Genomic DNA, 72,089 nt, shown 5'->3' with positions numbered 1-72,089 from the left:
TAAACTATGCAAACAAAACTGATCTAAACTAGGATTTCATGAATTAAATAAAACTAAGTTGACTAACTAAACCTGGACGTTAGCTATAGTAGGACATGCTTTGAGAAAGTAATCTACTTTAATCTAGTAAAACCGATGAGTGAAATAAAGACTAAATCGGCTAGTTAAATTTTATAAGCTAATTAAATCTAATTGCATGACTCTATTCTGACATTAAATACAGAACTAAGCCTAATCTAAGTACTGGAAAATGGGAGTTAATAGAATTTAAAACTATTGATAAAAACAAATTATTGCTTAACTAGATTTGGTTAGCAATTAATCTACTTAAGTAACCGAGAATTAATCTAAAACGACTATTATCTAAACTAATTACTAAAAATAAATTTTCCGAATTAAAACTAACGTTGACTACTAATAAGGACAACAAATCAAACTATTCTTTTTGATAAAAAAAACAAACTGCAACGTGAATTAAAGCTAAGAAAAATGTCCTATTAAAAAATCGGCTAACTTAAGCACACTAAAAGAAAAACAATAATTGCATAAACCTAACTATTTCTAATGTAATCTATGAAAAGGAAAATTTCTGGAAATAACATAAAACAAAACTCACTATTTACTACAAAAGAAAATGCCTAACTCCAATCTATGTTATTCTAACAAAGAACAATAATGCAATACAAGAAGATATATCGGCTACGAAGAAAAAAAATATTATTTGATTGATCTAAAGAGCATCAAAATAAACAAAACATGAAACACATTATTCTAACCTAAACCTACTCAAGAACTTAATCAAGAAACATGAAAATATATGAAACTCTATGCTAAAACTAACGATCTACCAAAAAAACACAATTATTCAATGCTTAAATCAAGAAACAGCTAAACTATCAGAACGACATATATTTTTTTCTTTTTATTTTCTAATTTTTATTTTCATTTTTAGATAATAGAATGATATGCAGATCTATATGCATAATGCAGTGACATAAAAATAAAATAAAAATGATGGAATGCAATGCAATGCACTACATGAAAAAAAAGAAAAGAAAAGAGGGTAGAGAAGAGCAAACCGTACGGTTTGCTTTGACGATGTGGGTGTGGTGCTTCCCGACTAAAAAGCAAACTCCTCCCCGACAATGTAGGCAAGAAAGACCGATAAAGAACATGTTTAGAAGATTGATGAAATGAAGATTAAGAAGAGGAAGAGGAAGAAGAATGAGGAATAGATCAAGAGAAGAAATCGGCCAAGATCGAAAAAAAAGAAAGGGAGAAGGGAAGATGGAGGCAAGAGGCAAGGGAGGGGAGCGTATTTTTCAAGAGGGGAAAGACACCCCCCTATGCTGAAAACATCTTATTTAAGCTAAGCTAATTAGGTTAAAACTCTATCTTTCATAAAAAGTCCAAAAACTTTTGATAATTTCTAAAATGGCCTTTTTATGAAAAGCGTGTTTCAACAAAATTCAAAACTAGCTAAATTATAATTATTAAATTCAACCTAAACTAACTAGGCTACAACTAATAAAATCTAAAGCTAAAAACTATAAACGCAGGGAAAGCTTTGAAAAATATGATTTTTTGATAATTTTCAATTCAATGTGGTTTCTTGAAACTAACAATAAAACTGAGTTTTTAAATCGATTTTCCACTGAATCATGCATAGAATAAGCTGAATAAATATGTAAAATGTATGCATGATCAGTACTTCTCAAGTAAATGGTGTACTTTGATTTGTGAGCCCCATCCAGTAGTTCTTCCCTCAACTAAGGGTCATTGGTCACCCAAAGTCACTCCATCCAAATTCTTTCATCCTTTTTTAGTCAAAAATAGGTGTTTTCTTATTGAGTAAGTGCCTTTTACTTCTCATATTGAGGATTCTTTTTTTGTTCAACAATTATCCTTGTGATGATTTCATGTTGGATGACCAAACTGGATAACCTAATAGCACAATGATCATCAATGAAAGGCTTTCAATCAATGGGGTCATCCAATAATTTTCATCATTTTCTCACTAGACTAGCCAAGGCTTCACCAGCTTTACGGCTAAGAGTGTTTGCTACCACATTTGTCTTTTTCAGATGATAGAAAATAGTAAATTTATAGTCCTTAATAAACTCTAACCACCATCTTTGTCTTACATTCAACTCTTGTGAAAATAGGTACTTAAGATTTTTGTGATCAGTAACACTTCAAATTGTTCTCCATATAAGTAGTGCTGCCATATTTTCAAAGCAAATATCACTACTGTGAACTTTAGGTCATGGGTAGGATAATTCTGGTAATGGATATTGAATTGTCGAGAAGCATAGGTAATAACATTACCATACAACATCAAGACACAACCCAGACTTGTACCAAAGGCATCAATATATACTACAAAACTACCTCGACCGAATTGTAGGGACAATTGTGAGCTTCTCCTTCAGCTTATAGCTTTCCTCACACTTATCATTTCACTTAAATTTTACTCCCTTAAGAGCTTAGTGATAGGCAAGCACTTCATGAAAAATCATGTATAAACCATCGATAATATCTCGCCAAACTGAGAAAAGTCCTAATATTTTCAATATTCTTTAATTATTCTCAATTTAACACAACTTCTACTTTAGCAGGGTCTACGTATACTCTATCCTTTAATATCACATGACCTAAAAACATGACTTTCTTAAGCCACAATTCATATTTTAAGAAATTAATAAATTGTTGATGTTCTCTAAGAGTCCCCAATACAGTTCTCAAGTGGTCTCAATACTGCTCTTCACTTTCTAAACACACCAAGATGTCATCAATAAAAACAATCACGAATGAATCCAGGTATAGTCGAAATACTTGGTTCATCGAATCCATAAATGTTGTTGACACATTAGTGAGTCCAAAGGCATCACCACATACTCCAAATTCTCCATGATTAAACTCAGAGATGTCGACCCCCAACACAAATTGTGTTGAGGTGCCCAATGTACCAAACACACTAATCCATGCTATGATCGTAAACACACATATATCTATCATTTTCGATCCTAATTATCCTCAACTAAACAGAAGATGAGTCATCACACTAGTCATAGTTTTACAATTTCAAGTGCAACATATGTGATATGGGATGCATGATACAAGAGTACAAAAGCCATCACACACACCCATTGGCCATAACATGGTAACACCTCTTTGGGTATACCGGGTCAATACCCATAAAATAAACACACTCAGGTCAACACTCCCTGATGCGCTATCTCATCCATGGATCATACATCATAACCCATCACCATACTCAGTAACTCCTAATATGAATACCATTTCATCCAATACACTCTTTCACTAATCTAGTCTCTTTTAGACGCTCACAATTTATATCAGTGCATCTTAGTACAAAACCACAAATCAAAACAGGATCGAATAACAAATTCATTACTCTTAGCACATAAATCCGGATCACAACAAGATCCAAGAATCGGAATAGCATTGGATCATAATCCATGCCACTAGCATAAGATCCAAGAATCATAACAATATTGGGTCATAATCCCAGTTAAGTCATTTAGTGTGTCCATAATGTGGTTGCACCTAGCCGCTCATGCCATCTATCTGAACAAAACTATAAGTCTTATGTCTTGTAGTCATGCCTACTGAGTGATGTCACTATTAATGTTTTCTAAGTTCTTCATTGCATATATAATCAATCAATATTACAACATACATACTAAATAATTATGCTAGAACATACTTACTTGAGTGATGCTGGATTGCTGGATGAGCCATAAACTAACAATTTTACCCTATGCTCAAATACCAGATCTGTAATGCCCCAAAAATTTGACATGAAAATATAGCCACTTTTTAACAAACCCTTTAGAATACAATGAAAATATTCATTTTGGTTATGGTTAGAATTTTTGACGGGTTATAGATATTTCAACTTAACATGAAACTAGATTCATTTTCTGTATCAGATTTGGGTCCAGGTCCAAATCATGAATCATTCCAACTTAGGAATCTGAATCCAAAATATAAAAGAGACATTTCAATTTATGAACCAAATTAAACCATTTATCAATTAAATGCATTGCTTATAATCATTAGACTATAAGGCTCTTAACATTATCAATAAAAAAATGAGTTTTAATATTCAAAACAAATTCAGAATCTAAAATAATTGGTTCTTGGCACCGCCCATGGCATCTAGTCATCACTCTAATACTCGTTACCTGAATATTTGTGATATATGGGTCAGACTCATCAAGAATCAGTAGGAACACAATAATATTGCATACATGTACAAAACTAAGTATATAAATAATTATATATTTTTTCAGAACATGTATAATGTAACATAACAATCATGATGTATTCTTTCAGATCATATACAATGCAGCATAACAAACATAATGCATTCAGCTAGACAATTATAAGAAATAAATTCATGCATCATATAACAGTCCAAGAACATATCCATGATTATGTATCTAAATTATTAAGGCATATTTTTAATACAAGTTTATCAAAAAATAAATCTACTTAAGTGTAAGGCCCTGTTTCTCGTATTAAGTCTCCCCGCGGGTACTTACAAGACCAAGTGTCGAAACGGAAGAGCCCACTCGGGTTTTATTATGTCATGTATTTTATTTTTCTGAGTGCATCCATCGAATCAGTCCTACTATAGGCGGACCGAGAGAAATCTCACTAGTGGTAGCATAAAACATAATACATCTTAAACTTTTGCAAAAGAGGGGCTGAAATGATCTGATGAACATCCAAAGTAGAAAACCAAGACAAGGCCTCTTCTTTAAGACTTCTCATGAACCATCAAATTAGGGCCCAATCATTTTTTAGACAATCAGAATAAGTATTCAATAATAGGGTGACATGAGCTTGGGGGTTCCATGTCATGTTGAATTTAACAAACTTTTGAGAGGTAAAACCCAGAGGTTCACTATCTTGACTCAAGGCAAAATCTTGGATCTTATATGGTGTCCTTTTTCCTTTATCTCCCTTTATCTTGCGGGTCAAATTTCGCAGTTACTCTTTGAAGTTTCAGACTGTTCTTCATACTCATTGAAAAACACAATTCTGCCTATTGAGATTACTATTTTTGGCATATTGTCAGGCTAGATCTTTTTGACAGGTTCATCATGGCTTCTCCGCTTATGAACCTGCTTATAGCCTCTTAACTTAGCCTCATTCTCTAGGAATTTTTATTGTAGTTCTTGCATCATCAACCTCAAGGCATCATTGAAGTTTTATACTTCTTCCAAAATAAATCCTTTTGAAGGTTCATGAGCCACATGTTTGCCTTTGTGCGACATGATGTACTAAACAACTACTAAAGTTCTTCCTCGTCCTTTTCTTTTTCTCCTTCGTCTTCTTCTAGATCAAGCTGATTTGAATCTCCCTCAATAGATTCATTGGTAGATCTCTTTAAAAATAGGAGCGCTCTCATGTCTTGAAATTGAGTACCGACTAACAAAGCTCTTAATTCTCTAGTGTCTCTGAGTAACTTTCATAGATTCCTTGATGGATTTTGGGTTGTGATGTCCTGAAATCCAAATTTTGAAAAACAAGTTTCCTAGATCTCTTTGAAATCCCCATAGATTTGTGAGATCAGCTTCAGGTAGGTTCTAATAGGATGGGCTTTTCTATGTACCCAAACTAAGGTTCTTAGTATTGCAAGGGGGTTACCGGTCTCCTTTGTCCACCACTTATATATCCAAGATGATGACTTCTGGTTTTAGTGGAAGAATTCAAAGATCCAAAATGATAGAAAGGGCTGGAGGGTTTTGAAAATGCACATAAAAAATCAGTCTCTATAATCAAAGTCCTAAGAAAAAGGATAAAAAATGAGAGAACATAGATGAAGCATGCATTTGTTTTCAACCAAAATGATTTTCTAACTTGTTGAGAGTTTGATTGTTTCCTAGGAAAATCTAAATGGCATGTGATTTTCCAACAAAGTTTCTAGGTTATTTCTTAAAATAAATTTACAAAAATTAAACACACAATCTACCTAGTGTTTTTACCTAAAAAACTGAAAATAAACATATGAGAAAAATCTATGGTTTTATATCCAAAACAATTTTCATGCAGGAAAATAAAAATGTATCAGATCTTTGGATCCGGATACAGAACTCATTCAAAAGGTATATTTGGGTCCAAACACCACAAACAACATAAAAAAGCAAGATGTAAACATGGGTTAGAGGAGCCAGGGCTCCGAAACCCAAAGAAAATCAAATCTGATATGAAAAGAGGGGTGTTTTCATGAAATTTTTTCAAGTAAAGAAATAGTAGCAGACGTTGCTACTAATTTTTTACTCTAAAAATGACAGAATTCAAAAAAACTTGTAACAGAGAAAAGAAAGAAAATAAAATAATTTTTCTAAAGACATATAGCATGCTGCAAACTCACAGATGAATGCCAAGATATGGCCCTCGAAACATTCCTAAAATAAGTGTTGAACAAGCACTATTGCCCCATGTTCTGACTAATATTACCTATTTTTTGGCCACTTGCATAAAAAATACAGAAAAATACCAAAAAGACAAAAAAAAAGAGGACTTTGTTATCTTTTCTAACGCTACTGGAATCTCAATAATCTGATGAGCAGTTTGGGAGATTAAGTCTCTAGAAATACAGACTAGTTGACTATCGCACTGCATAGTCTGCATAGTGAAAATACTGTAGTCTGATTGTGAATCGAAGAAACGAAAACCCCAGAGGGATTTTCAGCTCTAGCTCAAAACTAGACAAACTTAGATTTAAACTCAACTTTTCAACGATCTAGAAAATGTGAGTTTTTCATAATGGGTCATTAAGATACAAATAAAAGAGCAAGTCTTTTTAGTTAAAAATAGTCACCAAAATAATTGTTTTCTGCAGTTTGCACTTGTTTTTAAAGATAGTAGAGACAAAATCTGAAGACGAGGTGAATATGTAAAATGTATCTATATTCATCTACTTTTCTACAAGCTTAAGAAAGTCAAAAATGGACCTACGAATAGAGTGATATGATTTTGTCAATCAGACAGTGTCTAATAGGACAAAATACAAAAAAATGGGATTATGGATATCAGATGGATCTAATATTCAAAAAACACAAAAATAGCGAAAGTACTAACCTCGTAACACTGATTTTCCAAAAACTCAAATCTCAAAGTTACGCGAACAGTCCCATCGTGATTGCCATTCTATGGATCCCTCCCTAGGTTTTGAAAATGAAAACAAGGGGTTTTCCACTAAAAGATGTTTTCTTCTTTAAAATGGACCCGAAACCGAATACAAATTTTGAGAGAGTGTGGGGACCATTCTTTAAGGTAAAGAATATTTTCTCCTTCGATAAGCAAAATATTAGCCGAACCATGAATAATCGGTCGTTGTTTTTGGAGTGGCAGCATTGCAGAGTTTCATACCTTGTATGTGAGACCTAAAAGAAAATGAGTTTGGTGGCGGGAGCTACCAAAACTCAAAAAATAGGCACTAAAGTAAACTTATGAACGTTAGGGCTATCAAAACTTAGAAATATACACAAAATAAATAACATATGAACAAAAATAAAAAACAAATATCACATCAGAATTAGGTAGCCCTTTCTATGGTTGATAAGCGCGGGAGAGCATGGGCGACACTTCAACTACGTGCGGACTCCAAAAAGGGGTGAGACAAGGGGATCTGGGTCCTAAACTAGGCTCGATGGAGGCTTAGATTAGGCTAGTCGGCCAAGCCAAGTAGGCTAGGTTAGTCGGCTAGCCTAGGTTAGGGTCTTTTAGGATTCCAACAAAGTGACAATGCTAAGAGGGAGAAAGACTAAATCTCCAATAGGGGAAGGGAGCAACCCTATTTATAGTTTTTAGTTGGATTCACATATTTTTTTCTATGTATCTAAGATACATCTAGTTGTACAGTTCCTAAAAGGTGGTTTTTGAATAAAAAGCTGGAATTTGACCAAGGTTTATTATCTTGGACAGGGTTTTTCTAAGAAAATAGGATTTTGGGGCTAGGAAGGTTTCAAAATATGATTTTGGAAGGCTGAGAAGGCAAATCTCATCCTAAAGGCATGCAAAAAGGGCGATTGATGAGAGACTGGTGTCACCAAAACATTGATGACAAGTTGCTCTAATGACAACTTGCTCTAACGACAAGTGGCTCTGGCGAACGATACCTTAAAGAGCTCTAACGACAACTAGATTGTCGTCAACAAAATTGGGTAAAACAAGCCCGACAAGCTAATTTGTTTCAGCGATAACTTTCTATCCGGATATTGATTTGAGGTGATTTTTAGTGCGTTTAAAAGCTACCATTATCAATATTGATTCACCACTTAAGTGTAAAACCAAATTTGATCATTTTGGTTGTCAAAAATGCATTCAAAGCAGAATGTATATGAAAAATATATTTTTCACTCGACAAGTCACCTTGTTTTGGTTATAACTTTTTACTTCGATGTTAGATTGACTTGATTTTTGGATTGTTGAAAATCTGATATCCTCTAGTTCAATTTTTTTTGAACAAAAACCTTGAATATATCGTTTTAGGGGCAAAAAATAAAGTTGAAGCTATCAGAACCTTAAATGAGCCAAAAACACTGAATTTTAGTATGCAATTTTGACATGAAATGACTCCGTCAAAATTTTGTGTCTATAAACTCCAATAAGCTTTCCATAAAACCTTTAGAGTCAAACAAAAAAACTCATAATGAGTTTCCCTCAACCATTGAGCTCCACCAGTCAAATTCCTCATAGTCGTTTACTCATGATCATAAGGCTTCAAACTCATAAAGAATTGATTCTGAATTGACTCACCCCAAGGAGGAGAATAGTTCCCTATAATCTCTATTAACTCATCAAGTGTGACAGTTCCCCCATGGGAATCCAGAAGGTGTTGGTGTGAGGATTTCATCACTCCACCTGGAGATTAATCAACTTGTCATTTACGTGGAAATCACTCAAATGAACCGCCTGATGTAGGTGATATTCAAACAGATATCCCTGATGAATAAGGATAAACTTAGCAACCCACAAGCGAAACCAGTCTGGAGAAGAACTAGAGGCCACAAACCGCCTTATGTTATAAAAAAAAAATCTAAACAGAGAAAGCATGAAAGAAAAAGAGCAAAAAGAGAAAGTAGAAAGGAGAGTGTCATACCAAATTGCCCTGCTTGAACCTTCCTACACCAAGTCCAGAATGTTGAAGTGTCTATAAATATTGTCTCTCTCAATCTTCACCATGATTGAAAGGCTACAAATGCACATGAACATGAGAAAGTAAGTCATAACTAGAGATTTCTGATGATATGAAAGTAGTTGGGAGCCTCAAAATTAAAAATCTCAAGAAAATTGCTAATGGTACGTACATAGATTGTCATTAGCAGATTATCAGATATGTCATCAGTCTTAGTAGAATTCAAAAATTGAGATGTCTCGTTAGCAGTTTCATAAGGACACATTAATTGTCATTACTAGTTTTCTAACAACACATGATTTGTAGTTAACAATTGCTTTTCAATAGAGGCCCAATTTTCCCAAAATGTCTTCTTTAGTGATAATTTCATGCATCCACATGCATCTCATGCATTGCACTTTACATTTTTCTAACTTGCTTTCTTGTAGGAATCCAATTGTCCTATTAAGAAAAGCCCACCCAATCCTATCTTAAGACCTTTACTGGCGCACTAAAAATGCAATGGGCCAGTAAAGGTGTTTTTACGGGAATTGACATTTAGCATCCATCGTGATGCACAGCGTGAATGACATCCATTTGAGCACCTAACGAGTGAGCAGCTATGCATCACTCATATATATATATATATATATATATATATATATATATATATATATATATATATATATATATATATGAGCTTTCACAATTACTATGTTCAGATTTCATTTAGTAATGATACAAGATTTAAATATAACTATTTAAGGAAAATTGAAGGCACATTATTCACAATTGCCCAATTCAACTTGAATACAGTTCATATAGAAGCTATTTCAGTTTTGTTGGCTATATTGTAAAGCAATGAACAAGGCACCGCCTTGCAGAATGTTGAAACTAAAACAACTCCAGACTAAGCTGCTCCTGGAAAAGTCACTTAAGCCAGCTAACATGCACATATACCGAAGAGTGCCTTTAGCTGTCTCACAGCTTGATAGGTTGAAAGGCATAAAGTTCCTAGACCCAAACCGTATGTTTTCAGCCCGTTTATGTACTTGACCCAATTGGTTATTTTACAAAGTGGACCGGGGCGGGGGCGAGGGACAAGGTCTCTACTCCTGCCCCGTCTCAAAATTCGAACCTCCATCCCCACACGGAGATGGATTTTAACCTCCATCCCCGTTTCAAGTCCTCCATCCCCGGTCCAAACGGGGGCGAGGCGGGGTGGGGCCCCGTTTCTCCTCGGTCTATAGTTATTCCTTGAAAGATTGGGTACCGGGCCGGGGCAAGGCGGGGATTGGTATGGGGACGGGGTGGGGGAAAGCGTAAGTCCATCCCCGCCTCCATTCCAGCACGGGGATAGATTTTAACCTTCATCCCCGCCTCCATCCTTGTTTCATGCCCTTCACCCCTGGTCCAAACGGGGTGGGGCCCCATCCCTAGTGCACACAAACGAATCCGAACCCAAACTCCATCTATATAGAACTATCATGTGTTGAAACTATAATTCATAACTGAATGGATAAGACATGGAATAACTCATACCCAGAACTAATGACACTTAAAATTTGATCCCACACAAGTGCAAACTTGCCACCAGGAATCACAGGATGAACCGAGAATTCACAATCACAAACCGTGAGCAAAACAAACGTCCGATAAAATGAAAAAATGAGAAGTTTTGTTGGTTTCGGAATATCATTTTCCCTACCTTACAAGCCAAGTCACAAATAAAGCCGAGATTTATTAAAACATCCTGATATTATCCTGAATTATTCCAGATAATATCGAGAGATTTTTAATCTCACGAGATTACGAAAATCTCGCGATATTATAGTGAGTGTTTTACGTTTATACAACTCAAACATTAAAAAACACAAGACATTTTTTTTATTTGCCTTCTCTACTTTCTTGGAAAAAGTGACGCTTTTGATGGTCATCCATTTCTCTCTCACTATTTTAAAATAAGGAGACATTTAATTACGTAATTGCCTTCAAGCTTCAATACAATGACCAACCGTTCCTAGCGCAAGAGCAAGAGGAGAACTGAGGCAATCTAAATGAAAAAAAGCGGCAGGACAACAAGATGGACATTTACATGAACACGACGGGACGGGTTTTCCCGTCATTCACATAGAAGTCAAAGGACAAACTAGGGCTCCTAACACAAGACCAGAGAGGGTCAGCAGCCACGGCAAAAATACACAAACGAAGATCATTCCTTCTTCTCCCAACTGCCTCGCCAACCGACGCACACGTGCGAGGGACGTCGACAATGGAGCTTCACACGTGCCTCCGGCGTTTTGGGTTCAAAGGGTCCTGGTGAGACCGGTTGAAGGGATGCTGGAGAAGATTAGGTGAAGCTGAAGAGGTGATATCCCGAACAAAAACCAAGTCGTCAAGTGACCGACCTGCCGGGAAGCTCGCCGGCCAGTAGAGACCCGAGGCGGTCGGTGGAGACGGCATCTCCGGCACCTGGAATGCGCACTCTTCGTCCATGGAGAGTTCTTCTTCAGCGGCGTGGTAGATCGGTGACCAGTCGCATTCTCCATACTTATTCGGATCGCCCTGCAAATTTCAACCGCATCAGAGAAAGAAAGGACTCGGACGAAACGACTCTCTCACACAAAAGGACGTAAACAGTAACAGATTTGGGTCGATATCCAATAGATCCTGATCGATTTTGTCAAATTTTAGTTAAAATTTGCAATCGGACTCTAGATTTGAATTGGATCAAACTTGATATGAACGTAAGTTCAGAGATGCAGATATAGTGGGAAGCTCCAGGCGGAGATCGACCAGGATATCCAACACATCATTGAGACGGATTTGAAACGCAGCATTGTTGGATCCATCCGAATCCAGGCCAGAATCAAGCAAACAAAAAAAAAATGTCCAGATTTGAATTGAACCAGGTCAAAACTAGTGGCGTCTCATTCACGTTTTCCATGTGCAAAACAATATATTTTCAAACTATTCTCAGTGGATCCAGAGCCACCAAGTTGCGAGCCATAATCAGGGACGGAAGCATACTGTGAAATCCAACTCAAACCCAGATCTGAAAACCAAAATCACTATTGAAAATTCAGATCCGATGTCAGGAAAAACTCGATATCTGACCCGCTTGTATCCTTGTAAAACATATCCCAATTAACATAAACATCAGGATACTCTTCTCCTTATCCAAAAGGAACTTTATAGTTTTGTAGTGGCCCCACACCTACTGATGAGGAGTCAAGGACAGGGATGCATTGCATGCACCTCCTGAAGTGATCGGATCAGTGGACCCGAACAATAGTTGACCCGCATGACTGGCAGCCAGTACGGGACCCACATGAACACAAATCCTGATCTGGTGCAAAAAGACTACGCCACGCGCGACCACGTGAACGTCACATGAACAAACAAATCAGCAGAAAGTAGATACAACTCCCCTGTAGAGAGAGAAGAGATCCGGTCATATTCAATATCACTATTTTTTTGTGATGGTGGCCCCAAACTCGACGGACAGAAACCGACCTGTGTCAGGCTTCTTCGATAAGCAAGAAACAGGAGACGAGAAGCAAGAGCCAAGAGAGAAAGCAGAGGGAATCACAGTAATTACGGATAATCAAGGTTTACTTTTCTAACAATTGGGTTGTCCAACTCCTATCACTGGGTTGCTTGAGACAAAAGAATTCGTAGGATCATCAAGGCTCTGTTTGGGAGCCGTTGTTGTTGGGAGGGGGTGACCTCCGTGGATCATCCTTACAAGGACGTTGTTAAAATCCACTGTTTTTTAATGTGGCTGGGATTGAATGTATGATGAAACCCATCCTATTTCAAATGATGGGATCCGTGGCATATTGGGAAACAGCTTGCTCATTTGAAGAGCAGCAGACGTTCGAATAAAATTGTCTGTTTGGTTCTTAAGAGTGAAAGCAGATTCCATGGAATCTGAAATCAGGTATCATCGACATCCTACAGAACATCAGCACAGAGTAATGGGCATTCTCAACCAATACCTGAGAATGCCTCTAACTCATATCTTGAACAAACATGGATTCGTAAGACAGAATTCTTGATTCCATGGAACTGGCTTCTAATTCCTCACACCAAACGCGTAAAAGCCACAAAACGGTGGCTGTGAAAGCAAACTACGTACCTTAGAGGAACCATTGTCGACGAACGCGAAATTCTGATCGAAATCCGACAAGCTCAGGAAGTCCTCTAGACCCCAATTCGGCAAGCCTCCGGTGATCGGAGCGCCTGGAAACTGGACCTTGTTGGCCAGAACAGAGTTATCGCGAGCAAAACCATGACCAGGAAATGCCTCTGCAGCGGGGGCAGCTGCCACGGTCATGGTCATTGTCGGCGGCGGCGCCACCGGAATAGTTTTCTTGGGTCGGGAAGCAGGGTTCTTAGGAGCCACAACAGGGGATCTGTCTTCGGATGGAGTGGGGAGGACCGGGCTAGGCTCGAGCCCGACCCACGCCCCAGTGATCAAGAACCTCTGGTGGGCACAGACAAGGGTATTGGCCGTGTGGATGGCCACATCACATTTCCTGCACAGCAGAGCCCGATCCTTTACGCAGAAGAAGTAACCGATGGCGTCCTTAACACAAAAGAAAAAAGAAAAAAAGAAAAGTGTGAGGAATGATCAATTGAGACTCCTATTACTGCTGCTATTTCACAAATAACAAGGAGGAGATATTACTCTCATAAGATAATCATTTTCCTTCTAATAATCTTGGTAATTTTTTGGATAAGAAAATCGATTTTGTTAAACCTGGTAAAAGTACTTGTAAAAAATTAAACCAATGTCTTTATTTTCCTTTTTCTACAAGTCTAAGAAAAGGAACAATGAACCCAAATAGAACTCAAACCATCCGTAAGACAAAGTTCAGGAAGAAGAGGAAGAAATAGTTTAAGAAAAAATCCATCATTTCTATTTTTCTCCTTCTAATGATCGGGTAAATATCTCATATTTTTGTCTGTTGTTAGCCTCAAAAATAAAAGAACACTTGATATTGGCTGGTTGCGCTAACAAGGAGACAAAAAAAGAAAAGAAAGAAAAGAAAAGCAATAGAGCAAATGAACTACTAAATATTAACGTCGCCGTTGGGGAAACAAGAAATGGTTTCCCTTATTCCTATTATCTGATAGATGGGAACAAAAGAAAGAGATGGAGATTACACCCACTGGGTTCTTCAAACCAATATCAGAAGAACAAGAGTACTGAACGAATGATTCAAAAAGCGGATATGGGGAGATGTTAATTACCTGGCAAATATCACACTTGGGCATCTGCTGAGAAGCAGAGTACAAGAGGGGAACCCTCTGATGCTTCCCTGCCAACTTGTTGGCAGCATGGATCTTTTCATCACATCCGCTGCAGAGGGCAGCCTCATCCGCGCAGCACAAGACCACCGCCTCCGCTATCTCACAAGAATTACACCTTATCTTCATCTCTCTCTCTCTCTCTCTCTCTCTCTCTCTGCCACAGGGAACCCCACCAGGCAGCAGCCCTCTTCCTTGTGCCCCCTTTAGATCTCCAAATCCAGACTATCTTCTTATTTTTGCTTCTTTCTATTACAACTGGGAACTCTTGTGGTTTATACAGGGAGGTAGAGAAAAAAAAGTAGAGACGGAGAGGAGAAATATCTCACATAGTATTAAAAGCGTGGGCACCAGATGGTCGGTGTACCGTGTGCTGACGGGGAAGAGTCGGATTTAACCCCCTGCTTGGTAGGTGATTGACTTGTCCGCCATGTCGTACTTTGAACAACTAAATCAGTCTTATGCCTTAACCATTGTTTACCACAATGCGATAAGCGATATGCCACGCGAGTGCTTAAAAATGGGAAGCGTGAAACATTTGGGAAGCACAAGAAAAAACGACATAAAGTAATATTAATTAAAAAAGATAAAAACTTGTTTCTTTGCTCAGGTATATTTTGAGCTGTCTCTTACAAATAATTCATTTACTTAAAATGGGGTTCTGTTCATCTCATAGGGGTGACCTATGAATGTTGTTCGAATTTGGGACCTTTGTGTGTGCAGTGTGTAAGAGATCATAAAATAGAGATTGAGGATGAAGATTTAAGGCCTGCTTAAGGGGGGTCTTTCTCCATCCTAGCTGCAATGCGCAAGAGCTAAGGATTTTTTGTCCTTTCATAAGTAGCCATTTTTCAGCCTTAAATGAAGTTTTTAATTTCATTCATTAGGTTATAATAGAGTTTTTAACTCACACATTATGTGAGTTACGAGCCCATCATCGTGTGACACTTTGAATTTCAATATGATACCATATAGTCATATTAACTATTGTATCTTTTATCCCGATTCAACATCTCTCACTTGGTCATACGAGAGAAACAACCATATTATATCATAACTGATGCATCATGCATCACATATATCACTTTATGATAAAAAACCTATGCCAAAATAATCATGCACAATTTCTTGAGTTATATCAATGATATTTTTATTATTTCTCACATAATCATGCAAAATTTTACATCATTCAATTTTAAGTACGAAGCTTATACACGTGCTATGAGTTATTTCTCACATAGTTATAAAATTTTCATCATTTATATTCAAGTATGAGTATGAGGTTTTTACACGTACTGTGAGTTATTTCTCAGATAGTCATGTGGATATTTTTTTCATTTTCAAGTATAATATTTTTCACATATAAGAGTTATTTTTTACTTAGTCATGTGTTTTTTCATCATTATATGAATCATGATACTTTTCACATATGGTATGAGTTTAGCCATGATATTTTTCTTGCATGCACTAATTTCACAATTATAACTATATAGGTTTATCATCATATCATAATTTAAATTATAACTCTTAATATGCAATGCCATATTCAAAATCATATTGTCATTTCACTTTAATCATTCATGGGGTTCTTATAACTTTTCCATGACTATACCATAGGACATCATCATGTCTATATGCATCTTAGTGGACTACTATGAATTTTATCAAGTCATGGATCATTGAAAAATATGTTTTGTCAAACATAATAAATACTTATTTTTTAAAATTGTACTCGTACTCCCACTATCTATATGCATCATCATCACATACAACATACTTAAATTCTCATCAGATTAGCTACCATGTGATCAACTTGAATCAGAGTATCCAAATCTAAATAGTTATAAAAATATAAATATCATCATGTTGCATAACATGCATAAGCTTCTAATACATGAAAATTATATATTTGTGCATTCATACAAACAAACCATAAGGAGCATGACTTATGATGATTATTTATCACCATATCAAATAAATATCCATACATATGTAAAATTATAATTTAGCTCTCACTTTTCTGATGTGTATTAAGTCATCACAAACTAGACGCAATGTGCACAAATAATAAAACTTAAGTCTTCATATCCAAATCTAATATGGATATCCACCATATTCATATCCAACGAGAGTTATCCCATACCATTTGTAAATGCCAAACATGATATGCCCAATCCAAGACATTAAATTTATCAAAAGTGATAATTAGAAATCATGTCAAAATATAAGTTCAAATCTATTATCAAATCCATTAAAAAAATATATATCCAAATCTATTGAATTTGTATGAGTTTATATTCAAAACCTAACTTCAGATGTTATTATCAAATTCAATATGATCCATATTAAAAATAGATCTCTATGCAAGCTTAAATAAAATCATGGATCATAAAAGATTTGACCATTATCCAAACACATATCCAATTCAAATAGATCTACACCACACATCTAATATTATACTTATCTAAATTTATTTGAGTCAAACCAGGACCCATATAAAATATATTATTAAGTCCAAATATCTAGCTTGATACTATCCAAATCTAACATAAACTCTAGATTAAATCTGAATTTATTTTTCATATCCGAGCAATTTTATTTTTTTGAATCTAACATAAAACCTAGATCAAATCTAGATCCATACAGTATATCTAGCATTATATTTTTTAGATTCATCTCTATAACGAATCTAGATCTATATCCCATATCCAGACATTATACTTGATATAATATCATTCAACTGGATCTAAACACATTCAATTGAATCTATTTTGATCCATACAAATTCAACCAAATCCAAAATATTTTACTGAATCCAACTAGGTCAATATCACCTTACTAGATTCAAACATTTGATCTAATAAATCCTAGCCAAGTTAAATTTGATCCATATAAACTAGATTAATACTAGGTCATACCAAATCCCAATTTAATATGATCCAAGCATAAACAAAACATAAAGCATACAAAAATCAATATGCAAGCACACAATATTTCAATATATATATATATATATGTGTGTGTGTGTGTGTGTGCTAAATATTCTTCTTTCATACCAAGGTAGAGATCCAAAGCAAATGATAATAGGGTCCAAAAATTTTACCAGATCCAACTAGGTTTATAAAAAACTACCTGTACCTACTAGATCTAATCCATATCCAAACCTGTTTGGATAAAACTTTGAGAGGTTTTAGCAAACCAAAATCGCTTTTTATCCAAAATCAGAAAAAGTTAGAATGTAGTTTCGAGTAAAAACAACAAACCCAAACCCTGATACAAAATATTCAAAAAAGTTTAAGTTAAACAAAAAAATGCTTGAGGTTTTCTAAAAAATCATAAAGTTCATAAGCCTGTTTAAAAAAAATACATTTTCAACCTTGTCTTAGATATTTTCTAGAGAACAGGGTTGTTTATAGAATTGCCCAAAAAAAGAAGCCCCAAAATATAATATTAATAAGTATTCATGATCAAATATAAAAAACTTGAAAATAAAAAAGAGAGGATTTCTCGATATTTCCAAACCCTAGCTGCCCACTCCTTACCCCTTTTTATTTTTTTCACCCACTCTTGTAAAAGGGAAAATTTTCCCCCTTTTACGAAAGGAGGAAAAACCTTAGAGAGAAGAAGAGAAGGTGGGGCAGTGGTTGTTGTCGTCACCGCTTTGGCCGCAAGTTTTTGCAACCGACTAGTGGAGGGACGTCCACCACCACCTTTGCAATCCTTTTCACTCTAGCATCAACGCTACTTCCTCTAAGAACCACCGCCACTGCCAGTTGTGACTCTGGCATGACCATGTGAAACTGACAACGGCTCTGCCTTTTTGGCAATCCTGTCCATCTCTCGCTCCACTACAAATGTTGTCGTGAGGTTCATGTTTGTCTATGCTCCATCATCAGCAAGGGTTCTCCAGCATCGGAATGGGTACTTGCTCGTTTGTTGTCGTCGAAAGGCAAGCAAGATTTCAACATGATTTGGTCGTGATGCACCAAAATCTGATGCAGTTGCACCACGTCAAGCCATTGGTTTTTAGGAAATCGAGTTCCTCCGAAAGAGTGGAGTTGGAGCTTACTTCGGATGTAAGCCCACTCCTAGGTATTATTCACATCTCTTTCTCTCTTACATATGATCAAAACAAATTGATCCATCTCTCTCAACAAGGCCTTGCAATCTAATTGTTGAGACTCTTCATCAATTCATCCCTAATAAACGTGATGTCGAGAAGAAGACATTTCTATCAATCTATGTATCTCTCTTCAAACCAAATCCAATACTTTTTTTTCTCAACATGATGTGCTTTTCTAGGGACAAATTTTGAAAAGATTCTCACGGACCTAGAGGATGTGAATGAAAAAGGTCCCTATTTTATTTTTGCCGCCACACACCGACAGTGAGAACCGCTAGGCACTACTATTCGACAAACATGCCCTTCCTACATCGGGCTCCCCTCCATGCATCTCCTCGCATCTTCTGTCAATTCCTACAAGCAGCACCATCAATCAAGCCCAGTTGTTCTTGGGTTTTCTGGCAAGGAGAACTTTATGAATATAGGGTACCACTGCATACACCAAAAGCCAAGGTCTGATACCATTGTTGAAATTTGGGATTGTGGTGTGCGCAGTGTGTGAGAGAGGAAAGAATAGAGATTGAGGATGGTGATTAATGATATGTTTAGGGGGGTTCCTTCTCAGTCCTACCTGCAATGCACAGGGGCTAGGGATTCATTGTCCTCTTCTAGGTAACTATTTTTCAGCTTTGAATGGTGTTTTTAATCTCATTTATTAGGTTATAATGGAGTTTTTAACTCACATTATATGAGTTACGAGCCCACCATCGTGCAAATCTTTGAATTTCAATGTGAGATTATAAGGCCACATTGGATTCTTTATCCAAATCCAACAAATGTCACATGTCACCAAGTTGACGAAAAGTCATAAGTTCAAAACACAGGTGACATCCCTTGTTGTAAGGTTAAAGTCGGGTGTACTCTCTCGTGGGCAAAGGAGGACCTCAAGGATTTTACCAACAGAAAGCCAACCAATGTGTGGTTGGTGATGGGGGTTTTCTCTTGAATTATCAACCAAAAAAAATGTATTACTAACTTTTAGTTAAAGTTTAATTTTATATTAAGAATAGTGTAAAGTTTAGGAGGAGTGAATGAAGTACATGATTTCATATTTGAATTGATCTATTGTGTACTCAACAAATTGAGAATTAAATAGCTTGGGCAATTGATACAAATTATTCAATGCTAAAATACTATTGACTCGCCTGGTCGGCACAACCTAAGAAACATCATGGTTGCTTTGCTCAGTTCACAAAGCCTAAGCCAAATCAAATTGACCACATTCACATAGTGAGAATGTTGACCAACTCGATGAAACTCATGTCATAATGAGGTTAATAAAATACATGGCATAATATATCCCTCATTGGATTGGTTGAATCAAAGTTAGGAACCCAAGAGTATACCTTCGGGCAGGAGAAAAAGTAAAACATAAGAAATCAGAATGAAATAATTTATTTTGTCCATAAATTGTTATTTCATTGGTATTATGCATTATATCATATTTATCATGTAAAATAAATGCAAACATGATTAGTAATGTAGATGTAAATTGTGCTTAATTCTAGTGTGTTGATATTGCATGATTTAGATGATATCTAAAATTGTGTCAATACCTATTTATGTGATTTGAATATTTGTGTTTACGTATTTTGGTGATTACTGATTGAGGCTGCAGACTTATGCCTCTACTTATAATATTACAGGTAATAAGTAGGCTGGAGGGTGATGACAGTAGGCTCGGGGTGGCGCCAAGAGGGTCATTATTCTTTATAACTTTGAGAAGGCTTGATATTTTATTATTTGTTTATTTGACTAAGTCATGTTAACTTTGATAATGTTTGAGACTAGTATTTAATTTATTTTAAATGCAAACAATTGTTTGATTTAGTTATTCTAGTCTTCTTATATGTGTTATATATGTAACCCGCCCAAGGCTTGAACCATATTTAAAAATAGTTTTTGTTGTGTTTCTTAAAAATCATGTCAAGTGGTTTAAAAAATATATATAAATTTTTGGTTTATAAAATTGGAGCGTTACGCACACACATATTCATCCATTTATAGTACCACATTTGTTATTTTAAACCACAAATTCATTCATGAGCATCCACATGTGCATGCATGTATTTAATGTCCTATAGTACATTATAATATCATATAACATCATGTTGCATATCAGCATATCATGTTGTGCATTCATACATCAAGGAGTCTAACATTATAACAAAAAATTAGAGTGTAACATTCAAAATTTTTTCACAAATGATGACATAATTTCTCAGGCTCAGTAGTCCCATACGCTACATAACAACATATTATGTATCCATCTGGTTCACCTCTGGAACCAAACCATGTTCGTCTAGTTTATACTTGGAACCATGACATGCTTTCAAGCACAAGTTCCCAATTCAAGACTTTTATTACATAATTTCTTAGTCATTAGAAATTCTACTATAATTCATACAAAATGATTTTGACCTTGATATTTTTACTATAGATTCATATACATGTTAACTGTATACAGGAAAAACTGAGACATCAACTCATTACAAATCAAGAATTAAAAATTTTATAAGCACAGATTGTTTTCTGTTCCCAGAATAGTCTTTCTCAAATCAGTCTTTTTAATATAAAACCAACCATAAATCATATATAATGAGTTAAATACTGATATTTTTATAGTGGATGGATTGATATGTTTGATTGAAGTTCACAAAAATTCAAGCATAAATTCATTTCTAACATAGAATTAAAAATCTCATAATACAAGCTATTTATATTAGTTAACACACTATTTTAAAAAAATTATAAGTTTTAAACTGAAATTCTATGATTTTTAATTTCCAAACTATGAGGAATTAGCCTCCAAGATTTTTATCGTGTGTTGTTATATATATAAACTAATATACATAAAAATAACACTCATAAATTCTTAATATTTTGGTAGATATGATTTTTATAAAGTTTTTCTGTCTTCATAGAACTCCTGCTAGAACAAGAGTCTTGTGTCAACTTGCAGAGCTCGTATCTCCCAAACCACGACTCATCTGTGTCTAAGATTTTTATTGGGCTTGATTCCATATATCTGAAACATGTTTATAATTTTACAGAATTTATGGGTTCACCATTTTAGAGAACCAGATTTATTTTTATAACTGGTTGAATCAAAATATATAAAACAACATGCAGTTTTAAGAAACGACAAGAACTTTATGATTTTCATAAAGAAAACATCAAGAACATGCATCCAATAATTTTGATCCATCAAGAATATATCATATTCAAGCTTGCACACATTAAATCATGTTGTAATCATAGAAATATAATTTATCACCTAGAACAATATCCAAAATCACACACAATCCCATAAAGAATACATTTTTCTTAAAAACACTTAAAAAAAGATTTTAGCTTATTAAAACCTTCATACTCAAAATTATATCAGTTCCTAGGTGGATCAAGGTTGATATGAATGCTGATACACATATGGAGATCTTCCCACAATATGCTCATATATCAAGGTTATAATGTACCTACCTCAAAATTAGAAAATCTATCATAAAAGACTCTTTTGTAAGTGTGAACATCAACCATATTCCTCCTCCTACGTATGCACCACCAAAATGTAACCACCACAACAAACTCCTCCAAGGTGGGGAATGTGGGAGGAAGAAGGAAGAGAGAGAGAGGTAGGAAGAGGAAAGAGTAATAGAAATAACTAGAGGGCGTGTGGGAGGAAAAGAGAGATCATTTTTATAATTTTCTTATGAGGTTTCTCAATATCATAAGGAAACTCCTCATAATTTCTATCCTATTTGAATTTTATTTGATTTCATTTAAATTTTATCTCAATTTTATGAATCATAGCTAATTAGGATTCCTACATGAAATAGAAAACTATTGACACATTAGCTAATTAGATTTCTTAATAAAATAAGAGATTTAATAGCTAGTTTGACTTTAAACTAATTAAGAATTTAATTAGCTATATTGAATCCTTACTATATGGACTCTAAATCCAAAAGGGGCCCTGTCTGAACCAATCTGGCTGTACGCAAGGAGAGTGACTCGATCCAGAAGACATCCCTGCAACCCCCTAAACCAAAATAATCCATTTGGTTCTAAAAAGGGATCTAAGGGCATTTTGGTTATTTTATATGATTTAATTTTATGGGATTTTATCCATCCATATCAAAAAATTAATATTGTTATGTAGTTATATTTTTATCTTTTATAATCACTCATTTGTATTTTTTTTTATTTTTTTAAGGTATTGTATTCTACATATCTAGATAGTTCTAGTACTCATTAGGATCTAATTATGGCATTAGAGGGTGTAAGGAATATAATGATAGTTTTATATTTTGTTTCAGCCATGGATTCAGATATTGGATCCAATTTTATCTTGAATATTGGTGGTCCAATCCATCCAGGTTGGAGCCCTCCTATTGGCCAATTCTTTTAAAGTACCATTGGCCAAAGTATGAGGTGACCGTTTTAGGGTTCAATCAAGTGTCAACCACCTCATCTCAAACCCATTGGCTCTTCTAGAGGTGCCACTCATATGGAGCTTTCCTCTCTCTTTTAGTAGCTCTCCATTGGCCAACCAAGAAGAGAGCAAGACAAAAAATTCAAAAGATGGCGCTTTATTGGCCTCTTGGAAGGTAGCCTCCCAAGAGACCAATGGGAGCCATAACCACTTTATTCTCTCCTTAAAAGGGCTCCAAAAAATTGCAAAAGGATATTTTTTGCTTCTTTGAAAACAAATTCTAGAAAAAGTTTGGAGAAGAAATTGTGATAAAGAATAGGCGATTTTCTTTAGTGGAACCCTAGTTGTGTGAAGGTGGTCTAGAGTATTGTTGATGCTGTTTGAGAATCCTTTTTGCTTCACCGTGAAATCCTACGGTACTTGGAGAAGTTGTTAAACCATGTGATTGTTGCTACCATTAGAGTCTTGAAGTTTGAAAACTGGTCTTGTTTCAAGCTTGTTCGTGTGAGCCTTGTGTGTGTGAACCTTCTTTATAGAACTATTGTTGTTGTTCATGGACCTTGGAGTTGTTTGTAACATTTTGTGGTAGTCATGAACTACATCTTTCATTTGGGTGTCTATTGAACTGATGATTTGTGGTGTTTGAGTTAACTGTCATTCATCTATTTTGGTTTGACTAAAAACTTGATTATTTTGCTGAACTTGTACTGTGAATGTTATTGAATCTTGGATTTGATATTTCATTATGATAGTTCTTAATTGAGTTCTGATTTTCTGTTTATTATATTTGAAATTTGCTGCATTTTAAAAGATTTCAGTTTTGAGAAATTGTTTTTACACTATCTTGTGTTTAGTGAATATCTCTCGTGTGTTGCTTGTATTTTGATCTAACCGGGGTTGGGTTAAGGAGAAAGGGATATTGCCAGAATTTTAAAAAAGAAATATCTCTCGTGCAGGTTGAACTTTAAGCACCTAAAGATAAAATAAAACTAAAATTTTGTGTGTTTGTGTTTGCTATTTGATTTTTCAAAATTCTAGTCGGTTTGAGCTAGTCACAATATTTTAGGTATATCTCTCTTGTTATGAATCGAAAAAATGCGTGCTTAAATTTGTTGGAAAGGTGATGGATTTTCCAACAACTTTAGTGTTCTATTAGTTGGCATATCTATTCCTATAAGCTTTGAAAATGGACCCAAACAAAGAGCTCTATCATTCCCATTAGGGGGGGCAAAACCTGACACGACTCGCCAACCCGCCTCTTAGGCGGGTTCAGGTTTGGAAAAAATGAACCCGTTTAATAAATGGGTCGACCCGCCTAACCCGTTTATTAAACGGGCCAAGTTTGTGTTAGGGGTATGCCAACCTGCCAACCCGGCTGACCCGTTTAATAAATGGGTTAGGCGGGTGGGTCAACTCGCCAACCTCCCAACCCGTCAACCCGACCCGTCAACCCACCAACTTGACCCGCAAACCTGAGAACCCGTTTACCTGACCCAACCCATTTATTAAATGGGTTGGCGGGTCGTGTCGGGTTACCCATTTATTAAACGGGCCGGGTTTGTGTTTGCCACAACCGATCCGTTCAATAAACGGGTCAGATTCGGGTTGAGATATGCTGACCTGCCAACCCGTCGGGTCGACCCGCCAACCCGACACGATTGCCACCCCTAATTCCCATGCCTGTGTTCTAGTTTATCAGTCAATCGTGGTATTTGTGCAATATCTCGTCACCCCATTGTAAAAAAATTGCGTTCTTAGATTCATTAAAAAAGATAGCAAATATATCTTCAAATTTTGTGTTCTGTCTGGCAACATATTCTATCCTTATAATCTCTAAAAATGGACTCGAAAAAAACAGGCAATTTTTTGAAAAACTCTCTTACTGGCCCGACAATTAGGTCTGATAAGCATTGTGTATCTCTGAATTTTGACATCAAAAAATTCTAATTTTTAGTGCATTGGAAAGATTATTCCATTCTCTACATTTTTTCAGTTCTGTGTTTTTTTAAAATCCATGATCTACTATGTCGAATTCCAGTAGTGAAAGTCCTTACCATATTTTCAAATTTTCAATTTGAAAGCTTTTGTAATAGAATAGTAGGTACAATATCTTGGTCGTGAACTGACTCGTGCTTGGTCTGTACTAGGCTCACATAGGGGAAGGCATCCCACCCTATGGGTTAAGCTTTCTTAATTAACTCAAATTAAATTTAAATTTAAATTAAAACTCAAATTCAAATTGAAATTAAATCTCAAATTGAAATCCAACTTCAAATTTAAATTAAATACCAAAATAAAATTCAAATTAACTTGAGATTCAAATTCAAATTTAAATGAAAATTTAAACCAAGTTTAAGATATAAAACTCATTTTTATTTATCAAATAATTATAAAAAATTCTCAGGTATTAAATTGGTGGTGTCTCTGCACCATCATGTTCACTTTTTTTATAGGATTTGCATATGAGGTACATTTATTTGCAAGTTAAAATTCACATTGAGGAGAGCCAACATTTTTGGCGAAGTTGATCCCTTCTCGGTAGAGAAAGAGAGCCAACATTTTTGGCGAAGTTGATCCCTTCTCGCTAGAGAAAGAAATATGTTCAACTTGCAAGCAGGGATCCCATATTTCCTACAACAAAAATCCGAATCCAATTCTACCCAAAAGCTTTGTCAAAAATCCGATGGATCCAAAGTATTTTGCCAAAAAAAATTGCAAACAGGTTATCAACATAGAACTTTGGGAGGCTGGATCAGGTGCAGTTACATTGCACATTTTTTATGTGTTGCACTTGAGCATCCTCCATCATTTCCATACAACCTATCAGATGTGGGCCCAATAGCAGACGGTGGGTGCTTAAGTGCAGCAGCACATTTGAAATTTGCAATGTGATTGCACTGACCTTTTTCCCAACTTTGGTAAGCCGCTTTGAACAATTAAAACATTGTTGATATTTGTGAATCTTGTGCTAATTTGTAGGTCAAATAATCTTGAGTTTTCTTCTTCTAATAAGACCTTAAATAGCAGGTTGAAGATAACACTAGATAAGATCAAGATAACACTAGATGATCGAAAGTAATCTAATCACAAAAAAGTATATTTTAGTTTTCTAGTTCTCGAATTGAACTATAGAGTAGTTGCTCTCTGAAAAACCTTACCATAATAGTGTAACATGATATTTTTTTATATTTACGTGGAGAAACTGTCCTTAGGATCAGAGACCTAGTGGCACGGGCTGTGCCTGCCATACTAACGATTACTGACTTGTCTGCATAAAACTCTGTGAACTTACCTCTTGCCTCCAGAGAGTCACTGCTTGCGGGCGACCTACGTTCAAATTTCATGAGCGTTACTCTTTGTGCAAGCCGAAGCCGAAGCCGAAGCCGAAGCCGAGAGCGAGCAATAAGCCATGAGTTTTACACTGCAAGGACAACAACGGCAAGTAGAGCCAGCACGACTGGGTATGTGATTCGGGCGATTTTTTAGTAAGAATAAAAAAAAAAAAACTAGAAAAATGTTGAGAAAGATTTTATCCTAAAAGGTGGGCACCCTGGTCGCCCCTCTGTCTCCCTCACCGCGCAATGCCTCCATCCTCTATCACAGTAGTCCTCCCCGTCTACTTGCTCACTCACTGTCGGCTTGGATTCGCATGGTGCTCTCTCTCTCTCTCCCCTTGGCGTCTACTCGCCCACTTAGGATTCGCTTGCTTCTGGTCGTGGCACATCCTTCCCATAATCATTCTGCATCTCTTTGCTGTTGGTCAGGGAGAATCGGACTCTGTCCTTTCATAGGCTGAATCAAAGACGACGGTGAAAAACAGGTCGGATTGTTGCCTCCAGGAATGGGGTTTTCTGTAAGGAAAGGTTAGTTTTCCTTCCTGTATTGATCCATTTATCAGTCTTGAATTGCTTTCTGTTTTTATGTCTTGATTAATGCACATGTTGATATTTGTTATTTTTTTTGCGATACACTGGTGTGCAAAGATCTCCAGCTTTCCTTTTTAGTTGATTGAGCTTTCATTTGGTCGGTTTCTTGTTTATTCAAAGCTACAATTTCAGGCATTGGGTAGGGTTTTTACCTTTAGATTGTTGATTCCTGTTCTCCCTATCAGATTTTATCAGATTTATCTACAACCCCGCCCCCCCATTTGATCTGTGCTTTTGTTTTGTTTATTGTGTTTCTTTTCGATTTTATTTTGGACGTTGTAAAAGATGATTATGCTTCACTGGATCTTTCTTCTAATCTTCAGGTCAGAAGTTTAATTGAATCTTGAATTGTTATAAGCGTCTACAAGCAAAAAATTGCCTGTTTATAAAGATTTTGGCTGTTACATTTGATTTCAAGAATGGCCTTAATATTCTCCTTTCAAAATTGAAGATGTTTGGGAGAGCTGGTTGACCCCCCATTTGATGACACCCACAAGGAGGGAAATGTCGCATGCTTCATGGAAATTAAGTTCTTCCTCTCTTGATTAAGTTGTTCTAATATTGACAGTGATGACGCTGTGTTCTTTCATGTTGAGTGTAAACTATATGGGGAGAGAGGGAGTGTTACAACCCTATTCGGGGCCTCTCGAGCCCGGGTTCGTGGACGTTAGTTCACAGAGGAAAATTACTCTAATAATCTCAAAACAACCTAAAAACTATAAATTTTTTTTCTTCATTTAATAATGGAAGGTCCATGCATTCATTTTTACAATATCATAACCATCCAATTACATAAGCAAAATGAACTATAATTCTGAATAGTCTGTTACTAAGTCCGGTGAGTGACAACAATTTCTGAACCTACAGTTGTAATCAAAGGAAGGAGGTGAGTTTACAACCTAGTAAGATTCTATTTACAAATAAACATGATCGTTACCACTGTAGTGAGCTCTAAGCTCCTAGTCTTAGTTTAATTTGCTAAATATGAACAAATGTTATTTATGAGTTTTATCTCATTTTTACCATATCTCTAACATTATTCTCAAACACATCTTCTACTCTAATAAGCTATTTCAGATATAGCTTCTTCGGGCATAGCAATCCATGTAAACAACTTAGAGTCTACAATGTTGTCCATACATATAAATCACTCACAACAACGTAGACCAAACCAACCCAGATTACTGACACAGGTGCTGCATCTGTTCGCCGGTTACAAGTCGGGAGCTCAAGAGCTCAATCGGTAGCTAGTTGAAGAGTCAGGGTAGCTATACATGCCCCCAAGGTTTTGTGGTTCATGCTACATCCTAGATGTGTCTAGTGGATAATGTTTTAACCCCTAAGGGTCACCTTGGAACGTCTGAGATATTCTCAAGTTACTCACGAGGTATACACCTCAACATTGCCCCATACCATGCCTCCTATTAGAGTTTTCCATCATGTTTTGTGTGGTCCTCCTATACACAATTTTCTCTCAATATTTACATCTTTAAGTTAGTGCGTTATACAATCATCAATGTATGTTCACTGACCACTTTGTAACACATGTTCACATGTTTGAACTGTTAAGGATGACAACCCGCCACATATTAATTCACAACACTTACAATGTTCCCTTGCGACTTATATTATAAAGTTGCGCTTAGAGTCTGTGTTGCTTTTGTTGAGTCTGATGTAAGCTGCCCGGTTCAGGTGAATCAATACCCCGAAGGGGCAGCCCGTATGCTTGAACTGTAATAGCCCTCGGGCAAAATTGTGAATGAATTAAATGCGTTGAGTTTTCTTTTGTTCACCCTCGTTGTGATTGCTTCTTGTGATTGCAATTCTTCTCCCTCTATTCTCTATTGCACTTTGATTACAAGCTTCTGTGATTGGCAAACGAGCTGACAAGTAGGTTTGCGGCGGTAAGGAATGACCGTTATGTCGCGCTGGCCCATTGAAGGAAATAGGCCCGTGACAAGTGGTACTAGAGCCCGTTCTCCTGTTAGGGAAGGGACTCCGCAGTCGGTGTCGACAGACACGCTGACATGCTGCGATTTGTGAGCAAGACATCATGACGCCTTATCAAAACCTGCGCAACACCAAAGACAAGGCAATTGCCGAAGCTGAGGAAATGGGTTTACCTCGGGGCCAAGAAGAGATGGCTGTAACTGTCAATAAGCTGGTGGAAGATGTGACTTTGCACAAGAAAACGATTTCACATGCAGTTGAATCATTCAGTGGTCTGAATGATATGGTGGCGAGCCTGCAAGAGCAGGTGAATTTACAGATGGGGCAGATCATTTTGCTGACGACAACAGTGACTGACTTGCAGACTGAAGTAGGGGAGCTTCAATTGAAAAATCACACATTACAGCGGTCAGTAACCCTAAATGAGGGAAATGGTGAGAGGCCATCAAGGATTGATGTACCAAGACCAGTAAAGTTCAATGGTTCTTAAGACAACAAGGCCATTGAAAACTTTTTGTTCCAAGTAGTCATTGGATATTCAAAATGTGATACTTGAAGATCTCAGGATAAAGGCTGCAACTGCGTTACTAGATGGTGATGCTATCGCTTGGTGGAGGTGGAAGTGCAGTGACATGGAGAGGGGTCAATGCGTGATAGACACCTTTGACGACTTCAAAATGAAGTTGCACAACTACTTCATGCCAAGGAATGCGCAGAAGCAGGCGTACCGGATGGTTCATGAACTTAAACATACTGGTTCGTTGCAAGACTATGTCAGAACGTCCAGATGCTCATGCCGGAGGTGCCTAACATGCCAGAAGACGACAAGCTCAACTGGTTCATTGTGGGACTTCAACCATGGGCACAGTCTGAAGTGGAAAGGAGCAACCCCCGTATTTTGGAAGATGCATATGTGGCGGTCGAGCGCTTAGTTGACACTCAGCGCAAGCCTTTCACCTCATCAACCAAAGTCGGGAAAAAACCTGACCACGGAGGCAAGAAGGACGAGCGATGCAACGACAAAGGTGAGGCGTCGACACGCCATCAATACAATAAGAAACAAAACTGCCCAAAGTATAACAACAACAAGGGTGCAGTTGTGACATGTCGGTTCTGTGGCGATAGGCATATCGCCAGGCAATGCCCCAAGCGCCTCGTGAAGGACGATGGGCAAGCAAACGCAACGCATGAGGAATGCAGTGATACCGAATGCAGTGACACTGAGGCTATTCAACCGTGGATGAGAGCCATGCGGTCGATCAATGCAGCTAGAAGTTACGCAGTTGAGAACATGCAAGTTAGCAAATAACTGATGTATCTCGAAGTCATTACGAATGAAAAGTTTACTTCAACTATGGTAGACTCCGGGGCCACACACAACTTTATCTCGCGGGAAGAGGCAGAGCGGTTGAGCTTGAATCCCGGGCCAAAGCAGAGGACCATGAAAACGGTAAACTCTGAGGCCAAGCCCATCCTTGGTGAAGCAAGAGATATGGCTATCCAAGTGGGGAGTTGGGCCGACAAAGTTAAGTTCTCTTTGGTGTCTCTGGACGATTTTAAGATGATTCTGGGTATAGAGTTTCTGCGGAGCCAGAATGTTATGATGCTGCCAAAGTTTAACACGTTGACGATTATGGGGCCAAACCTGTTCCACACAGTGCAGTGCCTTACACAGAAAGGCAAGTCTTCAGTGTTATCAGCGATGCAACTGAAAAAAGGGTGTCAAGCATGAGGAGTAGACGTTCTTAGTTGCTGTGCGTGCAGAAGAAGGGAAGGTAGAAGTAGCAGTGCCGCCGACCCTAACCTCACTATTGGAGGAGTTTCGGGGGGTGATGCCTCCGGAATTGCCAAGGCGTCTTCCACCAAGACGTGAGGTCGACCACAAGATTGAGTTGACCTTGGGAGCGAAGCCTCCCGCAATGGTTCCATATCGCATGGGACCAACTGAACTGAAGGAGCTGTGCAGATAGCTAGACGAGATGTTGAATGCAACCATTGTTCGTCCATCGAAAGCTTCATTTGGCGCTCCAGTCCTTTTTCAGATGAAACATGACGACTCCAAATGGTTATGTGTGGATTACCGTGCTTTGAACAAAGTCACGGTGAAGAACAAGTACCTATTGTCATTGATAGCGGACTTGTTCGATCAGCTAGGCAGTGCCTGTATCTTTTTCAAGTTAGATCTGCGATCGAGTTACTGACAAGTGAGGATTGCTGAAGGTGATGAGCCGAAGACAACTTGCGTCACCCGCTATGGTGCTTACAAATTCATAGTAATGCCATTCGGGTTGACAAATGCTCTAGCTACTTTTACGACTTTAATGAATCAGATTTTCTACCCTTACTTAGACAAGTTCATGATAGTTTACCTGGATGACATGGAGGAACATGTCGGGCACTTGCGAACAGTGTTTCAAGTGCTGAAGGAGAATAACCTTTGTGTCAAACAAGAGAAGTGTCTCTTCGAACAAGAGGAGATCAACTTCCTTGGCCACGTTGTGGGGCGTGGTGTGCTGCGTATGGATAGGAAAAAGATAAGGGCCATCCAAGAATGAGTTCCGCCAAGTAAAGTGCTAGAATTGCGGTTATTCCTTGGTTTGACGAACTACTATCGGCGTTTCATCGAAGGCTATTCCCTCATTGCTGCGTCCTTCACCGATTTGTTAAAGAAAAATCGGGTATGGCTCTGGACAGGAGCGTATCAAGATGCCTTCGATAACTTGAAGAAAGTCTTAGTGAGGGAGCCAGTGCTACGACTGCCCGATCATTTGAAACTCTTTGAAGTTCACACGAATGTCTCAGACTTTACCATTGACGAAGTTATTATGCAAGATGGCCATCTGATCGCATATGAGAGTCGCAAGCTAAAGGGTGCAGAGAGGCGTTACACAGTGTACGAACGTGAGATGACTGCCATTGTGTATTGCCTCAGGACCTGGCGACACTACCTCTTGGGTGACGAGTTCGTCATCAAGACGGACAATGTAGCCACGAGCTATTTTTAGACACAGAAGAAGCTGACGCTTAAACAAGCTCGGTGGCAGATGTTTTTGGTTGAGTTCGACTTTGCCTTGGAGTATAAGGTTGAAAAGACCAATGTTGTGGTGGACGCCCTGAGCTGTAGGGCTGAACTGGCAGTTGCGCGCGCGGAGCCTTCTGAAGTGCATTTGGGGGCGCATTGCTTAGCTGCATCCGCGAAGGTACGCAGCAGGATTCGACTGCACAATATCTTGTTTCTCTGGCACATGCAAGGAAGACTCAGCGATTTTGGCTACAGGATGACCTCCTCGTGACAAAAAGGGGACGCATCTTCGTGCCGCGGTGGGGAAGCCTCCGTCGAGAACTACTTAAGGAGTGCCATGATACACTATAGGCCGACCATCCTGGTCATGAGCGGACCTTAGCACTCCTTGAGCGCGGTTACTATTGGCCACAGATGAGGGACGACGTTGAGGGGTATGTGCGGACAATGCCTCATCTGCCAACAAGATAAGGGGACAAACCAGAAGGCTGTCAGTCTCCTTGAGCCTCTACCAATTCCAGAAGGTCCTTGAGATAGCATCTCCATGGACTTCATTGTTAATTTTCTAAAGGTAGAGGGCCTCAGTTATATTTTGGTTGTGGTGGATCGTTTATCAAAGTATGACACCTTCATCTCAGCTTCTAAAGAGTGTCCTGCAGAGAAGATTGCAGAGTTGTTTGAAAGCATGTGGTGAAACATTGAGGCATACCAAAGAGCATTGTGAGTGACCGCGATGCTCGATTCACGAGCAAGTTCTGGTGTGAAGTATTTCGACTACTTGGCTCTGATTTGCTGTTTTCAACAAGCTTTCATCAACAGACAAATGGGCAGACAGAGTGCATCAACGGGATACTTGAGCAGTACCTTAGGCATTTTGTTAGTGCCAATAAAAAAAATTGGGTGAAGCTCCTTGACGTGACACAATTTTGTTACAATATGCAGAAGAGCGAGTCTTCAGGCCACAACCCGTTTGAGATAGCCATGGGGTAACAACCACTGACCCCGCACACTGTTGCCGCAGAAGAAAAGGGAAGGCCATCCTTCACCTATCAATTTGTTCACTACTGACATAAGCAGAATGAGTTGGCGAATGCATTCTTACACAAGGCGGCAAAGAGAATGAAGAAGTGGACGGACAAGCATCGTCGGCCCGCTGGGTTCCAAGTTGGGGACCAAGTGTTGGTGAAGTTATATCCAGGACGCATAGGCATATTCTGCCGGCGACACCGTGGACTGCTCAGAAAGTATGAGGGACCCTTCACCATCACAGAGAAGGTGGGCAAGCTGTCATATAAGTTGGAGTTGCCCCCAGACTTCAAGGTGCACCTGGTGTTCCACGTGTGCAACCTCAAGTAGTTCTATTCAGATGATGGAAATCCGAAACGCAGCATCCCACAACGCGTTCCCATTATGCAGAGGGTCCCAACAGCACAATGGGCCGAGAAGTACCTCAGTAAGATCCTTCGTCACAAGGTTAAATACTTGGGCGAGATGAAGAAATATCTAGTGTAGTGGGAGGAACCAACGGAACCAACGTGGAAGCCTGCATTTCGAATGAACAACCGCTACCCGGCTGAAGTCAGGGCTTACCATGAAACAGATGGTGCTAAGGACGACACATGATTTGAAGGGGGAGCATGTTCCCTTACGACTTACATTGTAAAGTTGCACTTAGAGTCTGTTTTGCTTTTGTTGAGTCTGATGTAAGTTGCCCAGTTCAGGTGAATCAATACCCCCAAGGGGCAGCCCGTATGCTTGAATTGTAATAACTCTCGGGCAAAATTGTGAATGAATTAAATGCGTTGAGCTTTCTTTTGGTAACCCTTGTTGTGATTGCAATTCTTCTCCCTCTATTCTCTCTTGCTCTCTTGCACTCTGATTACAAGCTTCTGCGACTGGCAAGCGAGCTTACAAGTAGGCTTGCAGCGGTAAGGAAGGACCGTCGTGCCGCGCTGACCCATTGAAGGAAATAGGCCCGTGACATACAATGTCCCTCTTAAGATATAAGCATGACATTCTCCAGGGTAATACCTACCCTAAGACTTTGAAACTCTACTCTCAATTCTCACATAACACATCAATCTCCATGAAATCATGTCATGCCACATTTATATCATAAATCATTAAATATGCATGATCAGGTTTAAGCATCACACTTGAACTGTATAGATTTCTAAGCATGCAAAATAGTGTCTATTCACAATGAACAAACTAGGATACTTAAAGCACTTGAAATCACATGGAAAGATGCCTAAACTAGATAGCATACCAAAGGTAAAATAGTCTTTTTGCTCTTTCGATCAATCATAGCGACATCTATGTCGTCTCTACACCACTTCTCTACACCATGTCAACTTCGTATTAAATTTTGGATCCAAATTCACACTGATTTCAAAATAGATCACTTAGGTTTTTCAACCAAAATTCTAACTGGATTTTGGATCCGGTATGCTCAATCCAAATCTATTAGTGATGGTTTGGGACATGCATGGTGTCTATGCTGGACATTATTGGATTTGGACTAAACTCCACTAAGTTCACTTAATTTCGAATCTACTTGGGTGTCTGAGATCCGACTTGAGTTTTTTTGGGTCCAAATTGGGATCCAATTCATAATGGAAAAATTGAGGTCTTCGCTATCTCGATTTTTTCACCGCACCCAATCAATCACGCACACACATATCTTTATATACATCAAAAGTTCGATTTGTCTCGGTCTAGACTGAGTCGGTCTGACCCATATTGGGCTCGACTTTGGTCTGAACCGAATCGGTCCATAAATACAAACCCGACTCGGTCTACCCAGGCCCGAGTCAGTTTGCTAAACTAATTCAGACCTGACTCGGTCCGAACAGACCGAGACAGTCTGTCACAATACACAGACCCTGACTCAATCTGTCCAGACCGAGTTGGTCTATTGAAAAACACAGACCCGACTCAGTTCGTCTAGACTGAGTCAGTCTGTTGATTTACATAGATCGAGTCATTATGTCAAACAATTTTTTTTTTGTTTGGCTTGTTCTGGGCATGCCCAGACTGAGCCTACTTGGTCAGGTTGATGAGGCTCAGTCTGGTTTGCCTAGACCAAAGGCCGATTTGGTATGCAGAATCGCAGACCGAGTCTGCCTCAAACGAAACCCTCGACAGTTCCAGCAATGCTTATTGCCGGATTGTTGTTAGGTCCATTGAAAAGGGGTGGCACCGCTGGCGATCTCCGATCGCCGACGGATGCCGCTCCATCTCCCCCCTTCCGGTGGTGGTAGCATAGGGAGACCCTATCCCACTCCATCGGTGGAAAAAAATGCAGAGACAGGGTTTCTCTTGTCTCTGTACCACCGAAACTTGCCGGCAACTAGGGAGTTGTTGACGATTTCCTGTAAATGTCATACATAAAAATAGGAAAAAGGATGAGGGAGGGGGACTTACCTGTCGGTCGGTGGTTTGCTCCTCCTCCTCTCCTTCTTCCGTTCTCGCTCTTCTCTCCCTCTCTCTTAGTAGTCAAATGGGGAAGAGCCCCCCCCCCCCCCCGTGGCTTTTATAGCCATGGGGAGTCGGTTACTCCCCCCATTGTCGCCCATTTTCAAATTAACAGGGGGAACTGTTCCCCTTCCCCTTTCCTCTCCCAAGATCGAGTTCGTGGGAGAGGAAGGGGGCGTCAGTTCCCCCTTCTCCCGTAACCGCCCCACGACGGGGATAGTGTTAGAGAGAGATATTGAGTTTTCAAATAAACAATCAAACATTAGAAAAATTAAAATCTGGATAATTTTCTAGGAATTTCAAGTGCATAAAAACACCACTTTTCCAGAACTTGAAAAAACCGAAATTTTAAAAATTTGAAAACTAGAAAACTAGAAAACTAGAAAACTAGAAAACCAAGAAAACTAAGGGAAGCTTGCAGTTCATCACATCCGCATATATCTAAGAGAGTCATTCAAAACATTTCAATTTTGTCATAATATTTTCAAAAGTCGATGTAATCATGAAAGAGTTGCAATATTTCAAAAGTAACATCTATTAAAAAATACCGTGATCAGTGTTATAAAAAATGTGCCTTAAGGCACAAAACGCGCGTCTCGCCTTGAGGCATGACCCTCCTTGCCTCAAGGCGCAAGCCTGAGGTGCCAATTTTTTTTTTTTTACAACAGGATTTCTGAGACATGATAAAAAAGATTTTTGTAGGTTAATCTCATATATTTTCTAGTTATTTCAGTTATGTAATCAATTTCTTAGTATATTACTATATTTTAACTTTTGTTGGTTAATCTCGTATATTTTTCAGTTATTTTTGTTATGTAATCAATTTCTTAGTATATTTTAACTTTTGTTGGTTAATCTCATATATTTTCCAGTTATGTAATCAGTTTTTAGTTACTTTTATATGTTAATCTCATATTTTTTAGAATAATGTCATATATTTTAACTTTTGTAGGTTGATCTCATATATTTTCCAGTTATTTCAGTTATGTAATCAATTTCTTAGTATATTTTAACTTTTGTTGGTTAATCTCATATATTTTCCAGTTATGTAATCAGTTTTTTAGTTACTTTTATATGTTAATCTCATATTTTTTAGAATAATCTCATATATTTTAACTTTTGTAGGTTAATCTCATATATTTTCCAGTTATTTCAGTTATGTAATCAGTTTCTTAGTATATTTTAACTTTTATTGGTTAATCTCATATATTTTTTAGTTATGTAATTAGTTTTTTAGTTACTTTTATATGTTAATCTCATATTTTTTAGAATAATCTCATATATTTTAACTTTTGTTGGTTAATCTCATATATTTTCCAGTTATGTAATCGGTTTCTTAGTATATTTTATCTTTTGTTGGTTAATCTCATATATTTTCCAGTTATATAATCAGTTTTTTAGTTTCTTTTATATGTTAATCTCATATTTTTTAGAATAATTTCATATATTTTAACTTTTGTAGGTTAATCTCATATATTTTCTAGTTATTTCAGTTATGTAATCAATTTCTTAGTATATTTTAACTTTTGTTGGTTAATCTCATATATTTTCCAATTATGTAATCAGTTTTTAGTTACTTTTATATGTTAATCTCATATTTTTTAGAATAATGTCATATATTTTAACTTTTGTAGGTTAATCTCATATATTTTCCAGTTATTTCAGTTATCTAATCAGTTTCTTACTATATTTTAACTTTTGTTGGTTAATCTCATATATTTTCCAGTTATGTAATCAGTTTTTTAGTTACTTTTATATGTTAATCTCATATTTTTTAGAATAATCTCATATATTTTAACTTTTGTTGGTTAATCTCATATATTTTAACTTTCGTTAGTTAATCTCATATATTTTTCAGTTATGTAATCAGTTTCTTAGTATATTTTATCTTTTGTTGGTTAATCTCATATATTTTCCAGTTATATAATCAATTTTTTAGTTACTTTTATATGTTAATCTCATATTTTTTAGAATAATCTCATATATTTTAACTTTTGTAGGTTAATCTCATATATTTTCTGGTTATTTCAGTTATGTAATCAGTTTCTTAGTATATTTTAACTTTTTTTGGTTAATCTCATATATTTTTTATTTATGTAATAAGTTTTTTAGTTAATTTTATATGTTAATCTCATATTTTTCAGTATTTATTTGAGATTTTCTATTTCTTATTGGTTGTTATTTCATCAATAAAGCATTTCTTTATTTCTTTATATTTTTAGATATTTTTTTTTTATAATTTTTTTAAAGTTTTCAAAAAAAATATTCGAGGCTTACGCTTTATGCCTTGAGGTTTACTGTAACAATCCCAACTCATGCCCTTTGAAAATGTGATTTTTTTTAAACCATTGCGAAAATCTTCCAAGAAACCAGGGGCCTTTAGAATTCCACTCTCAATTGGATAACCAAACACCACAATAGAGCTTACACTTATCATCCATACCAAACCAAACCGTTATTGAAAGAATAAGTGATAAGTCTCGAAACAATTGCATAATTGAAATTCAGAGTGCATAGAGAACCAAATGTAAAAGAAAAATAAAGAAGACTAAGCCACACTGTCTCTTTGTGAATTGTTTAGCAAAAACGTGACACCCATAACTCTCGTAGAGGCTAGTCGCTTTACTGATCTCCTACGGTTGCGAAAAACCACGAAAAACCACCAAAAGAGGGTGTCAGAAATTCAAAGAATTCTGCGTACGAATTCCTCTAATGAAATAAATGAGCATAAATAATACAAATAAGAATTCATGCAATATTTTAGAGGTATGCAATTATGATAAATTCGTAATTCAATTAAGCATTCATGCATTAAATATAATTATTAAGCATGAAGAAACATTTAATAAATAGGAAAGGATATGAATGCTTTGAACCTCACCGAGGACATGACATTTGATAGAAATGATTGGAGGAAAAGGATTCATGTGGAAGACCCAAAATGAATTTCTTTTTTGGTTCATATCGCTGACCCCAATTGTTTTGGGATGAAGGCGTAGTTGTTTTTTTTATTTTTATGAAGAAACATTTAATAAATAACATGGATCACAATTTAAGCAATGCAATCATTTAACATGCATTAAGGAACAACATTAAGTATTCACCAACATTTAACAGTTAAAAAAATAGGAATATGCATGACTTCAGTGTAATGCATGAGTAAATTATTTTCTTTTATTAGAATTTTCTTTCCATATGCATGTCTTTATTAAATGCACAAATTTAAGTTCCTCTTTTTAATTACCGTTGCCCGTGAATACACCAAACGGGTAAAATCCCCGAGGTCAAGTTAGGTTCCCAGGGTAGCTTAGCATACAATTTGTATTTTATTACTGGGTTTCAAACTTAACCCTCGACCGAAACAACCTTTGGAACATTAGACCATCTATCTAATATCGGGGACAACATGGACCACCCATTCACAAGTGTCACTTTTCTTGGTATACTAAAACAACAGCTGTGTCTACGTACCACCCCCAGACAAAGTGAGAGACTCTCCTTAAAACCGTGGCCAGGAGAAAGAACTTCAATATCGGGTTCATGGGCAATAACAATGCACAAAGAGTTTTTGTATCCTCATGGTTTTCCCAAAACTGCAACTCCAAGAGTTTCGTACTCTCAACGAGACATCTTAGAAAGTACATTACACTGTTATTTTATTTTTATTAGATTATTATTATCTCATTTCTTTAATTTGCAACTCAGCATGCAAACAAAGACAACAACTCGCATCTACCCCTATGAGAGCCATCACGGGACTCTCGCCTGTGGAAACACTAGAACAGTGCAATACAATGCAATAAAAATAAATGTGATTTTTGCAATGCATTTATAAGTAATAAAGGAGCAAACCACGACTCGAGGCTCTCTAGGCTTACGATGATTCATTTCGATCATCAATGCAGCATATGCAAAAACCATAACAGTGTGCAATATAGGCAACGATATTAACATGTTTCCAAATGCATAATCATTTATACAAATTTAATAATGTGCATGAGCCACCATACTCATATACACATACCTTGTTATTCTTGATCCTAAAGAGCAATATTTTCGATTCTCATGAACAAATCAAGCATGTGATAGTTAAACTTTAAATTCAATAAGTTTGACACATCATGCCCAATGCGATATAGATGATTCCACTGGGATTTCGCAAGATTGAAATAGTAGTCAGCAGACCACTAGTGTTATTGCTTAGTGGGACGACAAAGACAACCAACCACTAGATGGGGTTCAATAATAAATCAACAATTAGAACATTAACGCAGGAGTCTGATAATAGATTTAAAGGATTTAATGGTATTTACAGAACAGTGCTTGCGAACAACGCATACACAACATTCATTCAAGACATGTAACTAATGACTAATTTTGCAACATTGATGACAGGAAACAAAACATTTTTTTCTGTTCAGTCCAAACAAAGGAAACACTGATAACATTTGATTGCTAAATAGATTTTTCCATTGATCAATAATCTAAACTTATTTATATACTGTAAATCAAATTCAGTCACTTAGAGAAAACACTAAAAATATGAGGTGAATAATAAAAATTCATCACCAAGAAATTACACCAATCTACAATGCAATATCAGCAAGCATGAGCTTGCTTACAAGGTAGCTATCCAGGCTACTTAAAATGAAATTCTACCTTCCTAATGTTGCTTACTCTTCTTCACTCAATTTCATATATTTCGATAATTTCAAGGACCCAAACACCTACGAAACATCTCTTCTCAATGGCATCCATAAATAGGTACACTACCTCTCACAACTAAAACCAAATAATACCAATTTTTCCTTTCCCAAGGATTATAACTTGATAAAACAGTTTGCAAATTTTTTTTTATAGTTACCTCTGATTGTTTTTTTGACTCTTCAGTTGCTTCTAATCTCAAACAGAAATTTAAGCCCAAGTATTACTGATTTAAGGAATATCTTTCTTTCCGTAGTGACAATGATAAACTAGAACCCAAACGCAGGAAGGAATGACTTTCTGATATTCTTTCAAGTGCAGTAAAAACAAAGATTTTTAAACCCATGTCTTTCTTTTTTTCTTTTCTTTTTTTTCAATTAGCCCTCTGGCAGTCGAAATCCCCAAATATGCGATTTGGGGTTTCCGACAGCTCTCGCAGTGTACCCCTTATTGCTCAGCAAAACGAAACTCCCTACATCGACGATCTGAAATCCCCAAATCTGTCGATTTGGGGTTTCCGACACCTCAAGCCCCCAAATCTGCCTCTCACTAAGGATTTCCGGCAACCACATGGCTGAAATCGAACCCCTCAAAACAAGCATTTGTTTTGCCATCCACGGAAACCCACACACACATCGCTCAACATATGGGGACCCTACAGAACAAAAACAGGAAATCCTACTATCTCAATCCTTTCATATATCCTAGAGTAGATCTAGAGATCTACTCCTTTTCCAATGGATTTCCATCTAAAACATACATGGAAAGCCCACCTATACTCGATTTCTCAGTCGAAGTCAAGAGAGGAGACCTGTACCTCAGAATCAGCGCTTTGGAGGCAGTTGCTGCTAGAGTCGGGTCCTTCGTCTTCGATTGCTCTGTCGCTGAGCAAGGATTCAAGAGGGAGATAGAGAGGGAGGAAAAGAGGAGAGCGAGAAGAAGAGGAGAGGGATAGAGAGTGCAGGAGTAAGAGAGGAGAGTGCGAGGAAGGGGTTCGGGGGACCCCATTTTGTAGGAGGGTGCCCGAAAAGGGAGGAGTCTCCTACCGGCGGCTGCGCACACCCTCCTCATCCTCAACTCCATCGCCTCCTGTTAGGGTTCTTTCAGAACCCTAATGGGTTTTATCGGGGTAGCACAACGTTACGCTGTGTTTTAAAAAAAGAAACCCCATTTTGTTTTGTTTTTTTTCCTACGGAGCACGGACCGTGCCCGGACCCAGGATCCAGACATGATCGGGATCCGCGGCATCCCTATGCGGTGTGGATCCGCAGGTTGGATGCAAATGGATCCAACTGCGGGTCCGCGTATTAACAAGATATATATATATATATATATGTATATATTATCTTTAATATTATTTATATATATGTGATATTAATTATATATAGACCCCTCTATGGGTCTTGGATCCCAGGCCCAATTCAAACAAATTACGTATTATATACAAAATAATTCAAATTATCGAAAAAAAATAAGGTTATTACACTTACGCCTCGCCTCGGTTTTTGGTGGAGCATTTCGCTACGCCTCAACGCTTTTCACAACACTGATAATGATATTAACATGATAAAACGAATTTTCTTATTGTTTTATATCTGATCATCTTTTCTAAGTTTTGCTGTAATTTTTATATTTTACTATTTTATATTTACCAATATTTTCATGAGATTTCTTTTTGTAAACAAAAGATTCTGAGTTTGACAGTCAATAAAAAGTTCTTATTTATCATGATATTTTTCCTCGCTGATAAAATCTTGACATTGAGATTTGTGACACATACACATGGTTTCTTTTTTGGGTTTAGAAGTTAGAACTACTATATTAATTATTATATGGTCATACATTCTCTTCCTTGCATGATTTTTTTTAGCATGAGTTTATAGATTTATAGCAAATATATCATAAGGTTCAATTTTCAAGATGGTGACAAATCAGTGACTCACACATGAAGGATGGTTTAAAAATGGCCCAAAATATCAAACCGGAGTCAACTTTACCACATGAAAAATAGTTAATTTAAATAAAACAAGCAATGGATTATCTAATGTTAGTTTTTTCTTTTGAGATTTTCATTTATATATTGTATGTGTTGTGTGCATACCCAGGTGTGCACACACATCTAAATTTTATGTCAATAGTCCAGATTTCAGCCAGATATCTGACGAAATCCAAATTCATTTAACTGATTTTCCACCATCACCATCACCACCATACATCTCACCACCACCCACCTCCTAGAAAACCGTGCCAAAGAAGCTCCACCACCACCCCCTCCTCCTCTCTCATTTTTTTTAAGATTTTTCAGTTTATTTTTCTCATGCTACCCAAACAAGATGGTGGTGGTGGTGAGATGTGATGAGATGGGTGGTGGGAAAATGTAAATCACCATTTTCTCTTGGTAGGAAACATTCCTCTACGCCCCCCCCCCCCCCCCCCCCCCCATAGACGAATGTTTTCTATCAAAAAGTATACTTTTTAGAAAAATTCTCTCAGAGAAAAAGTCTCTCATTTGGAAATTTCGGAAAAACAGTACAAGTTTTCCCACCTTGCATCACTTTTCCTACATCTTTCTCACTTTCAAACATGCCCATACTGAATTACATGTAGATCTATTACAGAAAGTTTATCGAAGATACATCTGTTACAGAAATATCTTTGGTTACAGTATATATTCCAATCCCTTTAAATTTAGGACCAGCAGATGAATCCAATTTCAGTTGGTCTGTCCAATCTTAGTAGATCCAAAAGATGCTTTTATTTCCTTAAATGTTGCCTCGACTTTTTCGGTCTGTCTGCTTCACTCCCATAAACTTGGCTGAGGGATGTAAAGATCTTGACAGAATTCTGAGTTAATGGAGTCTAGAGAGCTTTTCCTCGTCTGTGTAGAATGAATTACATGTAAATTTGGTACAGCATGTTTATCAAAACATACATCTGTTACAGCGAGTCCTTTACAAAAAGAATATTTTACTTTCAACACATCAGCAGATAAATCCAATCTCAGCAGGTCCATCCTGTCTTAGTAGACCCAAAAGATGTCTTGAATCCCTCAAATGACACATTGACTTTTCTGTTCAAAATAGTCTATGTGCTCAATGCTCTCTCACAAACTTGGCCTAGGGCCATAGGAAAAGTTTGGTTCGCAATTACTCAAATGAGGGCCATGTGGGGGGCTTTGTACGAGTGTAAAGGGGTAAAGCTGGTGATAAGTTGTCGGTGAAAAACTTATTTTTCTGCAACGAAATGATAATCAAGTTCTATATGTTTAAAATGATTATGGAAAATGGGATTGACAGTTAAATGCCAGACGTGTTGTCAGAAATATAAAGTAGGAGGTGAGGAAGAAACAATCCAGTATCTCTTAGAATGAGTGAAAGTCAAATCATTTCGACTATAGTAGAGGCAAGTGGCCTGATATTTGCCCTCGGGACTAGAGCGGGTGATGGTAACCTGTTTCTTCATGCTCCAAGAAAGACAATTGCCACCCAAATATATATATAATAGCACTCATTAGTGGATTGATAGGTAATCAGGTAGCTGGCCTAGACAGAATCTGAAAAAACCATAGAGAACCAAAGGATTTTCAGATAGTAGTCAAATGCCATGAGTGAGAGTGCCTTTAATATATTGGGAAATCCACTTAACTAATTGAAAAAGAAAGTTGGTGGGAGCATGCATGTTTTGACAGAGCAAGTTAACACCATACGAAAAAGTGCAGATAGGAAAAATGCTTGTCTTTAATTGGTGGTTGAGGTTTAAAAATCATGGTATAGAAAAAGGCTTACAATCGATCATGTTAGCATGTTCAAGAATGTGGAAAGTGTAACGAGCTTGGTTAAGGAAAACACCTTCAATTGGTTGAGCTTGATTTGCAAGAAAGTGATGAATGTTGTGCTTATCTTTATGGCAAGCTCATGTCTTAATTGATAACAATATGATAAAAAAATGATGGTTGCCACCAGTAATGAGGATATCTTCAACATATACTGATTAAAATGGTACCTTTTTGTGGTGACAATAAATATTGAGGAAACTGTGATGCTATCATGCTACAGTAGAATCCCAATGATAACAAGAAACCATTGAAGTGATGGCAAACCATTCCCATGAAGATTGTTTGAGCTTGTATATGGCATGTCTTAACCGGCATGTACGAGTGGGTTTTTGCTTGGATCCTAAGTGATCTAATTGCTAAACATACCAGATATATGTTAAAGCAATTATAAGCACAATACAGATGGATGGTCAGTTTGATAACTAGAGAGAAGGTTTCTAAAATCTATCATGAGGACTTGATTGAAGTTGAACCCTTTTCCTACCAAATGAGTTTTAAGCCATTCAAGTAACCCATCAACATGTATCTGGTTTTAAATACTCATTTGCACTTACAACACTAAAAATGATTCAATTCAAGAAGAAAATCACGTAGTCGATCAAACCAAGTGCAGGAGGCTTGATCGAGCCCATACAAATCTCTTTTGAGATGACAAACATGGTCCATATATTTTAGTGGTTGGGTGGTTGCTTCATAAAAACTTTTTCATTTAAAACACCATGTAAAAAAGGCACTTTTGATATCAAGCTATTTAATTTCCTATCTTTTGGCGGTTGCAATGGTACAATTCAAATGTTTCTTGGCCAAATAACCGAAGAAAAAATCTTGTAAAAATCTATCCATTTGACCTAAGAAAAACCGCAAACAATTAACCGGACTTTAAGTCTTTGAAGACTTCCGTTTGGTTTGAATTTTACTTTGTAAACCCATTTGGACTTGACAATATTCATGTTGGTCTTCTAGAAACAAGTTCCCATGTGTTGATAGTCTTCAAGGCTTCAATCTCCTCATCCATGGTAGCCTTCTACTCTGGAATGGCATTATCATGGACATAAGCATATGTTGGGTTCGGCTCGGCTTAAAATTCTATGTATGCCACTTGCCACTATGGTTTTACCCAATGTTGTATGTATCATACGATATGGTACAATACATACCGTTACTATTTAGAATATCGATACGATACACACTCGTATCATAATATGAGTCCGTATCATAGTTGTATTGTACCATACATGCCCATATCATACAATACGGGGTGTATCGTACGATTCAGGGTCAACACTCTTCAAAAATGGCAAAATCATAATTTTTCAGTTTTGGGTTTTAAAGATCTCTTGAGGACCGACTCCCTTATCTATATAGAAGCCGTTAGAAGACATCCTAGAACTCGTGAGAGCAATTTGGGGGCTGATCCGTGTGCAAGGGAGAGGGATTTTGCGGTTTGCTAAAGTAAATATGGATTTTCTCCATTTTTCACTAAGGAAATGAGTCAAGGTAAAAAATCTTTATTATGAGTAAAATTACAAAGCTACCGTCAATTCACGAAAATTAGAGATTTATATCAAGGTAGAAATCAGGCTCCACACTCCTCCAACAAAGATGGCATCAGATGATTCAACATGACAATGATCCACTCAAGTAATGACTAAAAACTGATTGAAAATTGAGTGCAACTATTGCCATAATATTTTTTGTTTATGCAATATGAAAGTATGAGTCTTGTGGCATGTTCTTAATTGCAAGATATTAAATATTTTGCATTGTTCTTGTGAGATACTTGATGTTTGATGATGTCTTATGCAGTTCATAGAGACATAAATGCTTCATATGTGATTTTCTTGTTGTATTTTGTGCAATTCATCATTGTTTCATGTGTTATGATTTTTTTGAATTTTTGCTATTTTTTTATTTTTCATAAATTTTTTTGATTTTTTTAAATTTTTATTAAAAAATTAGTGATTTTTTATGATACAATACATATCTTATTTTTGGCCTGATCGATACGGGTTACGATACGATACTTACAACCTTGGTTTTACCCTTTTGCATATTTTGATCATGCATCGTAGAGACATCGCAAGGATGAGACACATCACCATGGCTCAATGTTTCTTCACTAATTTTGTCTTGATGATCACCACTCTCGAGCTCACTTTCAAGGTTTTGCATGTCTTGATCTTTTGATCATTTTTTCATGATTTTCAATAACCCAAAACCTTCTAGGCGCATTAGTGTGAAAGATCATAGTAAGGCAAAGTTCAATAGTATTCTTATATTTAGGCTCAAAAACTCCATTATGCTTTAGAGTTTTAGGACACAATACATGATGTCTTAATGCCATTTTCTCTTTGAGATGCTCCTGAAATGATTTGAAAAATAAGTTGAATGTCCAATATCGAGCACATATAGATCTCCTCTCCTACTCTCGGTGGAAATAACTTGATCCACCATCCTGCCCTTTATAGCCCAACCAAAAGATGTAAATTGAAAAATATAAGGATATTTTGACGTCACTTGACTAACAAAAAAATCCTCCTTTATTTCTAGCACATATAGGATATCTTTTAAATGTATGGCTTAGAATCAATCTTAGCCTCCTTAGCATGAGTGATGGCTAGATGCCTATGTCACCTGGGTACGAGTGTGGGTGTGGGTGCGGGTATGGGTATGGGTATGGGTGTGGGTATGGAGGGTACGACATGGCAAGTTCGAGAAATGTGGGTACAGGGACTTGGCTATATATAATAACATTTTTTAAATGAAAGAAAAAATATTATCATTTTAAATGTAAATGAGGAAGGGGTAAAATGAAAAGGAAGAATGGGTAAAATAAAAGGGAAGGGGTTATTTACTCCCATTCCCATCGCCTCTCTCGATCAAGATACGAAGGAGGAGGACCCCACATGAGGTAGGTACCCCCACCTTCTCTCTCATTTCCCTCTCTCTCTCTCTCTCTCTCTCTCTCGTTTCCCCCTACCCCCAATCCCTTTGGTTTACCTCTCTCTCATGTGACCTTGCAGTCGCCGAGAGATAGACAGAGAGGAGGAAACGAGAGAGAGAGAGAGAGAGAGAGAGAGAGAGAGGAAGACGAGAGCTAGGAGGGGAAAGAGTGAGACCAGAGAGAGACGAGGGTTTTGGGAGAGAGGGAGAGAGACTTCGGGAGAGCATATAGAGAGAGTTTGGGTCTAAGTTGGACCCGACCTGCAGCGTACTCACACTGCACCCGGTACCTGCACCCGTGTCGACACGGGTACGTCGACTAATCTAGTATGTCTCGGTTACATAGCTAGACACTCATCATCCCCAACCATAATCGAGTCATTGTTATCATATGGTTTTATATTGGATAATTTACCTGCATGGCCTATCATGCATGAGGCTGCATAAGTGTCAGGGAATCACGTCGAGTCCTGGCTATCGACAATTGTCATGGCAGCAAGAGCTTGCAGGTATATCATTAGCGTGGAGAGAACAATTGAATCGGTTAAAATATTTACATCAAATGGCCGATGTGGTTGTGAAATGTTGTACATTTCTAAAAATGGTCATGACAATTGCAAAATTTCTTGCATGGCCAGAATTTTAATCGATGTTTTTTTGGATGATTATACCCTTTCACCTGAAAAAATAGTGACTTTAGATTGCAAGTTTAAAAAGTTGAGACAATGCTACCTATTTTTTCAGCGATTCAAAGTAGTTGATTATTTAGGTAACTTGGTGTTGCACATTTTTTAGGTGAATTTAAACTAAAAACATATGAGTGAAAGCGACGTAAAGATTAAGTGACTTTGTTTAACTTTAATTTCCATAAAAAATAAGCGACCTCATCAAAAGGTCGTTCTTTAAGTCAGTTCACTTATTACCTATATTTGAAGCAAGTCTAATTGGATGTTCATACAAGCATAAATAATTACAGTTCTTCAATAAAAGAGGATTACTTTTTTCTTTTTCATTTCTATTTAATGCATTCTATCACCATCATCACCACCAGTGACGAACCTCTGGCAATACTCTCTCTCTCTCAACATCTCATTCTCTCAACATTTCATTCTCTCTGTCACTTCAAAAAACCCTCCCTCTCTTTGATGAATTTTAGGGTTGTAATGATAGGATTTTGCATGTTTTTGTTTGTTCTTTGATTTTAGGGTGTGCATGTTAGGCTTGATGTGAATATTGGTTAAATGTCACTATGGCCAACCCATTGGGCCGGATTTTGACTAATTTTAAGCTTAGGTTTTTTGCATTTTTTTTACTTCATATTTGTTGTGATACATGATTATTGGTTGAATGTCATTGTAGCCGACACATTGGCCTGATTTTTACTGATTTTAGGGTTTTAAGGTTTGGGGTTTCCCCTTTTTTATTTCAGTTCATATTTGTTGTGATAAACATGCTTATTGGTTGAATGTTACTGTGGTCGACACAATGCGGTCAGATTTTGATTGATTTTAGGGTTTTAAACATAGGGTTTGCATGATTTTTTTTCTTTTTATTTTAGGCTCTCTTTGTTGTGATGGATATGCTTATTGGTTGATTTGTAGCTTGCATGACATTAGGGTTAACATCAGGCTTTTGCATGCATAATGCATATTTTGTTTCAAAAAAATGTTTTGATTTTTGGGTTTCTATATGGTGATTGCATGTTTGATGTTGTTCTTTTCTTTCCTTCATGTTAATGATATATATTTGGTTTCAATGACATTGTGCCTGACCCTATGCAGGTAGTGGTCAGTAAGATGGGTGATGCTGAAATGGAGGAAGTGCACGTTACTCAAGACAAAATGCAATGGGAGACCCTCCAAGTGGATTACCTATTTGACTGCATGTTAGAGCAAGCTAGGATACCTGGTATGAAAACTAGTGGCGGGTTGAAAGATAAAGCGATGAGGGCGGTAGAAAAGAAGATGATTGAGATGTTTGGCCCAGAATTTTCATTGGAAAAAATAAAAAACAAATTAAAACGTGCCAAGCCTAACTTGACCATCATGAACCAAATGTTGAACACAAGTGGGTTTAGGTGGGACCCAGATAAAAAGATGGTTGTTGTGGATAACAAAGTATGGGCTGAGTGTGTGAAGAAATACCCAGCGTGGAAGAATTATATAAAGCCTGAAAAATGGAAGTACTATGAACATGCGGTGGAAATATTTGGGGAATCCATGGCTATGGGTGAACATAGGAGCATTCAATCTAGTAAACCACCACCACTATCTAGAGAGACACCGAGCCAGGGTCCTCAAGTGGAAGGACTGGAAGAGATGAACTCATATGCTTATGCTCCTTGTGATGAGAACCCCATGACTAGTCCACCTCCTAGCAAGCCATCATCATGTACGAGGCTAGCAACTAGAAGGAAGCGCAAATCATTAGGTGATGGTCAATTTTCAGACATGATAGGTAGCATATGCCAGTATGTGCAAAACATCAGCGATGCATCACCTTACAACCTTACAATGAAATGCAATGTTGTATTGAAAGAAATGGTAGAGAATGGTCAGATTGATGCTCGCACGCGCATGAAGGCATTGGACTTATTGATAGTTCCCAGCAATGCGACTGTATTTCTGTGCTTGGAGCCAGATTTGAGAGTTGAGTGGTTGAACAACAGACTTTCTCCCAATATTCAGGTATGCATTTGCCCATTTCAGTATATATGTTTTCTTGTTGATTGTTGGATGTTATCATTATGGTGCTTATAATATTTAATGTCATCATTATGCTAAATGTTCAATGTTGATTTGTTGCATGTTATGACCATGGTGATGTTAAATTATGTATCGATATTTGTATATATATATATATATATATATATATATATATATATATATATATATATATATATATATATATATATATATATATATATATATCCACCCGAAAAGGGTATTTCTGTAAATTCCCGTTTTACGCATATTCCATTTTGGAATATGCTTGTAACCTTTCTTTTTATTTTATTTTTTCCTTTTTCCTTTTTTGTTTTTTTGTATTTCGTGCCACATAGGGAGGCTCCCCAAAGAGTCATTGGGGAGCCTCCAACGGTCACATATGTGACCGTTGGGGGCTCCCAACGACTCTCTTGGGAGCCCCCTATGTGACTCCTTTGCTTTCTTATAAATAGGGGATTCCCCCTCTTGTTTTCTTATGGCTTTGAGTCAAAGCCCAAGTGCTCAATAAAGTGATTCCATATTTTTTATGCCATTATGCATTTGTGAGATTTTGTGAGTTGCGTTTTTGTGCAAAGTGTTCTAAAGTGTTCTTATTGTGCATGTGTGCCAAGTTTATTATTAAGAATATTAAGGTCTTGATCTTAGTATCTTGTTGGAGATACTTTTTACATGGTATCAGAGCTTCGTTGAAGAAGGGGAATCATGCATCTCTTCATTTTTGAAGTGCCTCGAAAAATGTGCCTTCAAGCTATTGGAGTTTGAAGTGGATCATCTTCTTCGGGCAATATTTTAGAAGCCTCTTTTATCAAGAAAGACTTGAAAATCTTTTGAGGTACGTGTTATTTTTTATCTTCTACCCTCTCTAATGGGTGAAAAAGACTCCCACTTCTCCCTTGGTTTTAAACTTAGTGGTTCAAACTATCATGTTTGGGCCTGCAATATGGAAGCCCATATCAAAGGAAAAGGGCCTTTGGGGGTACGTTCAAGGTTCAATACCGGAACCCGAAGCCAAACTTACAATCATTGAAAAAGGGGATATTAAGATTATTGAGGGGGAAGATAGACAAAAAGCTCTAGAAGATTATTCAAAAAGGCATGATGAGTGGGAGATGAAGAACTTCAAGATCTTGTCTTGGATTTTTTCGTCCGTAGAAACCAAGATCGACGCCAACATCATTAAGTTCAAAAAGGCTTCTGAAGCTTGGTTGTACCTTGAAAAAATGTATACTTCAAGGGACTTATCACACACGTATTACCTCCAAAAGAAGGCTTTGACCCTTCAACAAAATGATTTGTCTATTCAGGAATATTTTGCCGAACTATCGTCTATTTAGGATGAGCTTGCTATGCTTGAACCAAAATGAAGCGGAGAAGCAATTGAGTTAAGACACAAACAACTAGAAAAAGATCAATTCTTCAATTTTCTAAATGGACTTAGACCCGAATTTGAACAAATTCGGTCCTCTCTTCTATCCGCCCTCACATCTCCCTCTATTGAAGATATAATCACTAAGCTTAGTGGTGAGGAGACCCGTATGAGGATTAGGAAGAATAATCCTAGCATCCTTGCTACATCTTCTTCTCAAGATGATTGTGAAGGGGTTAATGCCGTGTCAAGACCCGGGAACAATATGAAGGCTTACAAACCTCCTCATTTCAAAAATCAAGGACAAGGAGGAAATGATCGATATGACAAAAGAGACTATAGCAAATTAACTTGCCATTTTTGTAAAGAACCTGGGCATATCGAACCCATTTGCCCCAAATGGAAGAAAATCCTTACTGCGGCTATGGCATCCCAACCAGAGGAACGACCATCGTTATCAAATGGGCCTCTTTCCCTTCAACAAATTGTGGATGCTCTACAGCCTCTTCTCAAGGGAGGCATTTCCGGAGCCGCTATGACATCCTCCTCATCTCTCGGTAAGACATCTTGGCTCCTAGATTCCGGTGCATCTTTTCACATGACTCCAAATGCTTGTTCTCTTTCTGATTTTTCTAAAAATTTTCTTCCATCCTTTGTCTCAACGGCGGATAGAACACCTCTTGAAATTAAATGAATGGGCAATTTTGAAAAACAAGACTTCTTTATTCCAAAAATTCGTCTTATACTAAAACTTGACTTAAACCTACTTTCGGTCTCTCAACTCTCGGACTATGGTTGCGATATAAAATTCTCTTCTAATAAATGTTGGATACTGGATCGCCAGTCCGGAAAGTTGATTGGGGAAGGCTCTAGGAGAGGAGACCTCTACTATGTTGATTTTCTCCAAATCCCCAAGAACCAGTTTCATAATGTTTGCTCAAAACAAAGATATTCATGTATGGCATAAGAGACTGGGGCGTCCCAACATTGTTAAAATCTCTTATTTGCCTTTTATTAAACATCTTTGTAATGAGAATTTTGTATGTAATGAATGTATTCTTGGGAAAATGAAAAGTCTACCGTTTACTCAAAGATCCATGTTTACAACAAAATCTTTTGAAATTGTTCACTCCGATGTATGGGGTCCGACTCCTGTGATATCTAAAGGAGGTTTCACATACTATGTTATTTTTGTAGATGATTTCACTAGATTTTTTTGGCTATATTTTCTTAAACATAAACATGAAGTTTTTTCAATTTTTAAAACATTTCATATGATGATTTTAAATCAATTCAATAGAAGTTTAAAAATTCTTAGAACCGACTCCGGTGACAAATATCTTTCAAATAAATTCAAAAGTTATCTTGAAAGTTATGGTATTCTCCGTAAAAAATCTTGTCCCAAAACCCCACAACAAAATGGGTTGGCTGAACAAAAACATAGGCATACCATTGAAACAACTAGAACCTTGCTCATCTCTCAGAATATTCCGAAAAGACCCTGGGCTGAGGCAACCTTTACATTGGTCTATCTCATAAATAGACTCCCATCAAAAAATTTGAACAAGGTTTTCCCATTTGAACGATTGTATGAAAAAGAACCTGATTATAGCAGGTTACGGGTTTTTGGATGTAAATGTTTTGTCCTTACTGACAAAAATGATAAACTCTCCCTCAAGGCCATTCCTTGTGCCTTCCTTGGTTATTCCGAAACTCAAAAGGGTTTTCGGTGTTATGATATTAAAAATGACAAACTATATGTTTCCAGAAATGTAAGTTTTTTGGAAAATCTCAATGGTTTTGAAAAACTTGAATCTAATGACGAGAATGTAGACTATTCTTTTCTATTTGATCTTTTAACTGAAGGTGATGAAACTAGTGATGATGAGTCAAATCAGAATGACTTAAGTGATAATGAAACCAATCCTGTGTCCTCTTCATTTCATCAACATGTCAACGAGGAACTGCATAGAGATCCCATAACCTATACTCATAGAGATAGAAATACTTTTAGAAGTTCCCTTGAAAGATATGATGATAGGACTGCTCCTCAAAGTGAGGAAAACCTTCGTAGGTCCGAAAGACATAGAAAACCCCCTTCTAGGTTCATCTCATATGAGTCTTTTTCACCTAAACATAGAGCCTGTTTAAGCGCCATTCATTCTTACATAGAACCTAGAAACTTCGAGGAAGCACGAAAATGTCCTGAATGAGTAGCCACAATGGATAATGAACTCGAAGCTCTGAGAAGAGCCAAGACATGGGTATTTCAAGACCTTCATAAAGGTAAGAAAACAATAGGGTGTAGATGGATATTTAAGGTTAAGACTAAGAGTGATGGGACCCTCGAGAGATACAAGGCCCGTTTGGTGGCAAAATGATATAGTTAAGAATATGTGATTGATTATGAAGAGACCTTTGCCCCGGCAGTTCGAATGGTCACTGTCCGATGTCTTATAACTGTTGCCTCAATCAACAAATGAAACATCTATCAAATGGATGTTAAGAATGCATTTTTAAACGGAAATCTAAATGAATAAGTGTATATGGATGCTCCTCTTGGAATGGAGTCTGCTAAAGGAAAGGTGCTTCGCCTTCGTAAAACACTTTATGGTCTGAAACAAGCCCCCAAGGCTTGGTATGATAGGTTTAATTCCGTAATGATAGAAAATGGTTTTTCATCCTGTTTTACTGATACTGCTTTGTTTGTTAGGAAATCCAATGCAGTGATTGTTATTTTACTTCTACATGTGGATGCCATGCTTATAACCGGAAGCGATTTTAAAGGGGTTAAAAGCATAAAATCAATTTTAAAGGATAGGTTTGAAATGTTTGACTTGGGATTTCTAACTTATTTTTTGGGTATTGAAGTAGCATACTCTCATAGAGGGTATTTTTTGTCTCAAACTAAGCTTGCATCTGAGATTATTGACAGGTCAGGTATTACTGATGATAAGGTTTGTGAAACTCCTACTATAGTAGGAGCTAAAATGAAAATTGATGATGGTGTTCCTCTCTCCGATCCCACCCCCTACAGACAGCTTGTAGGATCGTTGATGTACCTGAGTATTACCAGACCAGATATCTCACATGTAGTTCATACAGCAAGTCAGTTTCAGCATGCACCTACTTCTGTTCACATGAGTGCCGTCTTACGAGTCGTAAGATACCTAAAGGGTACTCTAAATAAGAGAGTTTTTCTGTCATCTTCTTCTGAGTTAAAATTAATTGCTTATACTGACTCTGATTGGGGAGGTGACCCAAATAACCGTCACTCTACCACCAAATAACCGTCACTCCACCACTAGTTTTTGTGTGTTCTTAGGTGATTCACTGATCCCGTGGAGATGTAAGAAACAACAAAAAGTTTCTCTATCTTCGACTGAAGCTGAATATCGTGCCATGACAACTACTACCATAGAAATTGTATGGATTCATCAGCTGCTTAAAGACATGGGGATTACTATTGAAGGGCCTACTAAGCTCTGCTGTGATAATAAGAGTGCAATTTACATTGCCAAAAATCATACTTTCCACGAGCGGACTAAGTACATTGAAATGGACTGTCACTATGTTCGTGAAGCCTACTTGAAAGGAGTCATTGATCTACCTTATGTTACTTCAGAATATCAGTTGACAGATTTTTTCACCAAAGCCTTATGTGCACCAAGATTCAACTTTCTCCTTGGCAAACTTTTGGTCATCATGCCCTAAGTTTGAGGGGAGGTGTTAAATTATGTATCGATATTTGTAATCTCATATATATATATATTTATATATATATATATATATATAGAGAGAGAGAGATACATACACATATGTACTATGTATATATATGTATCTCTCTCTTTCTCTCTCTCTCTCTCTCTCTATATATATATATATATATATATATATATATATATATATATATATATCCACCCGAAAAGGGTATTTCTGTAAATTCCTGTTTTACGCATATTCCATTTTGGAATATGCTTGTAACCTTTCTTTTTATTTTATTTTTTATTTTTTATTTTTTGTTTTTTTGTATTTCGTGACATATAGGGAGGCTCCCCAAAGAGTCGTTGGGGAGACTCCAACGATCACATATGTGACCGTTGGGGGCTCCCAACGACTCTCTTGGGAGCCCCTTATGTGGCTCCTTTGCTTTCTTATAAATAGGGGATTCCCCCTCTTGTATTCTTATGGCTTTGAGTCAAAGCCCAAGTACTCAATAAAGTGATTCCAATATTTTTATGCCGTTGTGCATTTGTGAGATTTTGTGAGTTGTGCTTTTCTGCACAAGTGTTCTAAAGTGTTCTTATTGTGCATGTGTGCCAAGTTTATTATCAAGAATATTAAGGTCTTGATTTTAGTATCTTGTTGGAGATACTTTTTATAGGTGATTGTTGATTGTGTATGTTGAAGATGATAAATATGTTTATCTTATGACATGACATCTAATTTTTAGTTCGTGTGTGTGTTATTCGTGTATATTGCATGATTATACTTGTATATGCAGAAGTATAAATGCATGAGGGAAAGAAGAAATAAGGCAATTGTTCATGACTCCGTATATAGGTGCCTTGATTTCGTGCTTGACTATATTCTTGGTCATTGGAAAATTGTTTTGACCTCTTACATGTGGAAAAAGAAACCCACATAGCATTATGCGACACTCTACGAAATAGTGGATTATTGCATGATGCTTGTGATGTAGGGTTGAAGAACAAGTTGCAATTTTTTTATTAACTGTAGGTCAAAACGAGCAAAATAAGACAATGCAGAATGTCTTTTAACACTCAGGACAAATAGTTAACAATTATTTTAATTTGGTGTTACAAGCAATATGTAGCATTGTTCACCGATACACGGGCCAATACAGTGATGACACCCTAGCAAAAATTAAGGAAGATTTGAGATTCTACCCATATTTCAATGTAAACTTGCAATTTCTACGCACACATATATATATATAGAGTCGCTAGAATATGAGAACTAGAATATGAAAACTAGAAATATCGGCATTTTCAACACTTTTTTTGCAAATTCAACCGTGTGAATGTGCTTGACATGATGGATTTGCCAGGAATCAACCATTGAATGCTTGAATATTTATGAAGATTATGAGCCATTGATTTTAAAGCTTTAAAAAAATCTTGTTTATGCATCAAAATCAGATAATTCAAGAGTGGGTTCTTATAAAACCAAGCATGTAGATCACATCCGTATGGTTAGATTCAAGAGAAAAGAACAAAAAATCCATGAAAATCATTGTTCACACGTTAGTTCTCATATTTTCAGTTCTTATATATATATATATATATATATATATATATATATATATATATATATATATATATATATATATATATATATATATATATATATATATATATATATATATATATATATATATATATATATATATATATATATGGAACATGTATCATGTACCAAGAGGAGCACAAATGAGGTTTTGAAATAGTAAAGAGTGGTTGTCACAAAATGTCTTTGTTGTAGTCGGGTTTGATATGCCAATTTACTATGTGCTTGATGGTTGGGAGGGAAGCGTAACCGATACAAAAGTGTTATACAATGCACTTGATGATCATGACCAACCTCTATTGATTCTCGAAGGTAAGAACATATATATATTGTATTTAATTTTCAATGACTAAGCATTTTTGCCAAGCTAAACGAAATGTGTGTAGGCAAATACTCTCTTGCATATGTTGGATATCCAAACATTGTTGGGTTTATAACTCCGCGTTGAAGAAACTGTTCACTTATCAGAATTTAATGCACCTGGTGCAAAACTAGTCGACAAACCAGAAGAGCCATATAATCATAAACTCTCCTTATTGGGAAAAACAATAGAGCATGTTTTTAGTTTCCTAAAAAACTTGATTTTCATTTTCAAAGTGCTAAGTACAATATCCACTTCTTAGGTGAAAATTGTTCATGCAACATGCATATTACATAATTTTATAATAGAAAACAAACAAAATGCCAAACAATTCACGCCTAAAAATAATATCATACCATTCATCAACTTAATCCCGAAGAGTCCTGAAGAGGAAAATGAAGGGCAACTAGTTAATCGTAATAGCAACAATGATCTAAGGAATGAAATAACTCAAATGTGAAATGATTGGCCACACAGTAAGTATATTTATGACTTTAATTACTTGTTATATGAGTTTGGTGATTGCAATTATATGATTTGATTTTGTTTTAATGTTAATTGCAATAAAACTTATATTTCATGAGCCCTTGATTAATAACATCATATATTTTCTTGTGGTGGTGTCTTCAAGAGTTGAGAAGATTATACCTCACCATAGATATTATATTATATTCGAAGGGGCTCTAGAGGTATTTATGACTCTTGGGAGGCTTGCCGGTCACACATTCACAGGTACAACGTAGCATGCAGATCTTTTACCAACATTGAGGAAGCCAATAGTTGGTTGCAGGAATACATGACAAAGTAAAGATGGGTGCAGCAGGAGGTGCAACAACAAGATATGCACTAGGGAGCAACTAGGAGATGTATTTTTGTGGTGGGTTGATGTACAATTGGGATAGGGGTGGGTGGTTGCTTGATACATTTGATACACATTATTTGACTTCATTTTGGTTTTATCATTTTTTTGATATGCAACTACACATGCTATTGGATATTTTGGCTTATAATATGTTATTTGTTTTGCTTTAGAAGTGCATTATGCTTTTTCTCATATGAATTATGTGATTGAATGAAATTGTAAGCAGGATATGATGTATGTCTTTGAATGAATGTATGAGCAGGTATGCTTATGAATGAATATATGAGAATGGTGGTGGTTGAAAATGTATTTGTTTGAATGACTATGAGGGTGTGGTGTTTGAAGATTATGTTTTTTAATGTGTGAGAAGGTCGGGTGTTGAATATATATATGTTTTTGAATGAATGTACGAGAAGGTTGGGGTGTTATGATAGGTATATTTTTAATTAATGAGAAGGGTGGCCTATCTGAAGATGTATATGTTTTTTTAATAAATGCATGAGAATGGTGTGGTGTTTGAAGATGTATATATGTTTCATTTGCATGGGAAGGGTGTTGTGTTTGAGATGTATGAGCAGGTATATTTTTGGATGAATGTATGACCAAGTATATTTTTCAATGAAAGACCAACATAGATATTTTTGGATGAATGTGAGCAACAAGTATATCTTTGAATGAATGTATGAGAAACATGTATACTTTTGAATGAATGTATGAGCAACAAGCACGTCTTTGAATGAATGTATGAGCAACAAATAAAACTTTTAAAAAATGTATATTTTTTAATGAATGTACGAGCAATAGGTAAGTTTTTGAAAGAATGTATGAACATGTATAATTTTGAATGAATGTGTAAATAGGTAAATCTTTTAATGAATTTTTTATTCAAAAGAGACAAAATTTAAACATTTTTTGGTATTTGGATCCAATTTGATTCTCATATTCAAGGCTAGGGGTGTAATTAGGTCAGGTATACCCCACCTGAATCGATTATATTTGACCCAACCCGATTTTAGTGGACTCATGGGTTTTGGTCAGTCCAAAATATAGATTTGTAATCTTGGGTGTTGCAAATGAAGACCTAAACTTGTTTGGACCTGACCTGCTTTTTTATACCTGACCCAAATAATTTCCCATATTGTAAAACCGAATTGACCCTAACTTGAAACATTTTTATTCTTGAACCAACTCAAAGCAGAACCCGCTTTGTACTTGAACCAACCCAAACCCAAACCCGTTTTATAATGGCTAGTATTAGAAAATAACTAAAAAATTGGTAAATATTATGTTATATAATCAATTAAATTTTAAAGATATTAATAAACTTAGAATTAATATTCACTACCTTTTAGTGATCAAAACTTAATTCATTTTTTTAGAAACTTCTTATTACCCTTCTAGTGTGGAACTTATTGGGTTGAAGTGGATCCAATTCTAAAGAATAAACTCAATAACTCATTGAAATTGATGAATTTTGAATTCCATATATCGTTGATTTTCAAGTTAGTTGGCTTAGAACTATTCTTTTTATATTTAAAATTTGGCATTATTTAAAATAGTTAATAAACTTCTCTTTCGTTAGTATATAATCTTCTTAATGAATATTTAAGTTTATTAATTTATATATTTTTTAGTGCCTTTAACTGGTGGATTTTGTAGGGGCTTGGGTATTGGTGACCTTAATTAGGGCTTACTCGACAGGAAGGCAGGCCCATTAAGTGACCTTTATATGTATGCATCATGATGATTAATTAGTGTTATTACATGTCATGAAACATGAATTGCATGATGCATGATGGTTTGCTCTTATGAGCGCTTACGGTTCAAAGATTTGATCGGTGCTTGAGAGCTCAAATTAGTGTGTTGCATATGCTCATGGGGATGTGCCTTGTGTGTACACTATTGTGAGGATGAGGTTTAATGATATCTTTGTGCTATAAGGCATGTGTGTTATGACACACAAACATGTGTGACCACTCAGTTAAAAGCGAAGGGGGTGTGTAAACCCACGAGTTGTTGATTGTGCATCAATTTGTGAAAATATATCATTGACCTATGACCTTAATAAAGATAACCCTATACTAAACAATTTTTAGTACTTTAATAATGTACTGGAATCATGGGATCTAGCATCCCAAGTTTACCTTAGAGAGGGTAGAGGGTATAAATTCCTAAGACGCTACTGTTGTCTATGGGCAGAAGGTCTCACTTGGTTCCCAATCACAGGAGTTAGGGGGCCAGACCACCTATTTGTCCTAGGTGGTAGTTTCTTTGACCTGCAGAGTCTTCTTTTACATGATCAATCCGATTATTGCTGCTTTTAGGATATTTTTCTCTCGATTGTTGACCGTTCTCCTATTGGATTCGTTCAGTTATTCATTTGGGTTATAATAAACAATAGCATAATAAATGTCTGAATGGTCTCGATCGAATGGAGAATTTTGCCTTGGGGTGCCTACAAAATTAAGCAAGAGAAATAATTAATTAGATGATTATGATCACTTTATATTATGAAGTTATGTTTATTTATTGTCATGTTATGTTGATATGATATTTAATGATGACATTTTACGATAACATGTTCTCTAAAATTAACTATCGTTGATATTAAGTTAAATGCTTATTATCATGTGTTGTGTGATGTTATGGATATATGCTTATGCATGTTTAGTGTTGTGTATGCATGCAACGTTAATGTGTGTCCAACTGAGACCTAGTTCATTGTCTAACTCCCTGCTTTTACAATTTTTAGATAATGAGTAAGCTGAATAGCGGTTGTGGGATGCTGCGAGGGCGCCATGTGAACTAGTTCTTCTATTTTATTTAGATTCCATGGATTATACTTGACTCTGATAACTTTTATTTAATCGAACCTTAATATGAACCATTTGATTATTAAATGAATGATTTAGATTAGTTGTAGTTTGTTGATATTGTTTAAAATACCTATAACTCGCTCGTAATGTTTAACCATTTTCAAAATAATGTTTCACTGTAAATTCTAATTTAAATGTAATTCTAGAATAAAGAATTTTAATAATTAGTCATCTTATCTCAAATGTTGTTCTTGGGAGCTAGTAAAAAACTTCATTAAAAAATAACTTCAATTAATTAAAGTACATAACAAAATTCAAACAATTTCACTCTTAAACAAGTTAAAAAACAATACTCAAACAACTTCATTCCCTCTAAAAACAACACTCAAACAACTTCATTTATAAACAACTTTAATTAACTAAAGTACATAACAAAATTCAAACAACTTTATTCATAAACAAGTTTAAAAATAACACTCAAACAACTCCATTCACTCCAAAAATAACACTCAAACAACTTCATTTATAAACAACTTTAATTAATTAATGTACATAACAAAATTCAAATAACTTCATTCATAAACAAGTTAAAAAACAATATTCAAACAATTTCATTCCCTCCAAAAACAATACTCAAACAACTTAATTGTCATCTCAATGTCTTCAAAGATGAATGTGTTTGAAGACAAACTCCAAAACTGTACAATAAAATCTACGAGACTGTGACCGATGCTCTATGGAGTGATCTCCAAGAGTTTTCAGAAATGCATCTGACCCAACAAATTCTTATGAGACTCCGTTAGTGCTAGAAACCATGAGTGTGCTTTATGCCAGAAGAATCAGTGCACGTTGGTTAGTGGAGGCTGATGTGGCTACAAGTACACACATATTCAGTAGTTATAACATTTTCACTAATTAAAATACAAGTACACAAACCCTTACAAACATCAAGTGGCTCCTCAATGTTACACATACCACATCTCGAAGATATTATTTTAAACCTTATGTTCATGACTTAAGCTTACATACACACACATACAAACATCAAGTGGTTCCTCAATGCTTACAAACATCAAGTGGTAGTTATATACAAAATAAATATAGAAAAGTACATGTCTCTCGACACCAGGTATTGTTTGCTGCTTTAACCTTCTACTCGAAGCATACACTCTCACCGAAAGAGGGGGAGAAGGAACATCATATGCACTATATAGTATCACATTGCTCTCCTCTGCTCTCATCTTTTGCTTGAGGACCCTCTATAATTACCCCAACTCCAACCTCACTCTCCTTCACGCATGGGCGATTACTCTCCTTTAATTCAGAAACATCTTGAAGAATTGTCTCCATCTCAATCTCCACACTCACTAAAAGTGACCATGTCTCTATCTTGTTCAAGCCATGTATCGAGGTTGACAACAACCTCACCTTGAGCCAATGACTTAAACTGCTTCACAAATGAGTCCCTCTCCACCTACTTCGATGCTTCCAAGATGAGATACAAATATTTAGCCGCAATATCATCAACTTTTTTTACAGATTCAACAACACTTTTGGGCTAGTCTAAAAATTTTAGCAGCTCATTTGTTGGAATTGCATATAACAAATTGGATGGGCACAGATCGTTGAGGATGTATTTCTTGTTGACAAGATCTAATAACCAGATTTTTGGTATTGGAACAAGATCCCTCTCTATCAAAGTGACAAGTTTATTATACATATCAAGATATGTGTTTCGAAACACTATGTAACCACCAAATGTTAAAGGTCCTTTAGGCTCATTCTGTTTGTTATTTTTCTTCTTTATGCTGACATATGTAACTTGCATGTTTTTTCTCTTATTTGGTATCATCTCGTAATAAAAAACTTAATTCCTTTGATAACAATATTAAACTGGATAATATACAACAACAACAACAACAACAACAACAACAACAACTGCGCCTTCATCCCAAAACAATTAGGGTCAGTGATATGAACAAAAAAAAATCATTCTGGGTCTTCCACATGAATCCTTCTCCTCCAATCATTTCTATCAAATGCCATGTCCTCGGTGAGGTTCAAAGCATTCATATCCTTTCCTATCATCTTCATCCAAGACTTCTTAGGCCTACCCCGACCTCTTTTAACTAATATATTTTTCCATTTCTCTATCCTTCTAACTGAAGCATCATTAGGCCTTCGCCGAATATGTCCAAACCACCGTAAATGATTCTCTCTCATCTTATTTTCAATGGATGCAATGCCTACCTTCTTATGTATCTCCTCGTTTCGAATCTTATCTTTTATTGTATTTCCACACATGCATCTAAGCATACGCATCTCAACTACACTCATTTTTTGAATATGATATCTCTTGGCAGCCCAACATTTCGTACCATATAGTAAAGAGAGCCTAATTGTCATCCTATAAAACTTTTTCTTCAACCGCAATGGCATTCTACGATTGCACAACACTCCAGTTGCACTTTTCCATTTCATCCACCCAACCTTTATCCTATGATTTACATCTCCATCAATTTCTCCATACTTTTGAATGATAGATCCCAAATATTTGAAACAATCATCCACCGGTATTTCTTGCTCACCAAGCTTCACTACACTCCCATCACTACTTCGTTGCTTACTAAACCAACATTCCATATATTCTGTCTTACTCTTACTCAACTTAAAACCTCTTGCCTCCAATGTCTGTCTCCATAATTCTAACTTAGCATTAACCCCAACTCTAGACTCATCAATCAAAACAATATCATCAACAAACAACGTACACCACGACACATTTTCTTGAATTGATCTCGTAAGCTCATCCATCACTATAACAAATAGGAAAGGGCTTAATGCAGATCCTTGATGTAACCCAACCGTTATAGGAAAATTGGTTGTCACCCCTCTACAAGTGCGGACATTGGTTACTACTCCTTCGTACATATCTTTAATTATACTAATGTACTTGAGAGAAATACATTTCTTCATCATTGTCCACCAGAGAACATCCCTAGGTACTCTATCGTATACCTTCTCCAAATCAATAAAAACCATATGCAAGTATTTGTTCCTCTCTCTATATCTCTTAATAAGTTGTCTAAGAAGATGTATAACTTCCATAGTTGATCTTTGAGGCATAAAACCAAATTGATTCTCCGATATCATGATAACCTTCCTCAACCTATACTCAATCACCCTCTCCCAAAGTTTCATAGTATGACTCATGAGTTTTATACTATGATAGTTTGTGCAATCTTGTATACCACCCTTATTCTTATATAGAGGCATCAAAGTACTCTTCTTCCACTCATTAGGCATCTTATTTGTCCGCCAAATCCTGTTAAAAAGATTTGTCAACCATTCTAAACCTTTCTCTCCCAAGCATTTCCAAGCTTCGATAGGTACACCATCTGGGCCAACTGCCTTTCTTGATTTCATTTTCTTCAAAGCCTCTGCAATTTTTTTTTTGAATCTTGAGCATGAAGTCACAATTCATCTCATGAAAAGGAATGAAGAAATCTCCAAGATCCTGAGCATGACTTCCATTAAATAGCTTATCAAAATAATCTTTCCATCTCTCCTTAATCTCCACAACTTTGACTAAAACCCTTTGCGTTTCATCTTTGATACATCTAACCATACCTAGATCCCTCGATTTCTTATCTCTCATCTTTACAAGCCTATAAATATCCTTCTCGCCTCTTTTGGTATCCAACTTGTCATAAACCTCCTTATATACCTTATCCCTCACATTTCAAACTACTTTTTTAGCTTCCTTCTTTGCTATCACATACTTCTCCAAATTCTCATTATCATGACTCTTACTTAGATTTCTATAACACTTTCTTTTAACCTTAATAGCTAATTTGACATCTTTGTTCCACCATGATGTACCCTTACCTAGCGGTGCACCGCCTTTAGACTCATCCAATACCTCATTAGCCACCTTTCTCATGCCACCTGCTATCTTATTCCACATTGATTCTGAATTCTCCTCAAGATACCAATCAGCTTTCTTAACTACCTGCTCTACAAACATTCCTTGTTTAGCTCCTTTCAGTGTCCACCACTTAATTCTAGGATCTATCCTATGTCTATCCCTTTTACAACATTTTCTAATTCTAAGATCTAAAATTAAGACTCTATGTTATGTAGCTACACTTTCTCCCGATATAACCTTACAATTGATGCAACAACCCCTATCTCTCTTTCTAAGTAGGAAAAAATCTATCTGCCTTGTATTAACCCCACTTTTAAAAGTTACTAAGTGAGACTCCCTCTTCCTAAATCCAGTGTTTGCTAAGATCATATCATAGGACAAACCAAAATCTAAAATCCTTTCTCCACTATCGTTTCTTTCTCCTATACCATAGCCTCCATGGATACTCTCAAATTCATCCCTACTAATGCCTACATGTCCATTAAGGTCACCACCGATGAAAAGCTTTTCTCCATAAGATATCCTTTGTACTACTCAATCTAAATCGTTCTAAAATTGATGCTTAATGGAATCATCTAAACCTACTTGAGGTGCATAAACACTAATAATATTAATAATATCCGTATCTAATATTAATTCAATAAGTAAAATCCTATCACCCTTCCTACAGACCTCAACTACATTATCTATAAACTCACGACTAATAACAATCTCTACTCCATTCCTATTTATTCATGTATATCAAATCTTATATCCCCAAGATTCTATCACTTTTGCTTTCTCACCTACCAATTTGGTCTCTTGTAAACATAAAATATCAATCTTTCTCCTATACATAACATCTACTAACTCTACCAACTTACCAGTTAAAGACCCTATGTTCCAAGTGGCTAACCTAATTTTATGGTATCGAACTATCTTCTTTACTCCCACCCGTCCAACAAAGTGAGGGAACCCGTGCCTATTTGACACCACACCCGGGCGCCGGTATGACACATCGTTTCTGAGCGATGACCTAGCAACCCTTGCCCATTTATCACTGCCTCCGGGCCTATAGAGTACAGCGCGTCGCTCAGTAGGGAACGCCCCAACAAAATTCTCATATTGGTTCATATTCATGCAAAAATTGAAAATAAACTGGATAATATACATGCAAAAATCGAAACAATAGTAAACTGGATAATATACATGAAAAAATTGATGACACCTATATATGCAACAAATTTTGATTCCATCTCATAATAAAAAACTATAATAATAGTAAACTGGATAATATACATGCAAATACCCAAACAAAGCAAAAAAATGGAGGAAACTAACAAACATTGTTCTATACACTGAAAAACCTAAAAAATAACCGATTAAACTAGATAATATACATGCAAAAACAAACTGAGGGTTGTAACTGACACATACAATTAATTTTTAAAAATATGTTTTTACTAAAAAAATAACAGTGGAAAACTATTCACCAAAAAATTGGTTGAGGGACGCCATTGAAGTTATTGTTGATGGTTTTACCAAAATATTTAAAGAAAATTCACAAGAAAACTCGTCGAAGGAAGGTCAAAATTCGAGTTTTTTCACTGCCCTCAATAAGGGATTTTCATAAAGTCACCGCTCACTGGCATATTTGCCCGAATGACGTTGAAATATCACCGAAATATCATCGAAAGATTGCCTGAAGGATTAGAAACCATAAGAACCTTAGGTGTTGCAAAAATAGAGCATTCAGATGAAAAAAAAGGTTGTGAAATAAAGCATCATTTATATGAGACAAAATTTTGCAAGAAAAAGTAATTTTGCAATACGAGAGCGATTCAAATAAGAGATTTGGCAATATCGGACTTTCACAATACTTTATGCAATACTTATCAACAATTTCACAATTATCGGACTTTCATAAATATTTTATAATTTTACAATACTTCGTGCGATACTCATCAACAACTTCACAATTATTGGACTTCCACATTTTTTATGATTTTCGTTGGTGATCATACGAAACTCATCACCGGTTTCGCAAATTGTCATGAAATTTCACAATATTTTTTGTAATATCGCAACCTCTGATGCGAATTTATTGACTAGTTTCGTGGGTGTATTGTTTTATCGTCATGACTTGCAGAAATAAAAAATTTGCACATGCAAAGGTAAAAGCGATAAGAAAAAATTGAGAACCTCTGATATTGTCCATTCGATGAATTTAATAAATTGTGAGGTATTTTAGGAAATGTGCCATTTTTGCCATACAGTACAATCATTTTTCATTTTAAAATGAGTCTGTGAATCTATTTGATGTCCTAATAATTTTGTCGGCATAACATTGACATGTTAATATATCTGTGCACGCTTGCAGAGTATAAGCTTATTGCACCATGTTGCTATTTGTAAATATGTTATCTCAAAAGGCCATTACCTCAATGGAATAAATATAGGTGAACACACACTTTTTTCTCCCAAGCAATGCGCTTTTAACTGTTTTTTTTTTCAGTGATAGGGAGAAACCACTAATTTTCTAAATATATCTATCATAGGCTAAGAGGTGTCACGTTAAGTGTATCCTATTTCGATGTCCTTTGTGTAAAACTACATGGGTCCTCTCCCTTCAAGTCAGAAAAGTTTCTCTTTGGCTTCGGCTTGTGCACTGGTTTCAAACTTAAGATGTCCCTTCAAGTCAGGACAATCCAGCCTCTCCACATTGATTTTTGTTACTTCATTGAAGCTCTTGTTCTAGGTTTATTGCAACATAACATGCCTCCAAGACTCTGAGAGCTGGAGATAAGGGGGGTGATGATATTTAACAAGGGTGTAATTAATACAACCTACCCCACAGGTGATTGGTAACCTTGTCTTTTGGAGATAAGATTGGTGCCAAAAGTTGAGATGGGTCATTTTCAACTACTTCACAAGGATGTTATTGACAACTTTAGCCCCATCTCCTCTCCAACACTGGCTCTCAAACAGAACACAATTGGCACTTCCAAGACTGTTCAAAAGCTCACTTATTTGTTATATAAATGATGAAAGATCACTTTCAATTCTGAGTTCTTTTTTTATAGGCCTCAGAAAGAGTATATTTGTACCCTTCTGTCTCATCACCACTCCTTGTTTTTGCCTTCCTCTTCTCTAGTTAATGCATAACCTGCATGAGAAAGAAAGAAAAAAGATAGGTCCCAACCTGAATAGATTAAACAGATTTTTTTCAAATGCTAGGCTTAGCACGACCGATGCAATCAAGTTCGAAAGTGAAATAGCCTTATTTAATATTAGATTTGCAACATATTGAAGCACAAGGTAGGTAAGTTACACTGAGTGATATCGCTTATGGGAAGATTATGCAGTCCATAGGTATTTTTTGGGCTTATTAGATCAATAGGACACCGAAAAGCTGATTGCTTGCAGGGTCCACAAACAGGACCAACCAAGGTGATCAATCCAGGTCCAAATAAAAGGGATACCGCGATAGGTTAGGTCAGGGAACTGGATCCTCTTTCAGCCCTAGAATTAAGGGAAGTACTGAAGTCTTGAGCAGCCCTTAAGTCATGGATCAACAGGAGCCCTCTAGCCCACAAATTTAAGGACACTCAACATTTGGGTAGCCGGCCCGCATTTATCAATTGATGATACTCTGGACTGCTGCAGTAAACAGCTTATGAGTTTTTGGAAGGCTGATTGAAGTCATGTTTTAGCTAATGGATTGTGACTGGGGAAGCAACCAACAGGGTTGGGCCTGATATCCAATCAACTAATCACCATTTACCTGGATTCATTAAGGCCATTCTGGATCCAAATAGCTAATTAGCCATATCTGCTCTCCGGTTTTTTCCATATCTGAATCTGATCATATAGGAAATGATTATACACAACACTGGATCTGACAAGGATAGAAGCTAGCTAATTGTATGCAGCAATGACTTTTCTTACTCAAGAATAAATCCTAGTCCAAAACTGATGATGACTATCCAGTTATGTTGGATTTTGGTATTTGCCCATATCCAAATAATTTCCTTATACATTCATTCCTCAGTGTGGCCAAATTCATGGATTATCAGAACCACGAGGCTAATCCAACATATAACTGTAATTATTGTGCATTTTATTCATCCAAGACTGAGGTATCAACAAAAGAAAGTAGATCACAAAAAGTTTAAATTGGTCTTGTCATTGTTAATTGGTTTCTGTTGTTCTTTAGTTCGTTATTTTTCAAATTAAAGTTTGTGTTGCTGTCCCCGTATAGACCTAATTAAAGTTTTTCATTATTGTTAAGTGAATTCAACATGATCTGATTTGCTTATCACGCACCAACTTATGGTTATTGAAAGCCTAGTGGTTGAAGTATGAATCTCTCTCTCTCTCTCTCTCTCTCATAAAGCAGCAAAAATGTTTTGACTCATCCAATCAATTGAACTTCCAATAATTAGACTGGAGCGAATCAGGGCATCGGTCTACCTATCCAGTCTTTGCAACTTGATGAGTCCATCATCCGAAGCTCAGTTTGTCATTGACCAAAGCCAACTCAATCGAGTCAAGCCTAGTCTTTGACTCGCTACAACACTTCTATAACCATGAGCCTATTCGACTGAAGTCACTACCTTTGGTCTTCACCGGAGCGCGCAATGAGAAAAATTGGATCACTTCTCATGGAATCATTGAGAATGATTTTAATCTACTTCATGGCCTATGAGAAAGTGATCTAGTGGGATACTTGCAAACAGAATGGACGAAGCAACCCAGGAAACTTATCTGTACCATCATCCGATGATAATCATCTATGAATTCCACTTCTTCCAGCTGCTGAAGAACGAGATAGGCAGTCAACAAGTGAGCTAACCTTTTGCTCTCGCTATGCTATAAGCAGATTTATGTAGTAGTCGGCCTCGCCTGGTCAACACAATAAATTGCTCAAAATCCTGTCCTGCTCTGCTGATCTGATATAACTGCTTGCCCTTCAAAACTCTAAGTTCTATAAAGGAGGGACTGAAAATCTTTGTTCCGAGGATCCAGGGGGGAATCAGCAACAAGGAACCTGAACTGGTTAGACTCATATGGGACTTGAGTAAAAAAAAAGGACCCCAACCAATCTTGGAATTGGATTGAAAGATATATTACCAGGTTTGGATTAGACTAGTGATTCAATTTGATATTATCTCGGGTTTGGACCCGGAAATGCACACAAATTCAAACCCTTTTGCTAATTGGATCCAGTAGTGTGGCTTGCTGAACAGGCTCCAACTCATCCAGACACTACTGAGCGCGGGTCAACTAGAACTAGATTTGACATTGACCAAGTTGGTGGGGACCAAATGAACCAGCTACATCAACACATCAGACTAGGGGTGGATATGGGTTCAGGCAATGGGCTTTCAGATTCACGACCTTACAAGTTACCAGGCTTGAATACCAGATTTAGTCTGAAGCCCGATTATTCTGGTTTCAAGCCCAACCGGTCCAACTCTTCCAACCTGACCAGATCGGACCAGCAAAACCTGAGCTAATCTGGCAGGCACAAGGCAGAGTTTTGGCCCCAAGCCTGGTAAGACTTAGGCCTGGCCTGAACTCAATAAAACGGGTAGGGCAGGCCTGGTTCCGGGTCGGGTATATCGGTTCTTAACTGACCCAGGGTCAGAGGGGCCCGGCCCGGCTGGATGTCCACGCTACTTCAGGTTCAGGCAGTGAGGTTCAGTTGTGGGGACATGTTGGCTGTCTGTCACTGACGCACGTTGGGCCCCCGTACCTTTCCCACTTCTCACATGAGAGAGAGAGAGAGAGGATACCATATTTCTTTAATGTCTCAAGAGAGAGAGAAAGGGAGAGGATACCATCTTTAATGTTTCAAGCTTTCAACAATGATCAATTAAAAATTTCGGAAAAAAATAATATGAAAAGGAAAGAAAGTTATGGGGAAAGACAAACTCTTTGCTGTCAAGCAGGAATTTCAAGCATAAATCTCATATCCCCCATTGATTTTTGTCGCCACCCAACAAAAAACAAACAAGGGGGAGGCAAGATTAGTGGTGCCGCACCACATTGGGTTGTCTCTCTGACCGATTTTCTAGTCTTTGGCCTGGACTTGCCAGGAACCCATTTCTTTCGTAGGGGTGTTTCTATCAAATTTTTATGGCGAGTAGGCTAGAAGATGAGTATGATTACCTCTTCAAGTTGGTGTTGGTTGGGGACTCTGGAGTTGGGAAATCAAACATCCTTTCGAGGTTCATCAGGAATGAGTTCAATTTGGAATCAAAATCCACAATTGGAGTCGAGTTTGCGACTAGAGCCATTCAGGTATGTTGTTTCTTTTGTTTTGTTCTAGTCCTGGGTTTTCTGTCGAAATTGTAGATTGGTCTTCTGTTTTCTAATGGAATTTGGTTATATAACTTTGTGGTTGTCCTGTTAAACCTTGTTTTGGGTTCTCTTCTATGAGATCTACTGCAGTTGGTGCATGATCGTTTGCTTTCTAGTGTGGGTCTTTGATGAATTTGTTGAGTTTTGGTGACTTGATGGATGTTAGGTTCATGTTTTGGGATGTTATGAGCTTTGTAGTGTGTGAAGACCTTGCATGAATCTGATCTGTTATTGGCAACATGGAAATTGGAGTGTGTTTGTTGTTGGATTGATCTTTGCGTTTTGGAGGTTGTGTGAAGACTGCGATGATTAGTTCTAGTAATTTAAGCATGTCAGGTTTGGATATACGATTCTTAGTCATGTGGTTCTTGTTGAATTCTCACTCTCCTTGCTGTCATTTGAGCTTATTATGGAATTGGTGTACTTTTTTCGTTTTCTCTTACTATTATTTTTTATTGGAAAATTGGGTTTAGTTTTTTTAGATTCGTGTTGCATTTCATGAAATTTCAGTTATTTTACTAGTGTTGCCCATTTGGCTCCTTAATTCAATTCTCGGTGGAGTTTTTGTTGATGGATGGATTTGTTTTCTTGATTTACTAAACTCTATTGTGTTGATTAATGGAATTGTTTTCTTAATGACATAAATAGGGGAATATGGTGGAATTCTTTGTTGTTGATTTGTAATTTACTTAGGAAAACTTGATCGGGATTTTGATCCTTTCTGTCGTGTGGTTTGTTGTCCATGATCATTTTCATGGAATAGTTGATCTAGATCCACCACCGTTGAACTCTTATCTATGGCTATTACCAGATCTTTCGGAATTGGTTCTGCAGTTACTGGAATTCATGCTGATCATGACGAGACATTTTTTTCCTGTCATGTGTTCAGTCACATGAACAGATTGACCAAGAACAGAATATCTAGAGTTTCTAAATTTTGCTTAACTTTTGAAAACATTTGATCTGGTCTTGTTTGAATTTCTTCTATGTACAATGAATTGGCGCTTATTGCCAGTGCTTTTAAATGTGTGAGGATCTCAGAATCTCAGATTTGCAACTGCAATATTTGAACTTAGATGGGTGGGGCCACAATTAAAACTTCAGATTTGGGGCCATTTGCGATTCTCAAGACTGCTTAAATGGGTTACTTGTATATCTTGGACTAAACTCCGCAGTTAAATCAAATACAGTGCTGTTGAGTGTTCTGCTTCCTTTTTCTTTTTTCCTTTTTTTCTTGGGGGAGGTGGGTTGTGAGGGATTTCTTTAGTTAACATATTTCCACATGCCATAACCTTTCATGTCTTCCTTTTCTTGTTTGTTTGTAGAACCAAACTGGTAATCAGTTTCAATGTTCATCTAGCAAGGCTGTTGCTTACAAATGCTTTTCTACTGTTTCCTGGGTATCTACTTTTTAATATGCTTTCATAGATGCTCTTTCTGCTGTCACTTACAAAGAGATCTTTACCTTTTGCTCCTGCACCATGTTGTCT

At 36.7% G+C, this 72,089-nt stretch overlaps 3 protein-coding genes across 4 annotated transcripts in view; 2 read left to right on the top strand and 1 right to left on the bottom strand.

The window, feature by feature from the left end:
* Nucleotides 1–11,111: 11,111 nt before the first annotated feature.
* Nucleotides 11,112–14,789, bottom strand: LOC149820192 (B-box zinc finger protein 22-like). Its single transcript, XM_089982882.1, has 3 exons — nt 14,417–14,789; nt 13,299–13,748; nt 11,112–11,722 (listed from the first exon to the last, which is right to left on the bottom strand). The coding sequence occupies exons 1-3, from the start codon at nt 14,600–14,602 to the stop codon at nt 11,438–11,440; spliced, it is 921 nt and encodes a 306-aa protein (XP_089839008.1). The 5' UTR covers nt 14,603–14,789; the 3' UTR covers nt 11,112–11,437.
* An 11,763-nt stretch (nt 14,790–26,552) lies between these two features.
* Nucleotides 26,553–57,673, top strand: LOC149820191 (uncharacterized). Of its 2 annotated transcripts, XM_089982197.1 has the most exons (4): nt 26,603–26,680; nt 26,793–26,891; nt 48,667–49,572; nt 57,381–57,673. In XM_089982197.1, exons 3-4 carry the CDS (start codon nt 48,682–48,684, stop codon nt 57,414–57,416), a joined length of 927 nt encoding a protein of 308 aa, XP_089838323.1. In that variant the 5' UTR covers nt 26,603–26,680; nt 26,793–26,891; nt 48,667–48,681; the 3' UTR covers nt 57,417–57,673. The 2 variants fall into 2 exon arrangements, with proteins under 2 accessions (XP_089838324.1, XP_089838323.1); XM_089982198.1 differs by having other exon boundaries at nt 26,553–26,891; nt 57,280–57,673.
* Nucleotides 57,674–70,301: 12,628 nt separating this feature from the next.
* The window catches only part of LOC149820190 (ras-related protein RABA2b-like), a 4,111-nt gene continuing 2,323 nt past the window's right edge, over nt 70,302–72,089 (top strand). The window contains exon 1 of the mRNA XM_089983201.1: nt 70,302–70,539. Within this exon, the coding sequence (XP_089839327.1) occupies nt 70,375–70,539 (165 nt within the window). The 5' untranslated portion in view covers nt 70,302–70,374. The remainder of the gene's footprint in view (nt 70,540–72,089) is intronic.

This window comes from Nuphar pumila, chromosome 12 (genome assembly GCF_984573655.1).
Source record: "Nuphar pumila chromosome 12, dmNupPumi1.hap1.1, whole genome shotgun sequence".
Classification (NCBI taxonomy): Eukaryota; Viridiplantae; Streptophyta; class Magnoliopsida; order Nymphaeales; family Nymphaeaceae; genus Nuphar; species Nuphar pumila.
Note: the sequence above shows the minus strand (reverse complement) of the source record. Positions and strands in the feature narration are given on the sequence as shown.

Bases quoted from the DNA above. Each gene is read 5' to 3' on its own strand.
- LOC149820192 (XM_089982882.1), bottom strand. From the start codon at position 14,602: ATGAAGATAAGGTGTAATTCTTGTGAGATAGCGGAGGCGGTGGTCTTG. The intron at 13,749-14,416 runs GTAATTAACATC...TTTTGTGTTAAG, and splicing joins CCAAGTGTGATATTTGCCAG to GACGCCATCGGTTACTTCTT. The intron at 11,723-13,298 runs GTACGTAGTTTG...TGAAATTTGCAG, and splicing joins TCGACAATGGTTCCTCTAAG to GGCGATCCGAATAAGTATGG.
- LOC149820191 (XM_089982197.1), top strand. From the start codon at position 48,682: ATGGGTGATGCTGAAATGGAGGAAGTGCACGTTACTCAAGACAAAATG. The intron at 49,573-57,380 runs GTATGCATTTGC...ACACATTCACAG, and splicing joins GACTTTCTCCCAATATTCAG to GTACAACGTAGCATGCAGAT.